Source organism: Pinus tabuliformis, chromosome 3_1 (genome assembly GCF_031772625.1).
Source record: "Pinus tabuliformis cultivar Carrire ecotype Pingquan chromosome 3_1, CPIR1, whole genome shotgun sequence".
In the NCBI taxonomy this organism is placed as follows: Eukaryota; Viridiplantae; Streptophyta; class Pinopsida; order Pinales; family Pinaceae; genus Pinus; species Pinus tabuliformis.
In genome coordinates, this window is record NC_142301.1 from 994,282,658 (window position 1) to 994,354,746 (window position 72,089).

Here is a 72,089-nt window from a genome sequence, read left to right on the forward strand (position 1 = left end):
TGAATTTGAATGAATCATAAATTTACCTTTAACAAACAAAATTACCACATTAAAATTCCAAATAAGGTAAAATATTAAACATCTTTACTCACATTTACTAAAGCTAATAGCATCTCTTAAATCAAATGAAAAAGGTTAATTCAACACGAAATTCTTTTAATATTTATTTTGGTTAAATATTTGTGAAATGAATCTTAAAGGGAAAAACCATATCCTATGGATATATTAAAGTCTTTAAAGACATAAATATCTCCACATCAAAGTTCTAATATTTGAAAATATTAATTTGATGTAGTTTTATTATAATTTTTGTTATCATGCCATAAAAAAACATTATTAAATCTAATATTAATATTATTAAATTTAATAACTTTAGATTAATACAATATTCAATTTATTATATTATAATATATATTAATATATCATGATATATATTAACTCTAGATATATATATGGAGGGAAGAACAAAGACATAAAGTGATAGAGGTGGAGAGATATAGGAGTGACAAGGGAGATATGAACATACAACGAAGAAGAAAGACATAGAGAGAGAAGAGTGAAGAGAGAGAGAGGAGAGTAACAATGGAGAGATGGAGAGAGAGTGTGTATGTTTTGGGGTGAGATAGAGAGACAAAGGAGGAGAGATGGAAGGAATGGGGAAGAGAAGGGGAGAGGAAGGGAGATAGTGATAGGGTTGGAGGGTGAAGAAAGAGAGGAGGGGGAGAGAGACAAAGGGAGGTGAGAGAGAGGAAGGAAGAGAGAGAGAACGTGAGAGAGAGAAGGAGGGAGGGAGGGAGAGAGAGAGAACGTGAGAGAGAGAAGGAGGGAGGGAGGGAGAGAGAGATGGAGTTGGAGGGAAAGAGAGAGGTAGGTAAGAGGAAATACATAGAGAGAGAAAGGTGGAGAGAGAGAGTGGAAGTGATAAGGGAGATAAAGAGAAAGCGAGAGAGGAGATCAAGAGGGAAGAGAGATAGACAAAGGAGAGAGAGAGTGAAGGGAAAGGAAGAGGAAGAGGAAGGGATAGATATATAGATATGGAGAAAGAGTGTGTATGTTTTGGAGGTGATATAGAGAGACAAAGGAGAGGCCGAGAGAGATATAGATATAGATGGGAGGTGAAGAGATGGAAGAAGAGAGAGATAGAGAGAGGGAGGGAGAGATAGATAGATATGGAGAGAGAGAGTGTGTGTGTGGGGGGGTGGGGATTGAGATAGAGAGACAAAGAAGGAGAGATGGAGGGAGATATAAATATATATGGAAGGTGGAGAGAGGGAAGAATATTTCTTGTACTGCATGCGTTGATCTCAGTGTTGATGATGATTTCTAATCCTATTTGATTGCTTGCATTAGATGCATTGATTTCGGTGTAAATGTTGATTTATAATTATATTTGACTATTTTCACTAGATGCATTGATTTCAATTTAGATGTTGATTTATAATCCTATTTGATTGCATGCTCTAGATGCATTAATTTTAGTGTAGATGGTGATTTCTAATCTTATTTGATTGTTTGTGCTAGATGCATTGATTTTAGTGTAGATATTGATTTATAATTATATTTGATTGCTTGCACTAGATGTATTGATTTCAATGTAGATGTTGGTTTCTAATCTTATTTGATTGCTTGCATTATATGCATTGATTTCAATGTAGATGTTGTTTTCTAATCCTATTTGATTGCTTGCATTAGATGGATTAGATATTTTTAATCTTGAGACTGTAAATTATTAAAAATATTTTTCAAGATTAGATGGATGGGAGAGAGAGGGAAGAAGATTTCTTGCACTAGATGAATTGATTTCAGCGTAGATGTTGGTTTCTAATTATATCTAATTGCTTGCACTAGATGCATTGATTCCAATGTAGATGTTGGTTTCTAATTATATTTGATTGCTTGCACTAGATGCATGAATTTCAATGTAGATGTGGATTTCTAATACTATTTGATTGCTTGCACTGGATGCATTGATTTTAGTGTATATGTTGATTTCTAATCTCATTTGATTGCTTGCATTAGATGCAGTGTAGATGTTGTTTTCTAATCCTATTTGATTGTTTGCATTAGATGCATTAGATGTTGTTAATCTTGAGGCTGTAGATTATTTAAAAAAAATCTCAAGATATAGTAATACGTAGAGGGACACTATTAAGAAATAATTAGTTGTAAAAAGTTGCAATACCTAGAATTAAAATGAAAAAGATGTGCAAAATCAATCCTCCTGCAAAGTGCAAATTAAACCTTAACAAGATCGTCTCCCTTCTTCATCACCAATTAATTACTAATAGACAATTACATATATTCAAAATTACTAATAGAGTAATTGCATACAACAATGTATTCAAAATATTTATAAGAGGAAACAAAGAATTAAAAAAAAAAAAAAAATACATTATTTCTTGACTTTGCAAAATAGACTATAGATAAAAAAAAAAAATCATCAAAACATTCTTGAAGGAAATAAATTATTTCAAAAATAAACAAAGAAACAAATTATTTCAAGAGTAAAAACTACTTTTCAAGATATATTTGGTAATATTTGGAGGAACATTGGGGTGGCAGGAGAGGGGAGGGATTCTCATTAATCCTGAAGGAAACATCAAAGACAGATATGCTTGGGGCCTGGGTAGGAAGACAAACAATCAAGCTGAAGCTTATGGTTTGTTTCTCGGTCTATCATTGGCTCAAAAAAGGGCATCAGAAAGATCCAGGTCTTAGGAGACTCAATGTTGATCATAAAGCATATGAACTATATTTCATCAGCAAAAAACATGAACCTAAATCAAATTATTAAGAGATCCCAAGGGATGATTCCCTTCTTTAATTTTGTGTCATTTTTTCATATCCTAAGAGGGAATAATCATGAAGCAGATAAGCAAGCAAATTTGGCTTGCCAGTTGAATGCAGAAAAAAGTATAGTGAATGAGGTAGAGGAAACGATATGCATTCCCTAATCTTATTCATGGGTTTCAATTATTGGTATGAGGATGGAATTATTGGCTCATCCAAGAGGTTAGAAAGTATCAACAAGTTGGATTTTGCAAGGTTAGTCTCACATAATCTTTCTTTACTACCCCCTCACTTCATTCACTCTTTTTGGCCCCCCCCCCCCCCCGCTCCTTCCTCCCCTCCCCTCTTCTCCTTTATCACCTCTCCTCCCTAACCCTCGTCACCCTTCTTCCTCTCTTCCCATTAAACCTCACATTCTTATTGTTCCTCTTCTTCATTTTGTTATAGCCCCTCCCCCTTTTCTTTCAGCCTCCTGCTCCTTGGTCCTTGTTGCATCGACCCTTGCTGGGCCCAACCTATCCTTATGCCTTGTGGCAATGGTTATGTTAGTCTGCTGCAGCAAAGTGTCTATGTCCTTCATGTCGGTACTACACTTGGGCTTGGGAGATCACACAACGTGAGAATCTAGCCCCCACGACATGGATTATGTTGCAAAGGTCGACATTCCAGCACAAGAGAAGGCAAGTTAATGGGATTGTGGGAGAAACATTCATTCCCTTTCCTTAGAAGTGCTTTGGCCGCTCATGGGAGGAAAGCATGGGTGAGGATGGAGGACGAGGAGAAGGGTTGGGAAATTATGGTTGATAGTTGGGAAATTAAAGAGGAGCATTTGGATCTCAACTCCATGAGTACCAATCTCCTATACAAAATCAATATCCAGACCTGCACCTTCTATTTAAGAAGTAACGATTTGATATGATATTATGGTTTAAGGTTAATCTTTGCTTAGGTGGTCTTTGCGAAGGCCTAGCGGCTGAAGCTAGGGTCTCTGAGCATCTGTTGCAGGTTCAAGGTCAAAGCGCAAACCTTCAGGGGGGTCTCTGGAGGAGTGTACTCTCACAAAGGGAACCTATGTGTCAATTTATAGAGTGCTGGTTATCTGTATGGCCACGAATTGTGAGGATAAGCAGAGACAAGTGGGGGATCTGGAGCAGAACTTTGCGAGCATTCTAGAGTTGGGGGTCTATGGAATTCTAGAGTAGGGTGTATGTGGCATTCTGGACAAAATCATGAGCGTGCATAATAATTCAGCAAAGAACAACTCTCTATTCGACTCTTGGGGCCGCCGCAAGCCTAGGACAGGGGGGTCGAGGGAGGGAAAAGCTTGGGAAGGCGACAATAACAGGCGGGTCTGTAACGTTTATGTGCAAGAAAATTTGGAGATTCAGGAAGGTTTGCCAATTGTTCATCGATGTATCCACCAACAACAAATTGAGACTCTAGCCATGCAGGAGCAACAATTGGAAAAGAAGGAGCACATCCGACAATTAGAAGATGAGGTGGATGCGTTGCGTCAACAAATTGAACAATTGAAGCTCAAAATGGAGGAGAACAACAAGAGAAATGAAGAATAATTCACTGGACTGGATCTGAACAGTCCAACGCCAATGGAAGAGTAGTCTGTTCTCTCACTCTGTTTTTGCAAAATGTTTTTGAATGACACAATATAAATGTATATATTTACTATTTCAGTTCTGTCGATTGTATAGCCATAGGCTTCTAGAAATGAGAAATTTTTGTAAGAAGCATGGGGAACAATTGATGTATCATAAGCCCTTAGCAGACTCGAAAATATGATGTAAAATCCCAATTTTGCATGCGAATGGGCATGATTTTTATATATAAAAACACTACTCATTATGGTTTAAAAATATATTTGGAAAAACACTATTTATAATTAATTAGTTGTTAAAAGTTTTGATGCCTAAAATTAAATGAAATAGATGTGCAATACAATCCTCCTGCAATCTATTGACAAGATTGTCTCCCTTCTTCATCACTAACAAATTACCAATAAACAATTACATACACATATAAAAATATAACACAACAACTGTAACATTCGCAAACATTACCATCCAAATCTAAACACATAAACACACAAACCACTCAAAATATCCAAACACAGACGTACAAACCATTCAAGGAAAGCAACACATACCAAAATAAAGAAGAGAATGATATGGTCATGCCAAGCAAAGAAAACATAATGTGAATTTTAAATTTTATTTCAAACATATACATAATAATTATAATCTAAAGATGTGACACTATTGTCCTCAAATGGAACCAACTTAGATCCATCTAACATCGGATCTATCATGCACCGAGAGGGATCAAATCCCTCGAGGTGCAAACCTTTCCTCAAGTTCTAGACACCAAAAATAAGTTTTGCACCTTGAGGGATTTAATCCCTCTCGGTGCATGATCAATCTGGTGTTAGATAGATCTAAGCTGGTTTATACAGTCATGAATAAGAATCACGATATTTTTGGATAGATGTTTTGTATAAAATACTGACCTTTTCCATGTTAAAAAAACATACAATTAGAAGGAAAAATTTGATGTAACTTTGAATAATTTTTTTGTCAAATATTAAAATGTATTAACATTTGAGACTTTTTTGGAAGATATATATGCTATTTATGATCTTAAACATAAAGAATTAAATTATAAAGAATATTTATTTTAAGAATTCAAGATTATTTGGTTTATATTTTCTCAATAAAGAACATTCACAAGAATTTCTCGACGTGTTTGGAATTCTCAATTGTGGTTTATCGTAAGGAGTGAGATGGAAGCTTTGATCAAAACATGCAAATGAATACTATAGAGAGGAAATAAATATTCAAACAAGTAATATAATATTAAATTTTTATTACTTCTAATAACTTGTTAACTATTAAATAAAAATATTTTTAACTAAGAAACAATTTTAAAAAGAAAAATATTGCAATAAAAAAATAAAAACTAAAAATAAAAAACTAAAAACTAAGAAAAGTGAAACAAAGAATATTAACATAAACCTGTAAAAATAATACAAAAATTAACAAAACATATCATCAAAAATTGAAAATTCAATCAAAGAAATAAAAGAATAATGATTAAGAAAAATTAATCATAAAATCTATTATAGAAAAAAGAAAAATAATTTAAATTAAAAGACAACTAAACTATACATTAAATTAAATAAATAAATATATATAATATTATTTAATATAATATTAACAAAGTGTAAAAGAAAAATGAAATAAAAAAAATTAAAATTATAAAAATCTAATAAAAAAAATAAAATCAGAGAAAAAAAATCACACTTATTGAATAAATTAAAGAAAAATAATTTTTTTAATATTAGGAACAAATGATTCCATAAAAATGAAAAATCCTAATATACTTAGTTAGGGTCAAAAATTAAATATCACACTTATTGAATAAATTAAAGAAAAATACATTTTTTTAATATTAGGAACAAATGATTCCATAAAAATGAAAAATCCTAATATACTTAGTTAGGGTCAAAAATTAAATATTAGAAAGAACAACTCAGTAAATACTAACAACCAAACAAATAAAAATTAAAATTAAAAACTAAAGAAATAAAATAAAAATTAAAAACTAAAGAAATAAAATAAAAATAAAAATGAGCATATATACACAGAAAATGAATAATGTCTATAACATGAAAAGAATAATTTCTATAACATGAATAATGTGTTATCCTCTTAATTTAATTGCTCCATCATTTTTCTTGGTTTACATAATTATTTGAGTAAATTAAACTTATATTATTCATTTTCTATGTATATATATACTCTCTTTTTTTTAATTTTCTCTGGTTAGTATTGTTTATGTTGTTTTTTTTTAATATTTAATTTTTGGTCCTAATTTATTCTCCTTTCATGTTTTAGGTATATTAGGATTTTTCATTTTTATAAAACTTTTTAGGTATATTAGGATTTTTCATTTTTTTGTTTTATTGGATTTTTATATTTTATATATATATATATATATATAATTTTTAATATAATATTATATATTCGCTAATTTTTTTTTTATTTTTTTTTTCAATTTAAGGTGGATGATGATGATTTTTTTTTTAATCGAAGGTTTAAATTGATTCTTAAAATAATATGCTCAGCATATGCTTCGTCTTAATGCTTATCAACCACTGTATAGTGTATTAAAGAGTTTGTTATGTTGCATTGACTTTTAATAATTTATAAAATTAGATTGGTACCATGTGGCTCCCCGCCCACCAATTTCCTGAATTGGACATTATTCAAATTTTAATAAGTTTCTTCATGATAAGTTCCTCATTATTATTTATAACATTCTTTTATATATAAGCAAATTTTATTTAGCAAAATGTTACAATACTTTTAATAAATTAAAAAAATTATATTCTTGGCTCCCCCACCCACCAATTTCCTAGGGATTTGAGATTTTTCTAATTCCAATAAGTTCCTCATTATTATTATTATTTATAACATTCATTTATAATTCTTTTTCTTTTTTAAATTAAAGTTGACCCATAATCCTTTTATACATAGTTAATCAAGTAAATATGTGTATTAATAAGCCATTCTTCCTGGTACAATAATTTTTTTGGTTATATTTATATATAGTTATCATATATATATATATATATATATATGATTTTTTTTTGCCTATAATAAATATTTTAAAAATAATACTATATATAGAGATAGTTATCTTCTATTTTGAATATATATGTATGTGTTATTTTCTAATTTAACTTCTTTTTTTCCTATAATAAATTTTATGATTAATTTTCCTTAATTATTAATTTTTATTTTTTTTATTGAATTTTCAACTTTTCTTCTTTTTCTTTGTTAATTTTTGTATCATTTTTATACATTTATGTTGATATTCCTTGTTTGACTTTTCTTTGTTCTTGATTTTTATTTTTGATCATTTTTTTTTCCTTCCAATATTTCTCATTTTAAAATTGTTTCTTAACTTTTTTTTTTTTTTTTTAATAATTAACAAGTTACTATATATTATAGAAATTTAGTAGTGAATTACTATTGGGTTTTAACCATTTGAAACCACAATAGAGGGTATTACCATTGGGTTCAATAAATGGGCGAATCTCCATGGTATATAGGAAAAATGGAAGGCGATTTTATCAATAATATGATATTTATGTATAAATTTTTGGCAAATCTCTCACTAGGAATGACGAATATTTTACTTAATTATAAAATTTTGTGTTTATTGAATACACAAATGAAATCATTGCATTTCTTTAAAATATCTTTTGAAATCAAAATTACCGAAATTACATATCGATAACCTAGTGGGTGTAGGATAAAATTCACCCGTGCCATTCACAGAAAGCATGAGAAAAAACCTAATACTATATATAAAACCAAGAAAAATTCAAATTCATCACTTCTAGGGACCTCGTAACCACCTTGCCAATACACAAGTATGTTCCTGTTTGCAATTAGAAAAATTACCCAAATTACAATCTGTTTACTCCAGCATATGTTGGAAAGTTATAGAAGGATGACTAGTGTAATCAATCCATTCCTTTTAGCCCTGGATTTGTTTCAGTTTAAAACAGAAGTATACAAATATACTTGTCCAATGTCTATGCTTTAACCATTCACCTTAAGATTTTTTTACAATATAATTTCCTAAGTCTATTTAATATCTTCATTATCATAAAAGCCATCCTATATCCATCTTAACTCCACATCTACCACTCTTAGGGGGATGGAATCTATTTATCCCTCTGAGCACTTGGTAGACCCAGAATTAAGATGGATCTAAGATGATAGAATTTCCCCTTTAAATAGTCTATGCTCACATGAATACCATGGTATTACCATGGGTTATCATAAACGTGGAGCTTAAAAATTACTATTAGTAATTTATAAAAATTAATAAAATTAATAGTTGATTTTTATTTTAACCAAGCTAAAATGTTTAACATGCATTAAATTACAACATCCATTTTTACTCTTGATCAAATCAAATATTTTTTCACTCTATGCTAGTTTGCATATCACGATATTTGATACCTCTCGGGGGTTAGTAGATCCAGAGTAAAGATGGATCTATGCTGATTTAATTCCCCGATTTAAATAGGCTACATTCCAGGTCAATACCATGGGTCAATACCATGTTCCATTTTGGTGAATACCATGGGTCAATACCATGTTCCATTTTGGTGAATACCATGGGTCAATACCATGTGCCATTTTTATTATTATTAATACTAATATTAGGGTTGATAATGTTTTTTTTCATGGTGTTAATAACAATCTAGTCCATGGTATTTGTCCCATAGTACTTTGCCCATAGGTTTCACCTAAATATAACGCATTTTTTTAGTGTTCATAAATATAAGGTGACTTATGGAGTAAATATAAAAAAATGTTTTATTTGTTTACCATACCTCTCGTTTATTTATATTTTTATTAATTTACCATACCTCTTTTACAAATATGGTATTTGGCCCATAGGATTCACTTAAATAAAACCTCCTTCTTGAGCCTTCATAAATAGAACGAGGGTTATGGACTAAATATAAAAAGAGGTTTTATTTATTTACCATGTGTCTAGTTTATTTATATTTTTATTTATTTGCCATACCTTTTAAGTAAGTATAAAAAGACGTTTTATTTATTTACCATACCTCCAGTTTACTTATATTTTTATTTGTTTACACCCTTGCATGTATATAAGGTGACTTATGCAGTAAATATAAAAAATGTTTTATTTATTTACCATACTCTCATTTATTTATATTTTTATTAATTTACCATACCTCTTTTATAAATATGGTATTTGGGCCTTTGGCCCATTGGATTCACTTAAATAAAACCTATTCTTGAAAATGGGCAAATGGAAGGTTGTAACTCCTAATTTCAAGGGCTAAATTTAGCTTTTTTACCCTCTCCCGTAAAATAAGGTGGGCTATTTGAGGTGATTTGTAAAAATGTACTATGATACAAAATATTCGCCCACTAAAAATTTAAAACCCCTTAATTTCGCCAAAGGGCGAACATTCGCCCCTAAAATTTTCTATGATTGGGTTTTAATCGTTTGAATATTTTCTTTCCTCTCTACAATATTTATTTGCATACCTTGATCAGAACCTCCATCTCAGTCCTAATGATGAACCACAATTGAGGGTTCTAAATGTTTCAATGAAATTCTTTTGAATGTTATCTTACCCAAAATTCTTTATTGAGAATATTTACTTATTTATATTTTTATAATTTTTTCTATAAAAAAAAATTTATTTTAGTTGAATATTTATTTTAAAATATAGTATCTTAAAAATAAAAGGTCGTAAACTTCCCATAAACGAAAATGTCGTAAACTTCCCATATATATATATATATATATATATATAAAAAAAAAATGATGATGATGATGATTAACATCCACTAAGACCAATGTGGTTTATTAGACCTTAAGAAAGTAAGAGATTAATTGTGACTCTTTAATATTTTATTTCTATAATAAAAAAGAAGGGAGAGGAGCGCTCCACGATCACTATAGTTTTGCAGAATTAACAAGTTAAGAATGTTGGAAGTGTGACAAATGTTTTGGAACTAAGAATGGATGTGAGTAAGAGCCAAACAATCTAAGAGAAAATATTTTTTTATCTTCAACCCTCTTAATGTCACAAAGGTGGCATATTCTTTCGTCCTGGGGCGTTTTGGGAATAGACCAATGACTCTACGCAGCTCATGAGAATTAGTTATATCCTTGCAATGTTCATTTTCTTCTTAGCATTAGTTAAGATAAAGAAATAATTATGGTTAGCAAGGGTGGGGTTGATCACCTCCTTATAATACCTTAGCTTCCTTTTTCCCTCTAACTCCTTATCATCCCATAATTTATCCTTAAATTTGGAGGTAATAATATTTTTAATACTATCCTTATTCCCCAAGATGATCTCCTCCTTTATCCCCCAATGGTCGAGCCAAGACTGGGCATCCTTGTGCCATCCACGCTTGAGACGAAGGTGGGGGTTTTGGCTAGAGTTAAAGGCAATTTTGGGAAACCTTGTGGCTTCCATGTTGTAAAGCTTATTCTTTTACATCAAATACCTAAACAAAGCCATGCTTTCAATGGGGGAAATGTTGCTCCCATAACGACTGTTAGCTCCCTTAACGGCCGCCAATGATTTGCAAACCATCTGCTGCCAATTCCAACAATTATGGAAACCATCTGCTGTTAATTAATTTCTTGTTGGGAGCTCCTAGAGTGGTCCATTACTCCCTCTGCAGTTCTCTACCATGTTCTATGGAACACTTGACACATAGACAACAAAATCTTGATGGAAGCTTGGCTATAAATACTTCTGTTTGGTCCCCAAGCTCACTCACTCAATCCCCTTCAGCCTTACACCATCAAATCATAGTGAGTAGAGCTTGGAAGTGCCACATGGATGAGAGATTTTGGGTGAATTTTGTAAATCTAAGGGTGGAATTTGTAGAGCTATAACATCTCCACATGATGTAGCGTGTTAGTCTCGGTGGGTTCTACTACTGTATAAATCTTTCATTCGGCCAACACTCTGTGTGAGAAGCCGTTTATTGTACATTGTTGCGTTGCAGCTCTAGGGAAGAGAAAGTGCAGCAAGATCTACCATAGGGAAAGTGACAGACAGATTGAGAGGTGAGATCTATGCAAATAACAGCGCTCCAAGTACTCCAACGAAGTGTTTACTGTAGATTCTTAAGGTAAATGAAATAGATCTTACAACTTCTCCTCTTTTCATCTGCAAGAAAGTAATTTGTGGCTTTTACTTGGTTTAGCTGGATGCTCTCTGAAACTGCAGGCAGATTTCGGACTCCAGTAGCACCATAAGGTTTCTTGCTGGCGAGCTTGATAATGTTCGCAAACAGATTGAGAAAATAGAAAGAGAAGTGGATTGCCTCAAGCGCAGCGGAAACTCTGGTATCAGAGTGTGAGTAGCATCAATGGCTGGAGGTATGATTTATTGGGCATTAAAGTTTTTGATTCTTTATAAGTGTTTTTTCCGCGTTATAGAATCGTTATTATGCTAACATGAAATGCTAGCTTCGATCAAGATGATAGGATATCGAACATTTACTTTAATCTTGAGGTTGTAGGTTATAAATTGCTTTTGAATCGTCTTGATCTTCCTCCATGATTATTTGGATATACTGCAACCCTAAAACTCACAACCATATAAAATAACTAGGGTGACGAGAGTCTCAAAGATGAACCTTTTTTACTCCAAATCCAAAGGTCGGTTGTCTTACAATTGTTTTCAAGCTCATAATAGGCTTTCCAACCTCCAGTAATCTTTTTCTCAATGCTATAATTCCAGTTGAGCTGATGATGAATGTCAATACCTAAATATTTGTAGGAAGAAACTTGCTCCAAGTAATTGTTATCATAGATGAAATTACCATGGTTGGTCTTTTTGGATTTAATAATCATGACTTTAGTCTTGACTCTTGTTGGTATTAACCATCATACCCATCTTGGAGCAGAAATCATGGAGGGTCTTAAGCTGTTTGTCGAGATCATCGTGGCTTCTAGGTAGAAGAACAATATGGTTAACATAAATGAGAAGAGTAATGACCATACCAGCGAGCTCAAGGGCATTCCATTTAGCATCTTCCAAACACTTCTAGCTTAGCGATGTAAATGCCAAAAATGGTAGAGATAGGGGGCACCCTTGCTTAATCTTGATATTACATTTAATCTCTTTAAACCACTCCTTATTGATTTTAAACTTGACAACAACATTCTCGTAGAGTCAAATTACAAAAATCCTTAACTCGAGAGACCATCATCTCTTCAACTCTTTTCCATAACTTATCTAAAAAAATTTCGAAAACTTTTTTAAAATCAACCCAACAACAAAAAAAAATTGCGACATTCCTCGAAAATAATCTTAAGAATAAGAAAATGATGTATAATAACTTAAAATGATGTATAATAAAGTGATATCTTCTATCTTCTCCCACCACCGTGCCCTTTAGCTAAATAAATTTATTCACTACTTAACTTACACCTTTTATATTTATATAAATTAAATACACTAAACTACACTATGGATATTTAATTGAGAAAAATAGACGAGTTGAATTTTCATCCTTCGAATATGCCTAATTGTTTCATAGCCGCCTTGAGGTTCAGGCCTGAGCCACAGGATCTGATGGAACGACGTGTTTCATTAAGGATAAGGTGTTTCCAAGGAAGACATCCCGCCGATCAATCCAATGTTGCGATAAATATCCGCACCGAACCTTCCTAGTCTTTCCTTGGCAATATGATGCGGACATTTGTCTCTTCGCCATTGCTTCCGACCCACTACCATTCATTTTCACCTATCGCATGTACAACGAGGAACTCGGACTCCTCCAATTCTACTTTTAGATTGCCAAATTCTTCTCGCACGCAGCATCGTTGCAGTGTAAGATTATTTCCAAAACTCTCTACTGCTGCAAATAGCGATTTGGGTTCCAGTGGGCGGTTGAACTTTGATTGGATATCTTCTTCGTTGCTGGGCTGCCCCTTACTGTGCGGCCAGAGGTCTTCGAAGCCCGTGACACAAGCTGCAGCATTATCAGTAGCAGCAGCAATGGGTGATTCGGCGACTACTGTGCTGGTTACTGGTGCTGGCGGTAGAACAGGTACACATTCAACTTTACTTTCATTCATTATGTTATAACAAACCTTATGAATTCATAATTATTTTTATTTTTATTTTAACTGGTAATGTGGATTAGAGCAATGGAAATGGGAGAACTGGATATCTGTGTGTGGGGATTCGTAATTTTGGTACGTGGACCGCCATAGCTGTGATAGATTGGCCCCATGGGAGACTGAGATATATAAATTCTGAACCGAGTCGAGGCAATGAGATAAGAGGCATTGAATATCTGATTTGCAGCTTTGGGTACTGAGGAATTGGTGCATGGATACATGGTAACTGAGATAATTGGTTATGTTGGTTGAGTGTACATGGATGATATTGCATTTGTAGGTAGAGGCTACATGGACCGACGATTCGGTTGTGAGTATGTATATTTAGTGTGGATATGTGGGTTTTCAGCGTTGGGGATTTCAATTGGGTATTTGAGTTGAAGGTATGGACATTGGAGAATTTCGTGTTGAAGTTGAGGTTGTGGATGTTAGGGAATTGGGCATGCGAGTTGAAGCGAATGGGTTTGAGGAATTTAGTCAATGAGTACTGAGGTATGAGACATGGGGTTCAAGGCTACGGGGATTTGGGGATTGGGTAGGTGGGTTAAAAGCTCATCACTTTGAGGATTGGGTAGGTGGGTTAAAAACTCATCACTTTAAAGGATATGAATTGAGTATATGGTTTAAGACTTCAAGGGTTGAGTGATATCGATTTAAAGAATCGTTCTTTTTCTATTTGCAGGTGCATTGGTATACAAGAAGTTGAAAGAAAGAGCAGGGCAGTTTGTGAGTAAGGTTTTGTTAGGACAGATGAAAGCAAACAGAAAATTGGTGGTGGAGACGACGTGTTTGTAGGTGATATCAGACAACCTGAAACTCTGACTCCAGTCGTCCAAGGCGTTGATGCACTGGTCATTGTTACAAGTGCCGTGCCCAAGATGAAGCCCGGCTTTGATCCCTCCAAGGGAGGACGCCCAGAGTTTTATTTCGAAGATGGATGCTATCCCGAGCAGGTAATTTGAAATATCTGATTTGTTAAATTTTGGCCACATTTTTGGGATGACTTGTCACGCTTAAGCTGCATCGATGACACCTGCATCTGGGCACTCTGTAGTTTTCCAACGGAGATTAGGTGATCCGCATGGCACACCCCGTTAGCCCTGCCACATACTTGTTCCTTGAGCATCTCTGCAATTATATTTTATACTTTTAAGCTATTCCATTTTGTTTTCCCCTCTTTTAAGTGACCTAACAACCAAGGCTTTCTGCATTCGTATGGTGGCAGGTTGATTGGATTGGACAAAAGAATCAGATTGATGCAGGTACATCGGCTTGAGATTTCAAATGCTTTCACACTTATTTTTTTCCAATTAAGCTACGCAGACATACTTATATTACTGATTGAAAACTATACTACAAAGTTAGATCCATAATATTCTTTGTATATATTACAAATTTAGATACATAATAGTCTTTGTATAAAAACATCTGAGTATAACTATTGTTTTGTGGAATATGATTGCTATGTACGCAGCCAAAGCTGTGGGAGCTAAGCATATAGTCTTAGTTGGATCCATGGGCGGGACAAATCCTAATCATCCATTGAATTCTCTAGGGAATGGGAAAATTCTGGTGAGTCATAGTTTAATTGAGGTAAATTTTGTTCCAAATGGAAGTATGAATAGTTGGCACTTATTTCATTATTGTTGATAGAGACCAGTTTTTGTTACTTTGTTACATAATGTACAAGAGTGACCATATAGCAAGCTACCTCTCAATGTTTCCACTATAGATCCATCTTAACCTTGGATCTATTAAAGCATGGAGAGGGATAGAAAAGAAATCAAAGAGAAAACCTACTAGTGCTTAAAATATAGAGGTTAAGATTGATCTATGCTGGTTTATTTTATTATTATGGTGTGCTTCAATTTTTTTTTTTCCACATTTTTACATTTCAAATGCAACACATCTACCTAGGTTGCTACGCTTGGTGCAATCACTACATTGTGGTTTTTTTTAGGGTGTTTATTTAATAACTTTTCCCAATGGAGGGTGTTACCCCTCATGTTGCATGAGATTTTATCTTGATTCTTGTGATTTTCATCACAATAGAATTTTGATGGATGGGGTTTGCAGCATGGTGCATATGGAATTTTGATGGATGGGGTTTGCAGCATGGTGCATATGGTATTTAGATGGATGGGGTTATACACCTTCATATTATTTGAGTGGGTTGGTGTTTTGGGACGGAGTTGACTCACTCTTTAATAGTGGATTGGCACATTTGATGGCTCATTTGGTGGCACTTTCATCATATTGCATGCCTTTGCTTGATCACCCTTTTTGGCACTTTCATCATATTGCATGCCTTTGCTTGATCACCCTTTTTGGCATATATTTGGTGATGATGCTTGCTTGCTACCTCATATGATCATGGTGTTGTTTTTGGTATATTTGTCATACTTTTTGGTCATGAATGATGGTTCCTCCAAGGGGTTGGATAATGGTGGTTTGAGATCTGACATGTCATACTTCTAGTGTATGGTAGTTGATGGATATAGGGACATTATTATGGATGTAGATACTCTTCTCAGCAATTTCCTTATGGCATATTTGACCACTAGTGACAGTGGGTGTGTGTTATGAACCTTATGTCTTAAAAATGACAAGAAACCAATAATTACAGTTCTCTTCAAGGGGGAAACCTCCTTTTACAATGAAGACCATGTACAAGACAATATTTTATGATTCCAAGACTAGGTCTCTTTAGACAAAGGGTACAATTATAATAAAAATGGGACCATGAGGGGTTATAGCCTACATAACAATTTAACAATTGAAATGTAATCACTCAATATCTAGGACTTAATAAGGGGTTGTAGAGTTAACATGGGGCTTATATATGCCTTAACATGCCCCTCCACTTCAAACAAATGTTGACGTTAACACTTGACAGACTTCTAGTGATTCTTCAAGAGTAAGTCGTCTTCCCATGTCATCTCTTCATTTGGAAGGTTCTTTTGTTTGATGATGTACTCCACAATTGTTGGGTTACTTGGCTGCTTAATCCTTGTTTCAAGGATTCTTTTTTACTTCTGGTATGATTTTCCCTTTTGCAATTATCTCTGGTACACTTCCTAGCTGCAAAGGAATAAGATGGTCATGATCTCGACTAGGTGGAAGACCTTTAGGCATTAATCCAAATACCTTGGGATGATTGTTGACAACTTTATGGAGATCCCCTGACATAGATGATATTGACGTTTGAACATTTAGTGAACATAATTGTGCCATTACACCTTGGTGCCTCTTTTTGAGTAATTTTGTCATTCCATTAGAGCTTATCACTTTAGAGGGTTTCCCTTGGATACTTCTAAGCTCAATTTCTTTTCCTTTTGAGGTAAATCTTATGAAGAGATCTTGAAAATTAAAGGTCATTGTTCCCAATGATTGTAATCATTGGACTCCTAATACAACATCAATACCACCCATTTGTATTGCAATCATGGGATTGTCCAACAAATACTCCTCCATATTGAGCTTAATACTATGACACTTCCTTGAACAATTTATGGTGCCTCCATCTACAATCATTACTTGAAACTTTGGTGCTAGATATATGAAACAATTGAGAAGTTTTGCTAATTTGTAATTGATGAAGTTATGGGTACTTCCCAAATCAATTAATTGTATCACCTTTTTCTTTTTGATATATCCTTTTATTATCTTGAGGGTTTGTGGAGTATTGATGCCAACCAATGCATGATAAGAGATTGTTGGAGTAGTCCCTTTTAGCTCTAGATCCAGTGAAGTTTCCGCTTCTTGATCTTCTTTATATTCATAGTCTATGTAGAGTAATTTCTTCTCATTGCATTTATGGCATGTGTCCCTTAATATACTTGTTGTCAATATTATATGAAATCTACGACTGCGGACATAAGTGTCTTCCCTAGGCCTGGTGGACTAACCTAAAACAACAGAAAGCAAAGGGCACAATGTCTTCCTTAAAGTAATTGAATGATGGGATGAGGCCTACCTGGAATTTGTCGCAGCTTCACTCTTTTATCGATCGGCTTGTACGCTCCAATCCTAGCTCTGATTGCTATAATTAGAACTTGCACAATTAAACAAGACAAGCCAAAGATCTACGACATCTATGTAGCATAATCCAATCACTTCATTCAATAGGTCAACATGGTATTGAAATACATGAAATCATAACATTTCATATAGGAAAACAATTACTCTTTGTATTAATAGAAATGGAGAGAGTTACAACCAAAAATAGGGGTTGTGTGAAAATTGTATTACTACAGCAATTGATTTATTTTACCTACTTATTTTCCAATAAGTTATTTACAAAATCCCTTCAGTAAATATTAAAATCAATTCTACTGCAGATATCACACCATAATACAGAAACAAATACATGCACAAGAATCAAACACATCAACACATATATTTTTGGACAATTGTCCCTGGAAAAATCCAATGCGGGAAAATCGGTGCAACAGAGGAGGATTTTATAATTAAGTTTTTCTCAAGTACAACTAGGGTGCCAAACTGGTTCACCCAACAGAGATAAATCCTCCGGCGCCTCCCCTAGGTCAGCGTCTGTTCAACTAGCCTCTGCGTAGCTTTGGAACCCCCTACGTCATTTTTCTGCCTCTCTGCGTCAGCTCTCTGGCATTCTGCGTCACCCACGCAGGCCCTCCAGTGATTGCGCAGTCCAGTTGCCTCTGCGTCTTCCTGAGTAGCTCTGCGTCTGTCTCTCTGAACTTTGCGCTGGTCCTCCGGTATTGTTCCTGCCTCTCTGTTACGTACTCGCTACCTCTTGTTGCAATCCAGACCTCTAGTTCGAATTTCTCAGCAAGCCTCGCTCCAAAAATCGAACTGACTGGTCTCCCTCAATGTGTCTCCAACTGACTCTCAAGCCTTCTCTTATACTTTTCCTGTTGATGAATCAACGGTCGAGATTAAGTCCCTAATCAAGGGCTAAGATTAAAATAGACTTGATCTTCGTCTTTTAGAAGCTTCTAATCCTTATCTTTATTAATATCCATTAATATTTTTATTTTCCTAAGTTTAGACTTAGGAGCTCATTAAAAATATTAATTATTTTAATGACTCTTCATCCGGATGGAATTTTCCAAAACGATTTTTGGGTCTTGGTGATCTCATGTGCTTTAGCCTCTCCACCAATTTTCATGGCTAGAGCACATCCGATGCTACCCCAAATCAACACTCCCTCTTAGCGAGGAATGTGCTCTAGTAATAATCCACAACTGAGCATCACCCTGATCATCCGTCACCGGTAGTTGCGCTGATGTTTGGCCTTCCTGCCCAACATCCTCTGCACTGCTGCATCCTGTACTGCTGCCCATGGCTCTACCACTGCCACTGCTACATCTATACTTCAGCTCCCTCTACATCCGTGTTGTTGTTGGTCTTTCCTCCCAACACTGTATCTGGACTGCAACTTCATACCCATTTCTGCTACTGAAATGGATTCTTTATCATCCCCATCTTCTCCTTGAAATAAGCAAACTTTGTTGTTCCAAGGGCCTTGGTAAGGATTTCTGCCACCTGTTCTCTTGTAGGAGTGTAGCTCAACTGTACAGCTCCTCGTTGGACACAGTTTCTGACAAAGTGACATCGAATATCAATGTGCTTTGACCGATCATGAAATACTGGATTCTCAGAGAGCTTGATGCAACTATGATTATCACGCATGATTTTGGTTGCTTCCATCCTTCTTCTGAATAGGTTCACAAGCAGTTTTCTAAGCCATATGGCTTCACATGAAGCTGTGCTAGCGGCCATATATTCTGCTTCAGCTGAGCTCAGAGCTACGAATTTCTGTTTCCTACTGCACCAGGAGGTCATTCCCAATCCAATGTTGAAACAATACCCAGAGGTACTTTTTCGATCCATTGAACTTCTAGCCCAATTTGCATCAGTAAACCCACTCAATCTGATATCCTTACTTCTGGTGTACAAGAGTCCATAATCGACTGTTCCCTGTAAATATCTGAGAACATGTTTGGCTGCTGCCCAATGAGCCCTCTTTGGTTCCACCATGAACTGACTGAGGGTGTTGACAGCGTAACAAATGTCTGGCCTGGTATTGACCAGATACATCAAGGACCCTATGAGCTGCCTGTATAAGGTGGGATCAACATCTTTGCCTTCTAATGCATCAATTTTCTTCTAGTTGGTGATCATTGGAGTAGCCATCGGCCTACAGTCCTGCATCTTGAATCTCTTTAGGATCTCTGTAGCATATCTCCCTTGTCCAAGGAAGATTTTATCCTTTTGCTGCCATTCTTCCAACACTAGAAAATAATGCATCTGTCCCAAATCTTTCATGTCAAACTCTGTGGCTAGATTCTTCTTGTAGTCCTCGATGAGCCTGGATGAACCTGTCAGAAAGAGATCATCCACATATAATACTAGTATTAGAGGCTCACCTTCTACAACTAGATAGTAGAGATTGGGATCAACATCACTCTTGACGAACCCCATTTTCTGCAAGTAGCCATCAATTCGACCATACCACGCTCTAGGTGCCTGTTTGAGCCCATACAAGGCTTTCTTGAATCTGCATACATGAGACTTCTTTTCATGTGTCTCAAAGCCTTCTGGCTATTCAATGCATACTTCCTCTTCTATTACCCCGTTCAAGAATGCTGTTTTGACATCCATTTGATGAATCTTCCATCCCATCTGAGCTGTAAGAGATGTCACGATTTTAATAGATGTATACCTGGCTAATGGGGTGAAGGTCTCTTCGTAGTCAATTACTTCCTTCTGAGCATACCCCTTAGCCACAAACCTGGCTTTGTATTTTTCCACATTGCCATCTGCAGCGTATTTAATCTTGTAGATCCATCTTGAACCTACCACTGATCTGTCTTGAGAACTAGGTACTACTTCCCAGACATCGTTCACCATTATAGAGTTGTATTCCTCTACCATCGCATCCATCCAAACTTGATGTTGAGCGGCCTCTTGAAAACTAGAAGGCTCTCCATCCTGAGCTACTAATCCCTGATATCTATCTGGCTGTTTTTGCTCCCTTTTATTGTTTCTTGGTGCACTGATGAAATCTTCTGCATTCCGCAGAATCTGTTGAAGTTCTCATCTCGTTCTTCCTTTGGTAGCAGGTGCCTCTGTTAGCTCCTCCTCTTCTTGTGATTCTTCTTGTTTTGAGGAAGAATTCTTGGTTTCGTTGGTTGAAGTGGCTTGACCAACAACTCATCTTTTGAATGCTCCTCGGAAGGCATTTCTTGAGATTTTTTGAAGGCCCTATCTTCCATGAACTTCACATCTCATCGAACTACTACCTTCTTGCTCCCTGGAAGATAGATTCTATATGCCTTAGTGTTCTCACTATATCCCACTAGATATCCTTTCTCTGCAGTTTGATCTAACTTCTTCCTTTTTTCCTCGAGTATATGACAATATGATAAACTCCCAAATATCCTGAAATCGCTGACTTTAGGAGTCTTCCCGGTGAAGAAATTCTCTGGAGTAATCTTGCCCAATGCCCTATGAGGAGTTCTATTCTGGACATAGTTTGTTGTGTTGCATGCTTCTGCCCACAGGAATTTTGGCATATCCTGATCATACATCATGGCCCTCCCTGCTTCCACGATAGTCCTGTTCTTCCTTTCTGCTACTCCATTATGTTCTGGATTGTAAGGAACTGTCCACTCTCTTCTGATGCCCTTCTTAGCGCAAAAATCAGTGAAGTCCTTATCGACATATTCTCCACCATTATCTGAGCGCAAAACTTTGATTTTCTTTCTTGTCAGATTCTCCACCAGAGCCTTGAACTCTTTGAATCGACATAAAACCTCGTCCTTGGTTTTAAGAAAATAAATCCAAGTTTTCCTGGAGTGGTCATCAATGAAGGTGACGAAGTATTTGGTACCACTAAGAGCTTTAGTGGACATTGGTCCGCAAATATCTGAGTGTATCAATCCTAGTACACTCTTGGCCTTGTTTTTAATTCTAGGAAACACTGCTTTGGCATACTTGCCCAAAGCACATCCTCTGCATAGATCATCTCGTTTTGTACTAAGATCTGGAACTCATGTTACAGTTTTCTTGAGAATTCTCAGAGCCCCATGTTCTATGCCATAGTTCATTCAAATTCTTGTCTCCATTACTACCTATCAGTGCCATTGATGATTCTAGCTGTAACCTGTACAACCTGTTACTTCTGATTCCGATCTGCACTTTCTTTTTCCAGCTTGGGTGTTTGACGTATACTTTCTCCTTAATGAAAAAAACATTATAGCTCTTGCCTTGAAGTTGTAATACAGAAAGTAAATTCATCCCCAGTCCTGGCACATGCAGCACATTGGTAGCACGGCACTGCTCTCCCGTTTTTGTTTGAAAAACTATGGTACCCTTCCCTACTAGAGTACACTTTGCCTTATTCCCCATGATGATCTGAAAATTCATCCTTTCCTCTTGATAATCTGAGAAACATTCCTGGATTCCTGTCATATGCCAGGAGGCCCCACTGTCTATATACCATACCTATGATGATGCAGAGCTTGTTACACAAGCAACTTCTTCTTCCAATCTGGAAGCCAACATAGAGAAATTGAAATTACTATCTCTTATGCAATTTTCTGAAAATCTGCGTGAGTCTCTTGACGTAGATGCCTCTGCATCATGATCTCGACCCATAATTGATTTTCCCTTCCTGTCTCTGATTACTTTCTCTGATACCATGTGAAAATTCTATCACTGCAGCAATTGATTTATTTTACCTACTTATTTTCCAATAAGTTATTTACGAAATCCCTTCAGTAAATATTAAAATGAATTCTATTGCAGATATCACACCATAATACAGAAACAAATACATGCACAAGAATCAAACACATCAACACAGATATTTTTGGACAATTGTCCTCGGAAAAACCCAATGCGGGAAAACCAGTGCAACAGAGGAGGACTTTATAATTAAGCTTTTCTCGAGTACAACTAGGGTGCCAAACTGGCTCACCCAACAGAGATAAATCCTTTGGCGCCTTCCCTAGGCTCAGCGTTTGTCCGACTAGCTTCTGCGTAACTTTGGAACCCCCTGCGCCAACCTTCTGCCTCTCTGCGTCAACTCTCTAACCTTCTGCGTTACCCACGCAGGCCCTCCAGTGACTGCGCAGTCCAGCTGCCTCTGCGTCTTCCTGAGTAGCTATGCGTCTGTCTCTTTGAACTTTGCGCTGGTCCTCCGGTACTGTCCCTGCCTCTCTGTTACGTACTCGCTACCTCTTGCTGCAATCTAGACCTCTAGTTCGAATTTTTCAGCAAGGCCCGCTCCAGAAATCAAACTAACTGGTCTCCCTCTGTGTATCTCCAACTGACCCTCAAGCCTTCTCTTATACTTTTCCTGTTGATGAATCAACAACTGAGATTAAGTCCATAATCAACGGCTAAGATTAAAATAGACTTGATCTTCGTCTCTTAGAAGCTTCTCATTCTTATCTTTATTAATACCCATAAATATTTTTATTTTCCTAAGTTTAGACTTGGGAACTCATTAAAAATATTAATTATTTTAATAATTCTTCATTTAGATTGAATTTTCCAAAACGATTTCTGGATCTTGGAGATCTCATGTGCTTTAGCCTTTCCACCAATTTTCTTGGCTAGAGCACATCCGATGCTACCCCAAATCAACAAGTTGATCTTGTAGAAGTTCTCCCCAAGTTGACTTGTCCTTTTCTTGCCACAAAGTATGCCTCTATGTTACCCTAATGCATGGAATAATTACTCTCAAAGCAACAACATGAGGGTAGAATCAATCTCCAAAAACCAACCCCTTGCCCATGGATGGTTGCAAATATGTAGATGAGGGATGTAGTTCATTAATTCTTATCCATTTACAAATCTAGGCTTGAGATCTGCTTGAGATGGGAGGATGAGCGCAAGGGATAAGAGGTGAAAACTCCAAGGTATGATCAAATAGGATTCGAGACTCTTATCCAAGGTAAATGGTTGAAACAACCTATAGAAGCTTCTGGACTCTTTATTTTTCCCAAATTTATAGAATCAACGCATCCCCAACAAGGGACAACTTGCTGGTGATTAGCGTAGGTGCAGAGAAGGTCAACCTGGTGGTCAACGCTAGTCCCTAAAGGGCTAGGGTGCAATGGGCCTTAAAAGCTTGGAAACTCAGCAGTCAAGAGCAGAAATTCAGGGATTCAACAAAGTCATGCTTAGGGCTTTGTGTAGGGATGATGACAATATGTTGAAGGATGTGAATTGGTCCCGTTTGAAGGCCTATTGACCAGATGCAACAAAATGGCCTATAACAAATTGCCCCCTAAAGTGCAAAGTCAGAAATGACAACTGATGAATGAAGTGCTTTACCTTGTGACAAGTCAGGATCAAGAACAACTGGTCAAGAGCATCATTTGTTACAATACATTTACATCATGATATCTTTGTTGAGGGAGGCATACCCATGCTTAGCATAAAAGCTAACATTACATGTACAATGACCAAAAGACATGTCCACAGATGATTGATGGTGAACCCATGACTGGATAACTGTTTGTATGATCATAACCATCATACATTGTGATCTCGTATTACTCCTGAAATGGCAACCCAGATGGATGAAATTGGATCCGGGGTCTTCTATCTCGTTCACACGACTAACCAATGTACAAGTCTAACCATGTGACTTAATGAGTTGAAGTCGAACATGGTAGACACCGTCTAATTACCGGCCAATGATTTAAGTCATTAACAGACACAAGAGAAACCACCAATGATGTTAATGACTCTCAAGGTACTCTAGTACAATCTGTATGGTGTGAATGAATGAGTTGATGTCGAACACCACACAGAGTTTTTTGGTCGAAGGCCAATGATGTAAACCTGTCGCTAAGAGCGAGAAAACTTGCCATTGATATATGCAAGCACCAAGGTACCAAAGGGGTGTTCTTAAGTCAACATCTCAGATAATGAGTTGATGTTGACAGGAAGCGACTTGTCGCAGGAGGGCCTTGATGTATCCCCCATCAACAACACGAAATGGGTATGATGATTTGAGACAGAATGATGTTGATATGAAACTGGATCAGGAATGACAGACATGGAATGAAGGCTTAAGAGTATTGTAGTAGATATTGACTGAATGACTTCTCTTGAACACAATGACGACATTGAAATGAAGTTGGCAACATTGACCCAAACCAAAACGGAGGCTTTGAAAATGTATGATAAACCAAAAGACAAGCAAATTTCCCAACCCAATAGCCACGGAGATGAAGTGGAAGAGTGTTGTGTTCAAGAGCGATTCGCTGCCATTAACAAGTGGAGTATCCCGTTTTCCCAATTTCCCCAACCATTACTAGTCAGTACCTCTTTATTTTTGACAAGCTTGAGGAGGATAACATATGCTTGATTTGTAAGTTCATCCTTCGGATGAATCCCTCAGAGAATATTTAATGAACCTAGAGAAGGAGTGGTTCGGTCTCGTCATGATCGACGAGTTCATCGTTGTTTGATGTTTTAACAAGTTTAGCGAAGGTCTAATTTGATATTTTTTTCATGTTTAGAGAGTTTGAAAAAGAGGCGAAAAAGAGAATTCCAAATGTTCCTTTTCGTAGATAGTCCCTTGAGTCCGAAAAGGTAAAAACAATACTCAGGAAAACCTCTTAGCCATGTTCGACTAAGGTATTCCTTTTTCGTAAATAGTCTAACTCAGTCTGGAAAAGGTTTAAACTTATACTAAGTAGACGTCTTTTCATTTACTTTAACAAGTTCGAAAAGACAAGTGCTCGACAATATTTTCATATTTTGTAAGTCTGAAAAGAGCTAAAAGAGAACTCCAGGGGGGTTCCTTTTTCATAATTTTACAGAGTCCGAAAAAGTGATAAAAGTTTACTCTCAATCAAAATGATCTTATTCCATTCAAAACACGGTAGAATTCGGTAAACAACCATCGACCTACTCAAAACACCATTAAAATGATTAAAAATGTCTGTTTCATGATAAAATTGAAATGTAACAAGGTCAAAACATTGAATATGAATAAAATAATGGAAAAATGACCCTAAATATCTATAAAATGACATTTCATTTTTACCATTGCACATTTACCATTTGACATTGGAGCTTTGAGTACTTTTTACCCTTGATCTTCTACAACTGATTGCGGTCAATCCGGAGGATCATTTTAGGCGTCGTCACTTCCAAGCAGGAGCTAAGACCTTTCTTTCTTTTCATGGTGGCATTTTGCAGTTTAATGCACATTTTTTGGGTTTTTGGAGGCTTTAGGGCACAAATATTGCGCACTTGGATTAGCGCACACCCAGAAGGTTGAAAAGTGCGTTGATCTTGGAGACTTAACACTGGAGGGAGTGTTGCAATGCACTGTCCTCCCTTAGGGGGTGCGTTGGGCGCAAAACCCAAATTTGTTCCACTAGTTTCTCTCAAAATTTATCAAGTTTTTTGCATGAAATTGATCTTAATGAGTCTCTTTGTGATGTTTCAAGAATTCATTACTACAAACTGTCTCTGAAATGGAGGGCAAGAGACCATGAAGAACAAGATATGAATGCGTCAAATGATCCTGCTACCATCCAGACACTAAGAGATTGTGGATTACTAAAATTCTTTTGGCTTCCCAGAATGAGGCAACAGATGGAATTACTTGAATATCTTCTATGTGCATGGGATGTTCAAGCGCAGGCATTTAGACTAGGAGCACATCTTCTCGAGATAAAGGTAGAAGACATATATTTCTTGACTAGTCTATCTAGACGAGGTGCCCCCGTCTCTTTCACAGGCATGAGAAGGGGAGGAGAAACAATCAAGGATTATGTCGCCACTCATTGCAGACCTCGAGCCCAACCAACCAAGGATGGGAAAATCAACATAAAAGACGTGGTCCAATTGCCTCTAAGAACGATCCTGTTCATTATCATCAGATTGGCAGGTAACTCTACACTACATGTGGCCAATAGGTCATATATGCAGTATGCTCTAGAATGCATAGAGCCAACTGTCTTCAACTGGAGTGAGGGAGTGTTGGTCAACATGAAAGAACAACTAACTAAATCAAAAGGTGGGAGACTAAAGAACTTTGGCTATGGATCAATCTTGATCTCCTTTGCTCTAGAGAGGATTCCATTGCTACGGCCTCAGCATATCTCACTCGAACCCATTGATCTGAGAGTTCCACAGATGAGGAGGTGGATAGATCTCATGTCTTGCCATGCAGGTCCATCGTCCATGAGCTTCACACCGATTTTCTTCAGATGGCTGTGCATGTACTTTATTATGGTAGATGATTATCCATACGCAGGGGGTGGATTTTCGCGGAGACCCAAAGCTCGCGCTTCTTGAGGGAGAGCAATGGTGTGCTAGGCAAGATATCTTGACCATTTTTGATTTTGAGTTTTACAATTTTTTTGTGTTTTTTGATGTTTCTGAGACTAAACTATCGATTTTTACATGCAGATATTGGACCCATTCGACTTGCGGGTTTCTCATATCTTCAACGTGTAGGAGACCCACAACTGGCACTAACACCAATACAGGTTGCCGCAGTAGGACGGGAAGTACTACAGGATCTCAACATAGTAGAGACCCTATGCAGGGGTTGGCATGTTGCATAGCTGAGACCATGGTCGACCAACATCTTATGCGATTACAACGACATACTATTGGAGTGCCAGGCCGTATTGGTCAGCTACTACGCAAGATAGCTCGTGCAATGGCATGTTATCGTGAGCACTATGATAGTCTATTAGGAGACATATAACCATATTTGCATGTATATTTTTGGATATGATAGGCTGTGTGGCCATATGTGTCTCGGGCACAAATTTTGTAAAACCAAACATTTTATATATAACTATCTTCAGTGTTTCCTACGTTTCTATTATCGCTTTCAATTGATGTGATGTGTATTGAAATTATTTACATGTGTCGCAAATGTCTATCTAAAACATGATTAGCCAATGCATCTGTCAATGTATTTAGATTTCTAGAAATGTGTTGATATTGGATGTAATCAAAGTGTCTTTCTAGAAGGTGAACCCTTAAGAACATGTGAAGCATAGTTGGACTTCTAACTGAGTAGACATTAGTCAACTGTAGTACTACAAGCTGTGAGTCCAATCTGATGACTATACGGTGGATACCATGTGAAATAGCATTAGATAGTAGTTTGATCACTACGCTATACTCAACGATGTTATTGGTAGAGCGACTGATACAAATCCCTTGTAGACTCACTAACTTGCCATCTGGAGCAAATATGGCCCACGCTGTGGAAGATAGGTTCCGAGTACTACGACTAGCACCATCAACATAACCAACAAATGGTTCCAAGGATGCTGACATCTGCAAACCAAACGGGATTAACAAAAACATAAGGAAACTATGAAGGGACACACTACAAACACACTCAACACACTCATATACAACATGTACACAGTGTACTACGCAAAATCAAGCATAGTATTTTTAAGGTACAACCCATTTCTAGGCTGCGCCAATGGAACTCCATCAAAATCTACTAGCTCATAGGCCCCTTTTGCAAGAACACATTTGACAATGTATGGACCTAGCCACATTGGCTTGAACTTTCCTGAACCTAATTTATCAAACTCTTGATCGTAAAGTAGAATAAGGTCTCATTTTGAAAAGATACAAGGCTTGAAACGCTTGTCATACTACGCCTTGATACGTCTCTTATGAGCTTCATTAGCTAAAGCGACATCACGCTGTGTCTCATCTAAGCGCTTCAGATGTAAAAGACGTTCCTCTTTTGCAAAAGTGGTAGGAAGAAGTTCTATAGCCAGTTTCAATGATGAAATCTCACATTCTATCGAAAGGATAGCTTCCAGACCATAAACCAATTGAAACTGTATAAATCCAGTAGCAGTCCTAACGGAGGTTCAATATGCCCGCAAGGTAGCAAAAAGAAGCAAATGCTAGTCTGATTTATGGACCCCTATCATACGTTGAAGCATAGTTTTAAGAACAACTTGTCCTTTCGTCTGTGGATAGTAGGGAGTGGAACTTTCATGGGAAAGGCAGTCAATTTACACATCATATGATTTTGGAAATGTTTTCCGTGATCCGTAATTATGAATTGTGGAACGCGAAACCGTGCGATGACATGGTTGAATCGAGCAGCCACGTCCACTTCTTCGAGAGATCACGTCCTAGTTGGAGCCAGATGTTACCCACCATTTTGTGGGTGATATCCCAGGAGAAATTTTTTCTCCATGATGAGCCTCAAGCGGCAGCGAGTGGCCCCTTGATGCCTCCTGCTAGCTCCTTGTGCCATTTCTCTGCCACTTGAGCCAGCCATGTGGTCCCTCACCCTCCTATATTGATTTTATCTTTGAAGGTGGGCCTCCCGAATCTAAAGGTATGTCTTGTCATTTGATAATTGAGTATTGGGTTTATTTGTCATGGATACTTCTGGGTATGGATTGATGGGGGGATTTGGCAGAAAGAGTGGGCTTAGTTTGTACTCTTGTCTCCTTGATCTCTTTTGGTTGTTATCCTTGAATCTTAGTCTTGTGGGATTTCCTTTATTGACCATTTGGTTCTAGGGTGGTACTACTTGGGAAACCCTAACTTTGGGTGCGTGGTCTTGCTCCTTTACCCGCATACATTACTCCCTTCCCATTCATTATACCCCATTCATCATTTCTCCCACCTAGGCCCACATTACCATTCTGGGTCCACATAGGGCTAGTCTCCCTATCCCCTTGCCCCCACCTTGGGTCAAGCCTAGAATGATGCCCCGAAGGTTGAAACAACTAAAAAAAGAAGAAAAAGCATAATTGGCCACATTTAACAGGAAATTGTACCACAAAATGCAAAAGATGGTCGAGACAAAAATAATTAGCACATGGGCGAAAGCCAATACATGATCCATGGCCATCACCCCAGTTCCATAGGCCTTAGATTAGCCTCCTTTATCATTCAGAAACCCAGGATTGTCCCAATTCTGGAGGGCAATAAACCACCCTACCTTGAAGGGGGTAATCACTGCTATATCTTACACATCATGCTCTTGTCCTTTGAGCCCCGAGCAGTTAATTAAAAAAATTCGTAAAAGGCAAAAGGCATATAAAGAAGGGTTGAAAAATCAAGGCCGGGGCATCTCATGTACCACAACTGCTTCCCTCCTATACATTACATACTCAGGTGTGGACTTCCCCTTATCTAGCTATCCCTATGCCCCATTATATGGCCTAGGACTACCCCTCTCATTCCCTATTCCATCTCACTTATTTGTCACTTGCCACCCCCATTAGAGGGATGTACCTTGGACATACTATCCCCTCTAAGGGCTGAAACCACCTAATAAGGTACTTGGCTAACCCCTTTGGAGCTTGGACACACTAGCACATGCCAAAGCCTAGTATGGAAGGGCATGCCATTATGAAGTGCCCACTTTGCTATCCATGATTTGTATGCTCTTTTAACTGATTATTTTAACAACTGGCTGTATTGGAAGCCTAGGGGACACATTGGATCTTATGCAGGATTGCAGGTGGTTTCTATTTGGGTTTGGTTTCCCTATATGGGATCCTGACCCCTAGAGGTCTACATTGGCACATGTAGGGTGTGCATAGAGAGCCATGGGCCTCCACAACAACAAACAACACTCCACAGATCTTCATGGATGTTCAGAGACTACTAGTGATCCACTTTTGGGATGATGGTGATATGCTTGGTACACTATGCCCAATAGGCCCCCACAGGAGCCCCACACTCTTGGCAGGTGTCTCAGCACTTGTACGATGCCATGGAAACATTCATTCCACCACTTGGACCATTACAAAGGATCTACAGGCATCTCCGATTCATATGGAGACCCATGGGGCCATTGATGTGCCCTCATACCCACTGGGAGCACCATAGGTCTACTACTTGGAGAACAAGGGGCCACCCCCTAGTTCATCATATTCCGAGGAATTTATTCTTCAATATGGCACTTCAAGATACTATTGAGCCTTTAGAGGGACCTATGACATGCACATACTATTATTTGGCCCCTTGTGAGGTTTATTTTTACATTTGTGAGCTAGTTTGGTGGGCTTGTCACCGATAGGGGTTATTATTTGCGCATTATTTTATCATTAGGAGCTAATGTAGGCCCATAGGCTAATTCGAACTCCGTAGGAGGCTATATATTAATGTTAGATACATTCATTTGGATCATCACTTGACTTGGGATTTCTCTAATCATATAGAACTTGGCATTTTTTTCCTTGGAGGATATTTTCTGGAGATGGATGAATTTTGACATATGGATTTGGGCTGTTTATCTTGTCTTGGAGCTTTGTCCTGTGAATGAAATGCTGGTTGGATATACTTTATAACATTGTAAGTGAATTTTGATGTCATTATTCTTGTTGCTGCATATTGCTAAAATTAGGGCTAGTTGTTGCATGATTGAAATGTGGAGTTGAGCATGTTTTAGCTAATTTAATGTATGGGCCAATTTTATATGAATGAAATGTCCTAGAGATTATTTGTCTCGATAAGCTTGCATTGTTTGCTTTGAAGCATAAATGCTTGAAGGTCACTTTTCTCCCAACATTGAATGAAGTTGACTTTCTGGGCCTCCTTGATCAAGAAACCAAGTTCTTACTCATCATCATTCTTGAATCCATATCTCCAAGTGAATCAGGCACTGATCCCTAAAAAGGGTGGTCATCCCCTCCACCTTTTTACCTTTTTCCCCTTTTTCCCAAGTCTAGCCCCATTAGGTCACCTAAGGCATCAATTTCCCGAGAATTGACTGAAGGAAAAAATTTGATCTCCTAGAGGCTACTGCGTTGGTGGGTCCCCTCCCTCTCCTCCAAATTTGAGGCAATTCTAACGGTGGAATCTTCAGGAATCCCAAGCCCTAACTCTAGTACTGAATTTTGCCTAGGAATCCCCAAGGCTATACCTCGATAGGATCAATTCAACCTTTTGAAGTAAATATTCTTACTTGGTCCTTTGAACTTTCCCCTCACCTTGTCCAGGATAGCAACATCATTGGCTGCTACATTCCATCCTCGAACCTGGACTGGGTCCACTTGGCCCTGTGTCGTCCCACTTCTCAATAAAGACTATTTGTCAAGGACCATTAGGGAATCGAATTTTCCAAGGATTATAGGGATTGAGAAACTCCTTTATAAGCCTATCCTTTTTCCCTCGACCCTCCAATCCTCAACTCTTACTTCTGGTGGACCAAGTCCCTTGCTTAATGAGCAAGCAAGTTCCATTCCTTGCTCCATCCTTGGTAAAGGGTTTTCAGGGTCACTACTCACCTCTCCATTGACATATACTTTACAAGTGATCCCTACACTACCGAGACTCCTCCCATCGGTGAAAGTCCATAAAGAGCAGGGAGACTTAGCTGTGGTGACAATGGGCTAAGCCTCTGTCGTTGCCCTTAACCTAGCAATTTCCCTCTTAGGAACCCCTTTTAGGTCCCCTGCTGGTTTGAGTGGTAACAAACCCAAAACCCCAAATATCTACAAAATACTAAAATCCCCAACCCAAGTTAGAAGAATAATTTACAATTTAAATTACAAAATTATTTTACAAATTATACAACGGTTTTTTAAATGAATTTTGAGATTTTTTTTTTTTTTTATAATATTTTTCCTTTGAAGAATGGCTAAAATGCTCTAGAAAATTTATGCTCACTATAGCTTTAGCCAAGATTTAATCCACCATATAAAAACTAAGGATCCAAGCAAAATGATCCTTGCCCACAGTGTGTGAACTTGGAGACCAAGGATTGAGTACCTGCAAACACTATGTATTATCTCAAAATAATCACATAAAGCACAACATAGGAAGCCCCTAGTCAATACGTACCACAGATCGACGAACAAGAACACTTCGAGTTGCACTCCAAAGTCTTTTATTATAGTAGAAAAAATAGTTCCCAACGGGACAATAGTTTACAAAATGCTTCAACAACAAATTCTAGCCAAAGATCAATATGACTAGAGACTCATTTGACTCTCTAATTTATAGATAAATCCTCTAAGTGGAAAAATAACAACTAGTTTCTTCGATCCATGTCAAAATAATCTTGGCCGTTGATAAACACTTCAAGATCCTTTTCCGAATTCAGGCTTCTGTGATCCATAATGAATTAAGAAGAGTCTTTTAGTAGAAATCACAGTAGAATTTTTGCCGATGCGTTTCGAACCAACCAGTGTGGTTCATCATTAGGACCATGTGACGAGGCAGTTCGTGGCCAAGGCTTAAATAGAGAGCTATGTAGAGACCTAATATCATGTAACGACTATATTAAACTAGTAGTTATTGAAAAAATAATATTTAATTTATGATATTAATTTATTAAAAAAATATTATTAAAAAAATATTAAATGATCTTGATTTAATTATTTACTAATTAGGTTCTTGACTCCTTTTTACATTTTTTGACTTTGCTCCGTGTTTAGAGTTTGACTCTAATTGTTTTTAGTTATGTATTTTTTGATTATTAACTATTAATATAATTTATTTAATAATATTTGTTTGTAGTAAATTAATATCATAAATTAAATATTATTTTTTCAATAGCTAGCCATTACATGATATTAGGGTCTCTACATTGCTCTCTATTTAAGTGTTGGCCATGATCTGCCTCTTCATATGGTCTTGACGATGAACCACACTGGTTGGTTCGAAATGTGTTGGCAAAAATTCTACTATGTGTTTTTTACCAAAAGATTCTTCTCACTTCAAGATCTTTTAATCTTGGCCTTTGATTTTTTATTTTTGAGGAATTTTCGAATTTATCATTTAATTCCATTTTAATTAGTTCAAAAATAATTATTTTGAGCTAATTTCCTCGAAAATTTGACTTTGACCTAACCACCAAGGTCAAAGGGTCCAATTTTCTTGAAATATACAATACCCTTGGTGGAGGACCTTTAAAAATTGACTCTTTTAAGACCCACAAATTTTTGCATTTGGAGAATTTATTTTCTTAAGACAATTTAAATTTGACTCTAATTAATTAATTTTTTGGCTTAAGATTTAATTTTATTTTTGCCAGAAGAATTAAATAATTTACACACGAGGGGATTTAATATTTTTTCTAACCCTCTAATACATAATATTTTACATTTACAAGACTTAAAGAGGGAATGCCCATTTGGCTTAGATCCTTAAGACACATAACCCATCTGCGATGCAATATGATCTAGTAAACCAGGTAATTTGTAATAAAATAATTAAGCCAACTAGTTTAAATTATTCCCAAACCACTTTTACATCAGACTCGACTAAAAACACTAGGACTCGCCTAATAATTCGACAATAAATTTCACCTCAGCTTTGGTGTGTAAGATGGAGGGAAAAAAACTCTTCTGATTAGTTGTGTTTAGAAACACAGGTAATTAGGGAGGTTAAAAAATCTGCTAGGATGAAATTTGTCATCAAAATTATAGGCTTACCTAGGCTGTTACATAGACTGAAGGTTTTACTAAGATCATTTACATTACATAACTTGCAGAATGGGATAACCATGACACACGGACTGCTGATATGTGATCTGATCTTTATTGAAAATTTTGGTACTTCTGCTTCCTTGGAACTTTGACAATTTGAGTGCGACATTTGGCTCCATATGGGGACACGTTGCTTCCATGAAGTAACTTGAGAATCACAGAATCCCGCATCCAAGAAAACATAAGTCCATCAAATAGATATCCATTCAACATCGAAATCATTACTCATATATAGAAAATATCGCTGGAATAGAAAAATCTACTCTAATAAACTGAAATATAAAAGACATAACAAAAGTAAAACCATCTACCGACATGAAATACAAGGGAGTCGGGTTAGAGATACTATACAAAACGATGCCCTATGGCATCAAATGTCTTGAACATAGTGCATACTGAGCATTTTCCGACTTTCCGGCAAGTCTAGAGCCCGCTTCTCTGATGTGCCATGCCTGATCCTGCATATCGTGGGACTCTGTCTTATTCGAATATCGAGCTGCTCTCGACCATCAGATGCATCAAACCTCTTTCTTCTCTTCCTCTGCCTTTTACTTTTGTTCTTGGTGGGCTGTGATGTCAATAACGAGACCCCTGTAGATTTCTTGTCTTGATCTTGAGTGTGCTCAGGCGAAAGATCTGAAGAGCCTGAAGTATGCCCAACCTTATTTTGAATATACTCTGCCAAAGGTGACACATAAGTTTGATCTTTCTTAATTTCTTTTCCAATCATGGCATTTTTAGTCAACCTGTTTTCAATGGGACAAGAGACCTCTTTGCAGTGAGATGAGAATCGTTCTGGCGGACTGGGAGGCTTATGATCTGTCGAAAGTTCTTTGTTCCTTTCATCATTTGATCCATGCTGAAACTCCTGTATCTGCAACCTTTCCATCTTTTGTAATTTTTCCATTTCTTCCAACCTCCTCTACATGGAACTCATTTCCTTGGCATGTCTTACTATTAATTTTGCTTGATTGATTTTTGTCTCCACGAATCTGTCTTGAAGAGTGAAATGCTTAGCTTCCAAGGCTTTCATTTCCTGTGTGTGATTGTGCTCCATGGTCTTTATCTTGTCAGAGTAGTTAACCTCCATGGCACTGATTACCTGTAATTGCCTTTCTTCCATTGTTCTTATTTGTTGTGTGTGATCATCCTTCATGGTCTTAATCGAGTTCTGCAGCCTATCCTTAATGACATTCATTTGGTTGGAATGCTCATGCTTGATAGCACTGATTTCCTTGGCATGATTTTTCTCCATGGTGATCAAATGGTCTTGCATGGTGGTCATCTGATTAGAATGATTAGTCTGCATGATTTTTAGTTCCTCAGCATGTTCTTCCTCTATGGTATCCATCATGTTCTGAAAACTGATCCTTTGATTATACTGAGTAACTTCCATTGCCTGTAACCTGTTCCCCATAGAACTCATTTCTCTGGCGTGATCTGCTATTAATCTTGCTTGACTAGATTGCATGTCTTTGATCATTTGAGTTAATTCCTTAACAAGATGCTTATCATTTTCCTTTTCATCGTCAAAATGATTAATCTGGTTACTAGTCCCTGCAATGCCACTACCCAGGATTCCCCTTGCAAAAGCACAAGTAGATTCATCATGAAAACTTTCACAAGTACTGCAATATGGCCAAGATTGATCATTATTATCCTGCAGCTCATTCTCTTGAGACTCCTTCATATTAACTAGGTAATTTTGCATGACAATGACTTGATTTTTATGCTCATCTTGCATACTTTTAATGCTTTGAGCTAGTTCTTTAACATGATCATTTTCCTCTTCTTTAATATCTGGAATCTCAAACTTCCCGGATGCTTTCTTGTCATTTTCTAATTCCTCAGCTAAAGCTTGAGCAACCCTTACATTAGCAGGTTTCCCGCGCATCAATTCGTAAGAAGTGTCAGCGTCAAATGCATCAATGTAATGGTCTAACAAAAGTTTGTCAGGAGGCTTGTAATCTTGAGATAATTCTCTTATAATGCCATTGAACCTCCTATTAAATTCTTTAACAGTTTCATCTTCATTCTTTTTCATACTGTAAATAGCGCGAAGTAAACCCTTTTCATCCTTCTTATTTCCATATTCATTGATAAAGGCCTTGATTATAGCTTGCAGAGAATCAAAAGAATCATTAGGAAAATCATGAAACCAATCCATAGCATTATCTTCCAAGGAAAAGACAAAGAGACGCATCTTAATGTCTTCATGATTATAGTTAGCATTGCTGCACCACTTAGCCATACAAAGATTAAATTTCTTGAGATGATCATTAGCATTAATTGCACCATTGCCTCGAAAAGATGGTAAATTATTAATGGTTTTTTTCTAGAATATCATGGGGATAACCTTGAATGTTAGTAAAATTACAAGGGGCAAGCAAGTCATTCATGATGACTTGTTTAAGGGGAAAGAGAAGCCAGTGGATGTCAGAGAGAGATATCCCTGTTCAAGAGGCGAGCCTCTAGCAAGAATTCTTGTAAAAAATGAACGAAGTGGAGTCGCCACTTGAACATAAATCTGTGTCCAAAATCTAGAAGGCAAAAACTGAGAAGTTAGTTAGGGAGAAGCAAGTGGATATCAAGGAAGGCTTCTTGTCTGAGAAAATTGAATGCTCACTATGATCTGTTTAACCGAGCCCAAAGAGCAGGGTTAACCAAGCTATTAGTAAGCCTTTATGAATGGATGAATCAGTGGAGTTGCCACCCAAATAGGAACTAACCCAAATGTTCAGGTGCTAAAGTGAAAATAGAGACGTGAATAAGGTGATAAGAAGATTAGTGAGATATCAAAGACGAATGCGGTGTCTGACAGATCAAGATGAAAACAGATTAGAGGATTATGAAGATCAAATGAGGATGTTGTTAACACCAAGGTCCAATAAATTGGTCCTCGGCACCGATGCCAAAAAATGTTGTCGCTTGGATTGTACAAGCACTGCGACAACTGATGAGGGCGGGGGCTGTCACCCTGATCCCTGCTCACTCCGTTCTAGCCGTCTGCCAACAACAGGCTATGGGGGGTAGTCCCTATGGAAAATGAGATGAGAGACAATTTGGGGGCCAACTTATCTAGGAGACACAATGGAGTGGCTTAGTCACTTGGTTAATTTAAGCAAGATATGAGATTAGATTCACAATTGAGACTAGTGCCTTATGGAGTCAAATTCTTGCTTATCTACAAATTAGATGCCAAGTAACTGGATGGACAACTGTGGCTTAGGTGCTTGTGTAAAGGATATGAGTGATTCTTGGGTTAGGATTGCTTAAACTAAGTGCTTTAGTTATGGTTACTCTTCAATTATGACGATAGGTACCTATCAATTGGAGGTAATCCTTAACCATAAGAAAATATGCCGAATTGTCAAATGCTAGAAGCAATGAATAAGCGATACCAATGGTGCAATTACCCAAGATAGATGATTCAACAAGCGATACCAATGGTGCAATTACCCAAGATAGATGATTCAACAATGTGCTGAAGATAACAACCATAAACCAATAGTAGAAGAATACTTAGTCAATGGTATGATGGATAACCCAAAGATACACTCAAATGATAAAATATAATAGGTATCTACTTTAAATTGAATAGCAATTAGAGCACAGTTTACCAATGATCTTCTAGGAACAATGGCAATTTGATGAATTTGCTCAAAATAGGTGACAATATTTCTTAGACAATCAATTTTAAACACAGTTAGCAGTTTGGATACCAAAGTGACAAGATGCTGGGCCGTTCCACAATATGTGATTAATGCCAATACTCTTCACCGATTTGAGAGATGTGTAATCAGATCTGTCAGTTTTATGAAGGGATAAGAGACAATAATATGCTTCAAACCAAATAAAATAACACCACCTCAAGCAATCATTCACCAAATTTCCAAAATATTAATGCCTTTTCTAGGAGTGAGCTGACTGTGAGACAAGATATGCTATTGATATTGTTGTCAGACTGAAATGACAAGAACAATTATTCCATCCAGTTGTAAAAGCAATATGATGACCATGAAGTATATTTACTCAAGTGATCAGACCATGAGATTAATATGTTTCAGAGAATGAACTACCTGGAAATTTCTTGAAATCATACAAGGCAGCAATGAAAGTAATTTGACAATAATCGTATGATGAGCTTACTGTGATGCTGGCTGGATTAATCCTCAGTATGAAATCTCAAAGGAGATATAACAGTCATGAAACAAGCCCAACAACTTACACGCAGATGGAAAATGTGATCATTATTATGATGAACCTTACCACTGCTTAATTCAAATCTGAATGCAGAGCTTTACACCATTCAAAATATCAAGTTCATAAATCTCACTAGAGTCACTTTACCAAGATCAGTTTACAATGCTAATGCTGCTTTTCAAGGCTCAATATATGACAGTCATCAAGTAGTGAATGTCTCATTGAATTTTATGTCCAGTTGACAAGCTTTCACCGCTGTTCATGAGTCTGCGAGTCGCGACACCTCTGCAAACAATAAGAAAATGCTCACCCACAGTGAGTTCCAAATAGGCAAATAAGACCAAGAAGCAAAGAGATATGGCAGCCAAGGGCTAGATGACACAGGGCAGAAGGCTTTGTTGAGGCCACAATGATGGAGGAACAACCCCTGTAGGGCTTGCGGTGGGAGCAGAGACCTAAGACAGGCCTGCAGGAGGCTTGGAGTGAAGGGATGAGGGATGAATGAAGGGCTGCCATGAGGGGATAAGGCTGTGAGGGAAGAGATGATAGAGGGGAATGCTGCGGAGGACGGAAGGCAACGGAGAAAGAGGCTGCCGTGAGGAGGATAGGGAGGAAAAAAGGGAGCCGAGGGCTGAAAGGGATGAGGCAGCGGAAATGAGGATAGGGTGTGGTGGCAAGGAGGAGCAGGAGGGCCAGCAGAAGGAAGGAGGTGCAAGGGAAGAGGCCTATAGGCCAGCAAGAGGCCTGGGAGGAGGATGACATGGATAGGATAGGGATAGTGGAGTCAGGGGAGGCTGGAAGAAGGGTTACGGCAGAGGGGAGGCAGACTCACGGTGGAGTAAAGGAAGTTGACGGAGGTTTGGGAGAGTATAGGGAGGCTCACAGCAAAGGGCAGGAGGCCTTGCTGAAGTGGAGGAAGGGCTTCCGTGAGGAGGATAAGGAGCAAGGAGGGCAGCGGGGAGGAGAGATGAGGGTTTGGAAGGCTAGCGGAGGGAGAATAGGAGAAGAAAAAGCCACAACAAAGGCTGGTAGGCTGCAGAGGGCAAGGATAATGCCTGCGGTGAGGAAAGGAGGCAAGGAAGAGGGATAGTAGGGCCACGACAGGCCTAGAGGAAGGCCAACTAGGTCAATATGGCTGAAAAGATCATCAAACCCTTGTCGGATTTTGAAACTTGCCCACAAATGCCACAACAATTTTTCTTTGGGCTTGAATGCTGAACTTGGAGAAGAAAAGGTGGTGGATCTTGCCTTCCTAGGCCCAGATCCACCTCTAGAACTTCCACAAAAATATTCTAGACAACTAAATCTCTTGAAACTCTCGAAGGTCTTCAGATCTATCTTGCATAAATACAATTACAAACACCCAAAACCCCAAATATCTACAAAACACTAAAAACCCCATCCCAAGTTAGAAGAATAATTTACAATTTAAATTACAAAATTATTTTACAAATTATTCAAGGGTTTTTAAAATGAATTTTGAGTTATTTTTTTAATAATATTTTTTCTTTGAAGAATGGCCAAAACTCAGAAAATTTATGCTCACTATAGCCCTAGCGAAGATTTAATCCACCGTATAAAAACTAAGGATCCAAGCAAAATGATCCTTGCCCATAGTCTGTGAATTTGGAGACCAAGGATTGAGTACCTGGCCCTGCAAACACTATGTATTATCTCAAAATAATCACATAAAGCACAACATAGGAAGCCCGCAGTCAATACATACCAGAAATCAACGAACAATAACACCTCGAGTTGCACCCCAAAGTATTTTATTATAGTAGAAAAAATAGTTCCCAACAGGACAATAGTTTACAAAATGTTTCAACAACAAATTCAAACCAGAGATCAAGATGACTAGAGACTCAACTGGCTCTCGAATTTATAGATAAATCCTCCAAGTGGGTAAATAATGGCTAGTGTCTTTGATCCATGTCAAAATAATATTGTCTGTTGATAAACACTTCAAGATCTTTTAATCTTGGCCTTTGATTTTTTATTTTTGAGGAATGTTCGAATTTATCATTTAATTCCATTTTAATTAGCTCAAAAATAATTATTTTGAGCTAGTTTCCTAAAAAATTTGACTTTGACCTATCCACCAAGGTCCAAGGGTCCAATTTTTTTTGAAATATACAATATTCCCTTGGTGGAGGACCTTTAAAAATTGACTCTTTTAAGACCCACAAATTTTTCCATTTGGAGAATTTATTTTTCTAAGACAATTTAAATTTGACTCTAATTAATTAATTTTCTGGCGTAAGATTTAATTTTATTTTTGCCAGAAGAATTAATTAATTTACGTATGAAGAGATTTAATATTTTATCCGACCCTCTAATGCATAAGATTTTACATTTACAAGACTCAAAGAGAGAATACACATTTGGCTTAGACCCTCAAGACACATAATCCATCTGCAACACAATATGATTTAGTAAACCAAGTGATTTGTAATAAAATAATTAATCCAACTAGCTTAAATTATTCCCAAACCACTTTTACATCAGACTCGACTAAAAACACTAGGACTCACCTAATAATTCGACAATAAATTTTACCCTAGCTTTGGGGTTTAAGCTGGATGGAAAAAACTCTTTTGATTAGTTGTGTTTAGAAACATAGGTAATCAAGGAGGTTAAAAACCTCCTAGGATGAAATTCGTCATCAAAATTATAGGCTTACCTAGGTTGTTACATAGACTCAAGGTTTTACTAAGATTATTTACATTACATAACTTGCAGAATGGGATAACCATGACACATGGACTGCTGATATGTGATCTGATTTTTATTGAAAATTTTGGTATTTTTGCTTCCTTGAAACTTTGACAATTTGAGTGCAACAACACCCATCTTAAGACTTTTTACCATCTCTGTCTTCGCCATAAGAAGCAACTCTTTATTTCCAAAAGGAGACCTAAGTTGTGTGCTTTCCTTGTCTGCTCCCCTAAAAACTTTTGGCGTATGTTCTTTCCTTACCTCTATCCTCCTCCTCTCGATCCAACATCCATGTTCACCCATACCTCCTCTTTATATGATGTCCTTGGGTAACCCCTAATATAGGTTACCTCCACCCCTGCCCCCTTTCGTGTCATCTATTCCCATATCGAGATATCCAAGAGGCTGTTTGGATGATGAACATTAGCAAAGCAATGGATGAGGAAGGATTCCAAAGAAAACTCTTTAAGCAGGGTCTTCATGCTAACAACTACCTAGCAAACTTGTTAAGCCATGTGGTATGTACCAGTGGTTCGTAGTTTTGGTCACATCACATTATTCACTTGATCCACAAATTGGGATCTAGTAAAATACCATCAATTACAGGATGATCATGATTGGTCACATGTTTTCCAAACTTTATACTATAGTCCTCCATTTGAAGCTCTTTGGGGAATTTGAGACGAGGAAACTTAGAGCTAGAGGATAGGTTGGGTTTTGACCTGAGCACCAGACTATTGATCATATCCTCACACATAGGGCTATTGTCGAGGAGGTGCATCATTGCTTTTTGAAAGCGTACTGTTGTTTTGTGGACTTTCAAAAAGGTTTTGATTTCGACCATCATGTGCTTATATGAATCGGTCCTTGGTCATCTATGCACAACACATGAGATATCATATTTTATTAGGAATACCTTTTGGGGCATGCAAGGTTGCCCACTGTCCTCCACATTGTTTGGTATCTACATTGATACGAGGGAGTCCTTGCATGAGCACATCTAGGATGGAGATGGGTGTCTTCTCCACCATGTCCTAATTTCAATGTTACTAGACTCGAAATCAACAATAAATCAGCGAGGCAAAAGAGCGAAGAGTTTTAATCGAATCGGGAAAAAATTGGTGAATTCAATAAATAAAGATATACACATATACTGAATTAAAATAACATTTTTCATTGATATTCAATAAAACCATGTCCAAACAATGCATATATCAATAGATGTCCAAAATATCATGAATGAATAAGTATCTCATATATGTTATGAGTCCAAACATGATTGAAAGTACTTAGTCCTGATTCCTAACCAGTGACTACATAGAACCAGAAGCATTTGCTTCTAAAAGTTTATAAAACACTGCATATTAATCAGTAAAAAAGCAATAATTGAAATCTCTTGATTACTACTGAAATGATACGATAATGGTTTGCTACTGAAATCTCTGACATAGCACACACTGAAGCTAACATTGGAGCACATTGCACACTACGCCTCTATTACACTACACCTCTATTATGCAGAGCAAATTGAAACTAAAACCGTGCCTCTATTAACTTCTTGGCATACGAGTTGTCGGGCCTGAGCAATGAGCAGTGAGTTATGGACCGACGTTTAATTTTTAACCTAACTAAACCATGTGACGAACAATACGGCAACCCTAAAAGTTAAAACCCGTGCTCGATGAGTCAATGGTTGAAAATCGCCTCAGTGTCCTAAATTGCAGTTAATCGGTGAGTCAAACTTGTGTTGACCACAAGTCAAACTCAGTCAATGCGTGTTTGAGTCGTCTAGAGTTGAATCAAATTGTTTGAGGGAAGAGCATGATTTGACTTGCGATTAATCGCGAGTGATCCTAGATTCATGTTTCATTGCCTAATTTCTATCATGTTGTTTGTGCATGACATGATCCTTCTAGCTTCATCCCCTGAAGGCTTGCAAAGATACTTGGATGCCTTGGGTATATTTTGCAACCTTTGTCAATTGGTAGTCAACCTAGGTAAAGCCAAGGTCATAATTTTCAACGGGTCGAAGAAGATTCTCTTTGATCACCACTTCTTTTTTACAGGAAAGAAGATTGAAATCACCAACACATACATATGTAGGGGTACTGTTCACGGGACCTTGCTTTAGTTTGTGGCATGGACTTCAGCCCCGAGTCTGCATAATGTTCAAAACCATTTATAGGACATAATGTTCAAGATCTTGCTCATGGACACTCTTGTTCGACCCACAATTCTATATGGTTTAGAAGTTTGGAGACTTGGTTTACTAGTGTTTGAATTGTTTTTAGCAGAGAGAGTACAAGTCATCCTTCTTCACTCCATCATCAGATGCAAGCAGATAATTCCTTAGCCCATTGTCTTCACAGAGTTTGGTGCTCACCCCTTCTAGCTTAAGACAATGTTTGATCTCATCTCTCTCCTACATTGCCTTTTGATCTTCACTAATACGGGGGGACAGGACCAATACCCATACTTGGTCTACTGCACAACAAAGGCCATTGCATTAGCTAGTTCTTTGGTCAGGTCTTGATGTTCGTATGCAAGGGTCTTAGATCTCCTAGCCTTTGTTATGATGGAGCAACTCCATCCATTTAGATATTTTCTTAGCGCATTTGGCCACCTCTCATCAACCGGATAAGAGATACAATCATCCAAGAGGTTATCTATAGGCAGTTTGTATAGGTCACTTGGATAAACCCTTAGGGTGGGTTATGTTTGAAGATGGCCTTTTATGCTTGAGAATTTCATGGTTATGAGGGATGGACTCATTTTTCAACCCCTTTACACACTTCTCCATTAGATGCATCCTATTTGGATTCCCTTGGGCTAGTTCGTATTTGGCTCTCATAGATTTTGGATTGAGACTAACCATCAAATTTACATATTGACAAGATTTGCGAGTTGTGCTATCTTCGAGAGATTGAGATTGAGGGGGACTTCATCTTTTATTGCCCAATTTACAACGAGATCCAAGGCTGGCTCCACTCTCATTTCAGAGAGCTATAGATGCTTGGCAACTTCTTTAGATACCCCAACCAGAGATGCCTAGGTTTATAACTTTATACATATAGGAGGCACTCCATCTTCTTTCTTCTATTCTCTAGTCACATCCATTTGCTAGACTAGCTTCCACCCAATGGATCGCTTCCAAGTTCCTTGTTACAATGCTTCTGACCATGGGCACCAAGTGACATATGGATAAAGATGATCCAATATCAGTGAGGACATGAGATGCTATTTATACCTCCGGAAGGCCCCAATGGTGTTGCGAGACTAAACCTTATCTTAGTAGTACTAGACAGACTACTTACCAGATGAGATCTTCCTGTGCACAACAACGAGATCTTTCCTCTAGACAATGACACAACACTTCCAGCTCCTCTTTGGATTTTTATTTTGGATGGACATATATTTTGAATTTTATTTGTTTGGCCTCAGATGCTGAAGGGGTCAGCAGTCTGAAATCAGGGCTTCGTATAGAGGCCAGAGCGACCCTAGAACCATGGCTTTAAATGTAGCATAAGATTCCTTCTGCAGTTGAGTCAAACTACACAATAAAGAATCCCCTTGCACAGGGGTAAATGAAGGCCTCTTCCTCAGTTGAGTTCAAAAGTTATTGAATTCGTAGAATGAGCCATGATTCAAGTAGTAATCTGTTTTCTCTAAAGCTATGATTTCCATGGAGATGATAGACATTTTTACTGGTTGGAGCTGAACTAGAGGAGCACGATTTGGAAATGGATTGCTTCCTGCCAGAGCTATGGAGGATAGAGCTTCTCTGAATCTCTCTTTCAGATTGGTGGCAACCTTCATGCTTGAACTGGGAAAAGAGGGGACTGGAATATACCCAGGGGGAATGTAGAAATTTGGAGGAAGAGCTTCATGTCATTCTGCATGAGGTTGTAGGTCTCCATTGCTGAAGACCCAAGGGCAAGGCAGTTTGATTGGGTGATCCCATTGCCATTTTCGCTTATGCTTAGAGAGCTCTGGGATAATGGTTAGAGTGGAACTAGCCACATTGCAGCGATGTGCTTGAATCTGTCGGTTTTCTGTGTCATATAGGTCAACATCATATTAAGTGTAAGCATATAAAAAAAGGCATTATCCACATTTACTGATGCATTTCAAATTATGTGAAACTTAAAGAGGTGACAGCTATTTGAGGGTTCCGATGAAACCATTGTCACCTGTTAGTAAGAAGTCAAAGGTGAGGACAAACCACGGCCTGCAGTTAATAAGAATTCAAGGATAAGGAGAGTGGAGGTAGGAGTTTAGATTTAATGATCTGATTAATAAATAGAAGAAATTACAGGGGAATAAGTTTTGGTACAAAATATGAGTCCTTCATGGGGGCATGAGCTCAAGACGTGGAGAAATGTTATGATCCTTAAATCGAATGAAGTTCCAAAATGAGGTTTCTTTAAAAAAGGGATAAAATAGTGTTTAAGGGCCTTAAAATATCCTACATACCTGGCAAATATAGTGGCAGAATGATCTGGGAAATTCAATGCCAGCCAAAATTGTCCCACAACACACTCAATAGTCCTCCTGAAAGGGTTACTGCTTTCAATCCCATCACATATTTGACCTGGAATTTTTGGAGAGGCATTAGCATCTTGTACCATGTTTTATGACATGAAGAGATCTCTGTAAAACACTGGGCATCTGCATTCCAGGATTATCTGTTTTCCAGATAGTGATCTATGTATTACTTGAAAATTGCTCTCCAGATTTTGTTTGAAATTCCTGTATGCTATGCATTTTTCTAAACATTTCATTTCTCTCTAGATGCATGGTTCCCAGTTTTTTTAATAGATGTTTCCTTTAGCTGTTTTTTTGTTCTATATGTTGCATGAATTCAAGTCCCACGTATTTTGGATGGCATATTTGTGAGGATGGTCGTTAATTATCCCTCATATGAAGAATATGACAGAAATGAGATCGACTTTCTCATGAAATTGTCTGCTTATCTACTCTGGCAATGTGGTGCTTGTGCTAATGTAATATCTTTTTACTTCCAGATATGGAAGCGGAAGGCTGAGCAATATCTTGCAGACTCTGGTATTCCTTATACAATAATCAGGTGAGATGGCTTGTTGGAGCTTGTGAAAACTGATCTATTTCTTTAATTGCTGAACATTTACTTTGTGGTGCATCATTATTCACTGCAGAGGTTGTGTTAGTAGGATCCATGAAGTACGATACAACAAAGACTAGCATAATGTTGTTCAATTAGAGGTTGATTTATACAATAAAAATTGTGGAGCACATGGGATTCTTGGTGGAGTGTACGGCTTTTCTGGGATGCTTTTCATGTTTTTGCATTCTTCATTAAATTTTTGAAAATTGGAATTTTACAGTCCAAGAAATCATATATGAAATTTATTTTTAAAAACCGGAACTGGGTTTTGAATGAGGTCACCTATCTAACCGGGTTTAGAACTGGATCCAGACCGAACTGGATTCAATGAACTAGATTTGAAAAAAATACATAAAATATTTAGTTTTTAATGAAAAAAACTATTTTAAGATTTCAAACCATGACACCAAACCATTAGAGACAAAAGATGCAAAGCTTGCTCATCTATATACCATGTAAGGGCGAATATATCAAAATGCCATCGAGTGCAATACATATTAACAACAAAATACATAATCAATGAGGCTCTAAATGGCTTATAGAGTCCAAAAACAATGCTACAACCTACTAGGCCAAAATGGCCTATAGAGTCCAAAAGCAATGCCACAACCTGTTGGGCCACTGACCTACTACAAATCACTAATCAACATGATCACTCATCAAACTCATCACCACAACTAGACATGGGATCATCACTAGGAGCTACATAAACATCATTTGGCTCAAAGTCTGAGGACTCCTTAGACTCCTCTGCAACCTCAGTTGTAATAGTAGCAGTACTAGGCTTAGTAGAAGCATGAGTTGGCTGAGCTACACAACTAGTGCTTCCATGTGCCATGCGTGGTGGTTCACTTCCTTCAGCTCCTGGTTCGACTACCAGATCTGCATTGGGACCCCCCCTCCCCTACCAAACTCCATGGCATCGATATGAAAATTAGGATTAGACTCAGTTGGTTGAGTCTTCTCCGCCCATTTTGAAGTTGGATCAATATCATCCAACACAATGGGATCTGTATCAAGTCTTTGTTCAACAACTGGTTGCGCCTTAGTGGATGGTTATACTGCACGAAGACGAGATCATTTAACCATTTTTGTTCCAAACAATCTCTTCTACGTTTGAATCTGATAAAAAACAGACCAATTGCGCTCTCACCTAGAAGCATTTCAATTTTGGCTGAAGACTCTAACTACAAACTTTTGCAATTGAGGACATTGACTGCCAAATGACTCCCACCAATGCGTTGCAAAGAATAAAAGTAAAGTTAGTTCTTTATGGAACAATTTAGATTGCAAGTTCGGCTAAAAAAGCAAGTATTTACAGTTTGAATTTTTAAACAATTTAACTTAAAAAAAGTAATTGCTTACATGGTTGATGCACATCTCTTGCAATATTTGCTAGGTTTTTGCCAAAGTTACCTGTGGCCTTAGTGAAAGCATTGATTTGTTGATTATTTCCAACTGCTCGGACTCATTAGGGACCATGCACTCCAAGCACTTGTACAACCCATTTTTGACCTTCACAATTTGATCTTCTCCTAAATGAGGTCTCTAATGATACATTGGGTTCAGAAAATACTCAGCTACATGTATAAGATGATGGAGTTGACTATTCCATCTATTATCAATGATCTCCCAAATAGGCCTATATTTACCTAGTCTATCATTGTAGGCTACCCGTATTTGCTTCTTTCTCTGATCCATAGCCTCATAGATGTAGCCCATGACCAATTTTTTCCCATCCACCAACTGCAACACCTTAACTAGGGGCTCACCATTTTTCACAGGGTCTGCTGCTTTTTTCCAATAGTGGTGTCAAAAACTTCATTTTTGAGGTCTTTTCCATCTTGTTTGTGAGCCCACTGGAATAAATTCCAATCATTAGTGGAAAACCTTTTTCTACAAATTTTGTTGTTGGGAAGTGAGAGATTGCAACGTGAACTGAGTTACAAATCTTGTGATGGTAGGCCTAACTAGCTCCTTGCCCCCATTGTTTTTCTCACGAGTCTCAATACCCATGAGTGGTTGTAGATGTATTTTGTGATATACTTGGCATGCTCTATAGTGATTTTTACCCAGTCGACTTTGCCTATGTCCTCAAGCATGAGGTCTATGCAATGTTCAACGCATGGGTTCCAAAATATGGTCCTATGTTTGGACCTGGCACCTTTCCAGCAAGAACATAGTTTGAGGCATTCTCTGTGATGACCTGCACAACATTATGCTCCCTTACTACCCTAACCATCTCATCCAAAAGCTCAAATAACAGGTTTGCGTCTTTCACCCTATTTGATTTCGAAAACAGGGTCCTTTAGGGAAAGAGACAAGGAAATTGATGATACTGCTGTTCTTAACTTCTTTTAATCAGTCGATCCATTTGACATGATGGAACAAACTGTTTTGGTCCATGACTCTTTAAAACTCATTTAGACATTCTTTAATGGAGAGAACTTCTTTTGGCAAAAGAGATTCCCGCGAGTCATGCATACGAGGGTGCTTGAAGCCCTTTCCTCCAGATATAATAGGGTCCTACATAGCTTGGTAATAAGGTGAATTGGCACAATTAAAGGGAATATCTGCATCATACCACCTTCTAGCAATGTATCGAAAAGCAACTTCATTGCATGTCTACTCTCAATGAGTATCCAAAGTGGGTTGATTTATACTTTGGTTGGGAGGCAATGGCACTAGCACTAGCAGAAATGGAGGTGGGGAAGGTGTGAAATAGCTCTTAATGTTCATCCACTTTTGACTTTTAGCTTGACTGAGAAACCCAATAGGAGGAGGAACATAATGGAAGGGGTCATGGACATTGGTGGAAGGGATGGAAGAGGTCAAAATCAGCACAACCACTTGCTCTCATAGCTTCGGCCTTCTACAAGTTCCCTCTTCCTTGCAATTTATGCTTTTATAGCCTTTTCACAAGCCTTCTCCTCCTCAAAATCAACAAACTTTTCAAGCTACTTTTCCCCAATTGGTCCTATCACTGCACTTGGTGCTTCACATGGAGCTACTTGGCCTATTAGACCAGCCAAATGTTGTTTCAGTCTATAAATATCTTCCTTCCCATTGGTTGCTTGCAATATTTGCACAACTTTTTGCCATCAACAACTTCACAATGAACCTATGCAGCATCTTTGGCTCTTGGGGCCATGGTGGATGATGAAATTTCCAATTTGAAGAGAAATAAATATGCAAATTGATAAAAAATATACAAAACCTATGATAAATTTGAAAACAAAAAAGAGACAGGTTTAGACTATGAAGAGGGGCTGATTTTTACTTGAAAGAGGGGAAAAAGAATAAAAACAGGGACAGCAATGAAATCTGTTGTTTTTTAGAAGAGAACATACCTGGGAATGAAAACCAACTGGAAAAGCCTCCACCCAAAGATGTCAACTCCATTGGACAGCTCCGAACCGGCTTCAAACCAGCTCCAAGATGACAAACAACCTCCAAAATTGCTGCTGTTGGACTGCTGCTGCAAAACTTAGGGCTGTTGCAGAACTCTCCAAGGTCACAGTTGTTAACAAAACCTCCAAATGAGAGATGTGAGGCAAATGAGAAGGGAGGGATGCTTTTATAGCTTAAGGGGGCCTGTTTTTGGAGGGGAACAACCCCTGGTTTCTTTAAAAACCACTCACAAAAACCATTTGCAGGACCCACAATCTGCCCTCCACATCACTGTATGGACTGGTAACCAGGATTGGAACTGGCTGGCTTCGGCCGCTTTGTACCAGTTAGGTACCAAACCAGTAAAACTGGCCCTCTGACTGGATTTTTGTATGGGGTCAATGCCCAAGCCTGTCTGACTAGCTGGTTTGACTGGTTACCAGTTCAGACCGGCCAATTTTTAAAACTATGATCTGAAATGTGTTCATTGGGAGTTAAATTATATAAAATGGTCAACATGGATATCTCCACTTGAGTTTAGAGGAATAACAAAAGAAGGAAATTTGGAAAAATGAATGACAACGTGAGTTGCTTTTACTTAAAAGCTTGTGGAGGAATTTTATCTCAATTTATTTGCATGATAAATGTTGTGACAATTAATATCTGTTGCACAAGTTATAGCAATCTAGACAATTCCAACAATCTAGTCAAAGCATCCAAAATTCACATAATTTTACTCTTTGTTACGTGAACCAAGAAATGGAAAACTGTACATTAAGTTGCTCAAAATGAAGAATCTGTAAATGTCTTTAGCTTTTTCTACGATGTTGAAGTTTCTCTCTCCTACATTAATATCTTTGTTTGATTGAGAAATGTTAATATGGGACTGCTGCAGGAAATGCTTAAATCTATTCAGGTGGTCTACTGTGCCATATGTTGTCGCACAGAATGTCTAGGCACCGCGACAATGGCTCAAATCGGGGGTTGTCACCCTGATCCCCAATCTCTTCATTTAAGTTGTTTTTCTACAACAAGCTAAGGGGGGTAGACCCTACGATTTGCACTTCATATAAGATACTCATTCATCCAAGCAACAGTTGCAAATCGATTACTTGGTCCTAGATTTCCTAGCAAGATAGTTGAAGGAGAACTAGTTGGAAACCAACCAGTTCGGGAGACACAGTGAAGCGACCAAGTACATGGTCTTAAATTTCCTAGCAAGATAGTTGACCCCATAAGGCACTAGCATCAATTGCTTGAAATCTAATCAAATCCACAAGGCACTGGCATCAATTACTTAAAATCTAATCAAATCCTATATAGGATTTGATTAGATTTTAAGCAATTGATGCCAGTGCCTTATGGGGTCAACTATCTTGCTAGGAAATCTAGGACCAAGTAATTGATTTGCAACTGTTGTTTGGATGAATGACTATCTTATATGAAGTGCAAATCCTAAAGCTAATATGAGATGCAAGAATCTTGGTTAATTTAAATTAAGTACTTGGTCGCTTCATTGTGTCTCCCGAACTGGCTGGTTTCCAACTAGTTCTCTTTCATTCCATTTCCATAGGGTCTACCCCCCTTAGCCTGCTGTAGGGAGACAACTTAAATGGAGAGATTGGGGATCAGGGTGACAACTCCCGATTTGAGCCGTTGTCATGGTGTCTAGACATTCTATGCGACAACACCAAACATTAATCAAAGTTCATCAAACATCCTATTTGAAAACTTTAGTTATTGGGTTTCATGTAGTGAAAAATGTAGGAATACAATGTGCCTTCATAACCCTAGGCACCACTTAAATGGATCCAATTATGAACATGTGATGTAGCTTAACTGGCCATTTAAGTTTAGCCCATCGTACATTCTTATAATGAACTGAAGATGTAATGTCCCTTATGAAATGAAGTGTAAGAGGACTTAGTGACCTATCTAATTCCGGTAGGTCATAGTCTAATTTACAAGGGAATTGTGGTTTAATGTTACTTAGGGGGAAAAAGCCCATTCTTATAAAGTAACATTAATTAATTTAAAATGGGGTTTTGGAGAGAAACTTTAAGATTATTTTAATTTGAAATTAAGAGGGAAAACTATTTAAGTAGGGGAGAGGAGCCATTGTGAGGGAAGGTATCATGGATTATTGATATTATTCTTCTTGATCTGATGAGCTGAGGTTTTGAGGTCTTTTTGAGGTTTTAACTTTTGAGATTCCTTTTTCCTTTGATTGGTTTAAGTGGTGAAAGATTCCACCTTGGCCAATCCCCTCTCTCTCTCTCTCTAATCTATTTGGCATAATTTTGTGAGGCATCTTTCATTTGGTTTTTGGCAAGCAAGAGGATATTTTGCGGGTTATTTGGCTTGGAGGTACATTTTGTGGCATAAGTCTAGGGCAACGAGGCAGTCTGAGGCAATGGGGACTGTAATGTCCTTTACAAAATGAAGCCTAAGAGGACTCAGTGACCTATCTAATTCTCGTAGGTCATAGTCTAATTTATAAGGGAATTGTGGTTTAATGTTACTTAGGGGGAAAATCACATTCTTATAAAGTCCATTAATTAATTTAAAAAAGGGGTTTTGGAGGGAAACTTAAAGATTATTTTAATTGGAAATTAGGAGGGAAAACCCTAAAGGAAAACTATATAAGTAAGGTAGAGGAGCCATTGTGAGGGTAGGCATCATGGATTATTGATATTATTGTTCTTGATTTGATGAGCTGAGGCTTTGAGGTCTTTTTGAGGGTTTTAAGACCCTTTTGTCTTTGAGTAGTCTGCGGTGGGGAAAGATTCCACCTAGTTAGTCCCTTCTCTTGACTCTTTTCTTTAAGGCAACATTCATTTAGTCATTTGTGGCAACAAGGATCTTTGAAGGGCTAGTTTCTGTGGCAGCAAGGGTCGTTGGTATTTGTTGATGCAACAAAGGACTGTCTTAAGGCAACGTAGTGATTTTCAAGGCTCTGTGGATAGCAGCGAGGGTCCCTATATTTATGTCTATGATAGCGACCCATTGTGAGGGCACCTTTTGAGGTAGCGCAGGATGGGGAAACCAAATTCTAAGGCAACATTGATTACGGTACACCTTCTAGACAACAAGGGTTTTTGAGGTCACCCACGCTTGAAAGCCACTTATCCTGAGACAATGAAGTTGGCTAGCCATCTTGTGGCTACGAGACACCCTGAGGCCACACTTCTGTGGCAACGTTGGTCACCTGAGGCCTGCTCTAGGGTAGTGAGCGAGGCACAACCTGATATAAGGCAAGCGACTGACTCAAGGGAGTAAATTACAGCAACAATGAATCACAAACAACGCACCAAACCCTACCTGAGGCAGCAGAGGGATTTTTCTTGTGGCAAAGGCAATTGTGTAGCCCCTTGAGGCTGATCTGTGCAGTAGGGATTTGTTGGGGCAGAGTCAGGGTGATTCAAGGAGTTTTGTGGTAGTGAATTGTGGCCAACGAAGGTTGGGTGGTTGGCAGTAAAGAGATTTCAAAAGGGATGGTTACAAGGTTAGGCCAAGAATAGTCGGTTAATAGGATTTGCTGATAATTTAGCAATTATTGTGTCTAATTTGTAGTGTGGAGTTGAAAGGATAATGGTTTAAACTCAATATGTATTGTTGGATTGGTTTCATAAACATGAGTTCTTGATGTTGGTTACATTGTTTATTGTATTCAATATTGTTATTTATTTGCAAAAAATGAAGGAACACTGTGATACTAGTTAAATTACAAATTTGTCATGTGATCTTTCCTAACCCTAAAGGCAATTTTACTCCAAGGGATACTACAAAAGGTAGATCCAGTTGATGCAGGAAAGGTATAATTTTGACGGTGACCTTAACAAATATTCTTTGCAACCTAGGAAATTACACAATTTGGAAAAGGAAGGAACTTATAATTTTATTTGGCTTTGCATTGTTCAGAAGTGTTGCTCTTGTTGGTCTCCAACTCAAGTGGCATGTGAAAAGGGAGTAGCATCTAGCCTTTTGAATTGCATAAGGATAGGATAGAAGAGATGTAAGACCTTATTAAGTAGGAAATAATTCAAATCAATGAAAAAGTTGTTAGTTGGGTTGTCAAATTCTGGTTGCACGCTCGAGGCCCTCCTTAATCACTTAAAGGAATCTACTTAAGAGGTGACCAATCTAGGGTATGGTTGAATGATTTGTCAAGTCACTAGGTATTTTGGTTGAATTCGACTCGTTTTTAGTAGATCCTAAGTTCCTTTGGACTTCTAAATTGGTCTTGGGCTATGTTAGTGTGTAGTTTGGCCAAGTCGTGATTTTGAGTCTGGTCAAGTGCCTAGTGTTACCCTTCATATTGCACAAGGGTAACTCTAGTGATTTTCATAAAAAGATATGATTTGCAGCATTATACCCATTGAGTTTTTGATAGATTGGGGTACACACCTTCCTCCTTTGCTTGGAGATGATGCTTTTCTTTGTTGAGTTGATTCACTTTGATGATCATGTTTGATGGTTTATGGATTACACTCTTGGTATACTTTTCAACCAATATGGAGCATGCTACCTCATCATGGTGTTGCGTCATTCATCTTGACTAGAGGATGTTACACTTTGGTTCATGTATGATGGTTCTAATCTCCCAAGGGGTTGGATAGTGGTGATTTGAGGTAGTGACATGCCTTTTTATGTATCCTAGTGACTGAGCATGTTGATGTTATATTATTGATGCCACTATGAGGGGGAATTCCACATGGTCCCCTTTTTTCTTATATTTACCCCATTTTCAAAGTGTTCCATTGAGATTTATTGATCTAATTGGGTTGTTATGGTTGGAGCTTCCTTATGTGAATGCCATAACTTACTTAGGGGTTTTTACACACTATACTTTATTTGTCATGGGTATAACCCCTTTGTTGGAGAGCTCCTGTTTGGCACACAATGGAGGTTGATTTAACTATTCAAGTGGTATTTTGCCCTTATTTTGTGATTTGAACTCTTGGAGTCTTGTGCATGAGTGCCCTATCTCGTTTGGCTGCTGTTCACACTTGGTTGAGGTCATTTGTATGGTTGGACTATGGTTTGATGGAGCGCTTGCCTTGTCGGCACACATGTGGAGGCATCATCACATTCCTATCATTATTTTATTGTTAGGTGATGGGGCTGTCCCCTCTTCTTGGAGTCTGATTGAGATTTGGTTGAATTGGTATGTGACTCATTGCATTATTGTATGGATTGTTGACTTTTTATCACCTTGGAGCCTGCATGTGCCATTAGGAGTTGGTTATTGCACTTGTTTTGAGGAGCACCCTCCTTATTCTATTGTTTTCTCACTTGTGGACTCACTTTCTTGGGGAGCACACCTCTCTTGGATTATTTTGTTGTTTCTTTGGAGATGCCATGGAGGATGCAATTTTTGAAGGATTATCTTATTATTTGAAGTTTGAACCCTGGATGTTTTGTCTATTTTGGCTTGGCTTAACATCTTTCTAGGAGGGCACACCATGGGATGATTGTTTTATTGTTGCCTTGGAGATCTCTAGGAGGTTCTACCATTATAGGGACTTCTTTATTATTTGTTGGAGGTTATGACATGGTCAACCCTCCACTCATCTTGAGGATGCGTCCCACTTGCATTTGCTATGCTTAAAGATTGCTGCATAACCAACTCCATTATTTTATTATCGTTGACTTGTTTCATGGAATTTCTTACTTGAGAGTATTACTATATTGTTTTCCTTGGAGGAGATATTGATTATTTTATTGTTTATTATAGGAGAGAAAAGTGGATCTGAAGAATTCATTTCTACTTTTACTATGGTGTTTGTTGAAGAGGTTAGAAATGTGATATTCTATTGTATTTCTTGGAAAACTAATGCATCTAGGAAAAAAATCACTTTTTCATTGTAAGAGTAGTTGAACTCAAACCTATATAAGGGTTTGCTCTCTGCCTCATTTGGTATGGTTGGATTTGGAGACTTTTCCATTGAGCTTAGTTGAAAATCTAGAGGGTAATACAACTACAAAGGTTTCTCTCCTATGAAGTATATGTTTTGGATCTCACTTGTCAAACGATATCGATGAAAATGCTTGCAAGAGGATATGCCTCAAAGGGCTAATGCATGGTTAAGCTTGTACCTTTCTTCTTAAATTTGAGTTGTTGCAACTTACTTCTTAGAAATGTCTCGTTGGTGTTTCATTTCCCTTTCAATACCTTTGATGTATATTTGATGGAAATGTCATTGTGATGGTCAAATTTCTTTTTTCGAGTTGGCAGGAATTTACTTTTTCCATTTGATAAACTCACTCCCACACTATCTTTAGAGGTTCTCCCTAAATGGTTTCTCCAAGTATATTTCACATTTCTTATTAACAAACTAAATAAGATTGTAGATGTCCAGTTCAACTTCTTTCATGCCTAAATCGTATGTAAGAACATAACTCATAGTTTGATCCTTTGACTTCATGCCCAATTTATAGGAACTAGCCTTGATGTACCCATCATTTCATTTTCCTATGTTACAACTTGTTATGCTGAATCCCCAATTCATTTCATCTTGAGTTTTTATAGTCTTAAGTTTTAGCAATCCTACGTTAGGGAAAGCCCCCATTGAGTTGGAGAAGTGCAACCTAAAGAGTGGTAGTGGGTTATTATGGTGACATTGGATAACCTCTCCATTTTGCCCATAGTTTAGTTAGCACATGTAAAAAATTTCAAGAAGCGATGTCTGCGTGTGTATGTATGCATGTATCTATGTGTGCATATAACCAATGAGAAAACAAAAAAAATCCCAGACTAGCAAAATCTTTGGTTTCTATACCTCCAAAACAGTTAAAAATGTAAACAGGGCAGTGCCAGCTGCATCAGTTTATTGATCGTACTTTATTCTACGTTCAGATTCAAAGTAATTACAAATTTACAACATTGTTGTGTTTATTTATATAACATACCATTGATGCCCATAAAGACATTGGACAGAACTATAAACTTCACTATAAACTTCAAACCATTAAGAAAATAACATAACATTGATGTGCATACAAAATTTGGACAAGAGGTACCAGATATTGTAGTTAGATTATTATAGGTTAAGAACATGTCTTTCCTCCTTTGAGGTCACGGATTCAAAGTTTGAGGGGATAGGGTATGTACACCTCTCTAGATTAGGCAGTGAAATCCCGGCCTGGAGGTGGGCCCTTATCTCACAAACTATGAGGTCTCATCATCACTTTGGTGTTTGGCTATGTCGTGACCTTAAAATTATATTATTATTATTATAATGGTCATATGCTAAGTATAGTTGAGTTGTAATTTAAGTTAATAAAGTCACATTTCATATTTAGCTTAGCTTAAACAATTAATTAATTTCCTAGTATAGGAATAAAAACAGTCACTCCATGTATTGGAATATGAAGCGTGCATTCCAATGGCTCTACCTCTTATTTGCTGCAATACCTGTTTTCTGCTATTGTTGTGTGCATTCACTATCATGTTATCAGAACAAGATATAGAGTGGCATATAGAACATGATGGAGGGTGGAGAAATGAGACTGAAGGACTGTGGTAGAAGTTGGAAAAGCATAGTTTTGATCATTCAAGTAAACCATTGGGACCTTGGAAGAGATGAAAATATAATTGTCAATATTGTGTTGCCTCTGGTTTGCTATAAGTTTCATTACCTTGCTATAAATATTTTGGAGCTCCTCTTCTCCTTTCTATGCACCTTTATATTCTTAGTTTGTAAGTCAATCCTGTGCAGATGAGAATGACCATTTAATTACAGTATTCGTAGCTTCTGTAAGATGTCTTGGATAGTTAAGAAGCTATGCATTTGCAATAGCTTGAGCCTATACGTCGATCCGTGAAGTCAGAATTGCCTATTTGCATGTGGAGAAAATGCTCTCATTGAGTAGTCAACTAATGCTCATAAATTTTTAATTATGATTCATAATGGGAGCTTGGAGGATATATTGGGATAGGGTGCCTAGATTATAACAGGAATGCTTTTAAGGTCTCTGTGTATATATTTTCTGGATCATTGATTCTTGTTGCTTAAGTTGGTGGAACTTTTTGAAACTTCCTTTACCAGAGCTGGAGGCTTGGTTGACAAGGAAGGTGGCCAGCGGCAATTACTGGTAGGGAAAGATGATGAACTTCTTGCCACTGAGACCAAATCAATACCCAGAGCTGATGTAGCAGAGGTCTGTGTACAGGTATGAAATCTTTCTTTCTTCTAATCATAGAAAGAAATAAATAGCTTTATAATGGAATTTCTCAGGTAAGAATTGAAACATTTTATAAGATGCAATTTTCTCTGTTACTGTAGGCATTACTTATTGAAGAGGCAAAGAACAAGGCATTTGATATTGTATCAAAACCAGAAGAAGCAGGATCACCAACAACAGATTTCAAGGCCCTTTTCAGTCAAGTGTCCACTAAATTCTGATTCTTGCAGAGTTGGCTTTTTTGACATTGTGGCTTAGCCATATTATGTGGATGCTTATTTCAATGCTCGACTTTGTTAGTATAAACATTTAAAACCACACAAATAGACGTTCTGTCTAATGTTTTTCTAAATGGTTCAATTTCTGGTACGAGTTTCTATTTCATAATGCAAGTCTTATTGCCGAGCAAGTAGACCCACTATTTATTGTGTACTATTCTGAAGATAATATCAGACTACCTTGAGAATAAGAATCAAGATATTAACATGAGAAAGATAGTATTGTATTTTTTCGAAGGAATGTAGAAGTATATTCATTTGCACTGGCCTAGGCATTTACATATTCTGTTGCGTTGCAATAATTATTTTTTGCTTCCTAATGAGGAATTCTAGGGCAGTTCTTTCATATTTGGTTTATATTTTGAGAATTCTCTAAACAAATAGCAACTTTTCACACCATTAACGAGTGCCATTCTTTCTTGTCGGTGTTAATACTATTTGGTTCGACTCTTGTTTGCATGCTTTTATTCTACTGTTTCAAGCATTATGGGCGAAAACAGGTTTTGAACCTGCTAATAATGGATGGCTAGTCTTTGAAGGAGTGATGGGGGATAGCTACGTCCAATATATTAAAAATATAAATCTATAAATTGATAGATCATGGTATAAATTATGGTGCAAAAATTATTAGGGAATGATAATTATAGAATAAATGATGATGCAAAACTGATCCTCTTATATATATATATACCCTTTTATCCATGGCTATGTCTTTACCTTGGGTAACATTCTTTTTCATCCGAACACATCCTTTCATTATGACCCTTAAATTTTTTTATTACAGTTATGGCCAAGATATCTTATGTTCTATGTTGAAATTCTTCGCTTATCATTTTATTTAACCATTTCAACATAGCGAGTGGGAATTACATCTGAGTGCTTAAGACTTAGGAGAGTGGCTAAGATTAGGAAGTGCATATGGTGAATGAGGAGCATGTGCCTTCTATTTTCGTCATCACAAGAGACAAAAATATGAAAGGATTCCAGCTCTCCAACATCCTAGTGCCAATCTCATAGAGGATGATGCGCACATTTGACTCCAATAAATTCACTTGTTTACAATTTTCCACCAAGTTTCCGGGACGAGGAGGCGAGGGAGCGAGGATACATAGGAGCGGCCTATGCAAAATCTCCCCACCAATTTTTAGGAAACGTGGGGAGACGTCGGGGTCTTAAAAACTTATAAATATAAAATATAAATCGATGATCATATAACTGAAACAAATTTAAAACAAAAAGCGTGATCATTGATATCATTATCATATAAATTATAATCATACATCATACATCATACATCATACATCATACATGTAAGTTTGTAACTGTACAATGTAACTACTAGTCTACTAACTTACTAACAATGCACAATGAAAATAAATTATAAAATTATATATGTTTAAACTTTCAAAACTTTAAACCATATTGATATTCCATTTTCAACTATGAACATTGAACATTGAATATTGAAATAAAATTATAAAAGTCAAGTCTGATACATCAAGAGTCAATTTTTTTAATTTTATAGAGTCAAAATCACATAAGAACATATCAAAACATAAATGAGCATAATTGCTCAAGGTAACCCGTTCAACGAAGGAGCAGACAAAAGGTTGCTTGGCGATGGCGGCAACGTTCCGTTCAACAAAGGAGCAGACAAAAGGCTGCTTGGCGATGGCGGCAGTGTTTAGTTCAACGAAGGAGCAAACAAAAAATGAAATGTGAAATGAACATAACGTAAACCCTTCCCGGTCAGTCAACAAATATTAAAAATTATGATTTTTTTGTTTCATAAAAAAAATTTGCGAATTTTTTTCCAGGGAAACGACCCCTTGAGACCCCTTTCGCCTAGGAAACGACCCCAATTGGAGGAAACAACCCCTTTCAAGTTTCCTTGCGTACCTTGTATTTTGGGAGCGTGGGGAAATGACCCCCTCTCATCCCCAAGTCCCTGAAGCGCGAGGGAGCTAGGAAACTCGACCCCCAGGTGGGGGGACGCGACCCCGTGGAACACTGCTTTTTTATGATCCTTTGCATGATGTCTCTATGGATCTTTTTAACTAGGCTTCCCCTTGGAAGTTAGGAAATTTTTAGAGGGTGTACCTTTTGAGGGAATTAGAGTTGGACAAGTTGGAGGCAGCGATGAAAGAATTCAAGAATGAAAAAATCTATAGACTTGAATGAGTAGAAAATATGAAAAATTTATTAGTTTGAATGAGCTTTAATGGAGTTTTACAAGCAAATTTGTCATGAGGTTGCCCTTGCATTTTTGAAAATGCCCCATGAATTTATTTGTGATGTGGGGGAGCTTGTAAATGTCGATCTTATCAATCTTATTGCTAAGGTGTTAGGATTTGGTTAGGGGTTGGCATCATATGACTCTCCTCAATGTCTCTTGCAAAATCATAGCCAAAGCATTGACAATGGGATTTGATTGGTTGCTTCCCAGATACTTTGAAATTAGCAAATTGAACATTTTAAAGTTAGATTTAATTCTTGAACCTTGATAAGCATTAACTCCCCACGAAGGTTGGCTAAAGAGTCCATACAAGAGGTTTTAGTAAGAAGTTTTAGTTTTAAAGATTGATTTTGATGAGGCATATGTTATGAATGAATGGAATTTCATCCTTAAGACACTAGATTGGTTGACTTTTGTCTCCTTTTATCACAAATTAGTGAAGACTCTTTTCACGAGCTTTAGCAAGGTTAGTGTCTATGATGTAATTTCAGATCCCATTCTTATTAGTGTTATATTCAACAAGGATGCCTTCTAGCTTACTATCTCTACATAATTGTTGTAGGTGCTTTGGGTTATTTGTTGGAGGAAATGAGAAGTTGAAGGGAAAATTAGAAGGGTTTCTTCACCAAGTGATGAGCAACTTTTCATTGTCCACTTCACAGATGACTTGGTGTCAACGTTGAATTCACTTGACTTTGTGTGGAGGGTAATATTATTTGCTTGGACTCTTTTGTGGATGTTACAGGTGCACTTGTGAGTGAGGAAAAACAAAGGCTTTTCTTATTATCTAGGGTGAGTCCCCTAATTTTGCTATCATAAATGGAACCTTATACAACTTTGGGGCGATCATTTCTTATTTGGGCATTCCCTTTGGTACATAAATTTTAGTAATCAATCAGTGGATGCAGATAAATTATGACTAAGTTTGTAAGAAAATCAAGCTTGGAGTACTCTAGCTCATTTGTTTGGCATGAAAGTTACAATTGTTGATAGAGTTTTAACAAGAACACTCATTTAGTACTCTTCTCGTCTCTTTCCTTCTCAACATGCCATATAAAATGCTGAAGAAAGTAATATAAAACTTCCTATGGGACAAGCAACGTGGGATGAAAAGGATTCCTCTTGCGACTTGGTATATTTACATTTTTGCAACAGATTAAGGGGATAGGGCATCCTCAACATAAAAGTTGAAGGAGTGGGCATCTATAACATAAACGCAGAAGGAGTGGCTTTTGTTGATGAATGGGTAATATGAGTAGTGTAGGGGGTGTTCCTTGGAAACTTTTGTTTGTTACTAAATTCAATATGCTCAATGCATTTAGAGCATTAAAGGCCCCTTACACTACTATTGGATGGATTGTTGGAATTAGGGGTAGCATCAATGACATTGTTGGCGGGATCGTAATCGAGCTTAAATGTTAAATCACTTAGAGAAATCTCCTTAAGAGAAAATTTGTAGAACTCTGAAAAAATGTCCTTTTAAAATGCAACTTCATAGATTTGGGCCTTTCTATAAGAATTCAAGTAGATTTAGCTAGAAAGCCTCCTACAATGATTCGGAAAAGGACTTTTAGGACTATATTTGTTGTCATGTCCCCATTTGGGTCCTTTGATTAATTGTATTTAACGTTGTTTTATTTCAACATGAATATTTCATTACCATGCCAAGTTGAATCAAACAAGTCAAAATATTATATGTATTGTATTTTTCAATTAATGAGAAATCTAAACATCTGACTAAGGCATGAGTGCCCATAGGGGCCATGATACCACAATCAAGGAATAGTGAGGGGATCTATGGGGGTTAATCCTATTAGTAATTGCAAGGCACCCTTGCCAATTTTGTTTCTCTGTTGATAATTGAATTTTGAAAATCTTACTCATTGTTTCCTCCTTATTTGTCCAAGCCACAATCATTGAATAATTGTAAGGCTTGTGGAAGTTGTCACCTCCCAAGTTATGAGAGCATGGGATGGTAGTTGAGAGAGTCCTTTCAACAACAACTGTAAGGAATGGGTAAGAGTACCCATCTAGGAAATTTTAGAAGATCCTAGCTACATGGAAAAAATAAAATCACATGGGGGTGGGGGGAGCAAGGGGAATGAGCATGAATGGGTAGGGAGGATTCTTTGCTTACAACTATATGAAAGAAGACAACCAACCACAAGATGAGCCGATGCTTGTGTAAAACCAACCCAAAATGCTTGGATTGTTACTCTAGAATCTCATGGAAACTTCTTTGGAAATGCTTAAGTGTAGGACAATGAAATGAGGGCCTTGTTGGGCGCATGAGAAGGAATTGGAAAAAGGAGTTGCTCGAGGGACTACACAATAGCAAATAGAGCTCACTTTTATGCTATGTAGAGCCAATAGAGGGGGCATTTAGAATTCATGGGAGTATTGAGAGCCCATCAAGGAGTTTTCCCATTGACATTATCCCTTGAAAGGTTGTCATTGTTGAGAACTACCTAGATTTTGACTGGGTGGAAAATCGCTCATCCTTGGCTAGACAACTTATGCACAAATAAGTTTCTAAATCTTGCGTTTCTATATTTTTATGTTCACGTGTATTACTTGAAGTGAGCCTGCATGGTTTGGGTATAATATCTCACTAGTGGCGAGAATTGCATGGAAAGAATTGAAGGTGTATATGAGTTTTTACTGCATGCAGAAATTGTTTAATTCACCTAGGCTGCATTCCTCGAGTTATGCTATAACATCCCTTGAATTGAGTCTTGGATGTTTAATATAAGTATGTTTGTTGTGGTATATATATATATATATATATCCACATGTAGTCCTATAAATGATAAATCTTAAGCTACAACCAAGGCTAGTATTGGATCATGAATGCCTATAAGGTATTGTTGTTTTTATTTTTTATTTGAGAAGTGAAACATTGCAAACTAAAATTCGATTTGAGAGAATGAATTTATGTTTAAAAAGCTTGGACAATATACTTGTCATGATAAAACCTTATGCAAACTATGGGCCTTTCTTATGAGCCTTGCTTATGATTATTATGCAACTATGAGATTGTTGCTAGACGTTTTACTAGTTAATTGCTAAGGAATAGTAGATACAACTTGTTTTTGCATGCTTACGTGACCTTGAGAGAAGTGTTCACATATTTCTACTATAACCACACCCTTCTGTGTGTGTGTGTGTGTAAATGTGTGTACATTATTTAAGTACGTATATATAAATCTACTCTCTTACAAAGTGTTGAATTTCTATGCCAGAAATGATTACAACTTGTGTAAAGGTTGGAAAAGTTATTGTAACTAATCTATTTGATATTTGTGGTCTAAGAAAGAAAGGGTGCCATCTTTGTCAAAAATATCCTACAACATGTATTACAACAATCCTTGTGTAATGATTAAGTGAAAGATAAAAGACAAGTAAATCTTAGGGTTTTCAAACCCTTTGCCTCTAGAACTGGGTGTGAAAACAATACAAGCTTGGACACTAAAAATATAACCTTTAACCATTAAAGGAACCAAATAATAACCTTAAGTAAGAAATTGATAATTTGCTCTCATGCTTGAGCAAGTATAATTCTAAGGCTTGGAACCCATTTTTCATGCCTTATAGAAGCAAAATGAGGGTCTCAAAGATGTGTTTTTTACCCCTTAGGGAAAACATGACCTTTGTAGCAAAAGTTTTTTTTGGGAAATTATCTTCTATGGAAACGTAGGTACTTTGTATATTGCACAAAGAAAAACTTTGTGTGATACATGGAAGGCTAGTAAAGGCTAAGGGAAGGACTTAGCAAGCCTTTCGTCTTTGGGCCTGAAGAAAGTGGGACATGGTGCAATGTATTGTATCAAAATTGTTTTGGTTCAATAGACCCACCTAATTTTTTTAAAAGGCACAACTTGTTTAGAAAATAAACTTTGGAGGCATACAAAGAAGGAAGGAAGAGAAAGAAGGAAGGATGAGAAGGAGATGAAAAAGGGATTCCAAGGCCATACATGTATTGCGGTGAAGAAATTTTTTGAAGACATGACGTATCGCCACACAAAAATCTTCAACATGATATGTTGCAAAACTAGAAATTTTGGGAAGTGTGCCAAACCTTTGTTGTCATGGAAAAAACTTTTGAAGGCATATGTATCATGCCATAAATATATTCGGTGGGATACATTGTGGTAGTGAAAATTTTGGGAAACACACTGAGCCTTTGTCATAATGAAGAAATTTTTTGAAGATTCAACATATTGTACTACAAAAATATTCAATGTGATGTGTCATAGAAGTGAAAGTTTATGTGGCACAATAACCATGTTGTGGGAAGATAAAATTGGTGCGATACGTCAAAGGAGGGAGCATTGTCTCAAGAAATGTGAAACTTAATGAATGACCATATAATCGATGATGTGGCATGTACGCTATATGATGTATCCCTTGTACGAATGATGATGTGGTAGAGCCATGTGGTAGGAAATATGAAGCCCTTGAGAAACTTTAAAAGGCCATAACTTCGCATTCAGAGGTTGGAATTGAACAAGAGTATAGTTGTTGGAAAGTTCTCAATGAGTAGAATCCATCATTAATTATCTCATGAATGACCTTAAGGGTTTTGTTAGGGAATATTATTTAGTGATAACCTTTATTAGCTCACATTCCTAATAGAGTTTTAGGGGGTTGGGTATGGGACAAGTGGTATTATGTTATGCTCTTAACCTGCAAAACGATACCCAAATATAGAATATGCGAAGAGAAGATACCCAGAACATAGAACAACGATGATTTTATTATTCAGAGAGTAATGTTCACTTGCCTCTTCGAGGGGGCAACCTCCGATAGAGTAGAGCTCGATTACAAAATAAGACACAATGCTCCTCGCAGGGAGTCTCTATCCTTTATATATGACTCATACATGGAATACCACAGATCAATACCGTGGGTTTTATTAATACCATCTATCTAATACTACGGCCCATTTGCAACTAACTGTGGTCCCATCATTAATTGCGGGTTAACCACTTACAATTATTAATATGGGCTTTATTGACTCTTGACTATGACGTGATCCCATTACATAAATAAGGGGGTTAGGGTGGGACCCTAACATGCCCTCCCCCTTAAGACTAGCCTTGTCCTCAAGGCTGAAGCTGCGGAAACCGCTGAAGAATAGTGGCTGGTTCCCAAGTTGCATCTTCTGGAGAGGTGTCTTTCCATTTGACGAGGACTTCCTTAATCATGCGGCCGCGCAGTTGCTTGTCTCGTGTGTCTAGGACCTGTTCGGGTTGAAGCCAGATGGACCCTTCTTCATCCAATTCAGGTAGACTGGTCTGAATTCTGCAATTGTTCCCAATCACTTTCTTGAGGCATGAGACATGGAAAACTGGATGGATTTTTGTAGTAGGTGGCAAGGCCAACTTGTAAGCCACTTCTCCAATGCGCAGAAGTACTTGATATGGTCCGTAGAATTTGGGAGATAGTTTTTGACACCCCTTGTCTTTGAGTGATGTTTGCTTATATGGTTGTAGCCGTAAAAAGACCTGATCCCCTTCTTGAAATTGGCGCTCTGAGCGATGCTGGTCTACCTGTTGCTTCATGCGGTTCTGAGCTTGATGAAGATTCTCTCTAAGATGGGCGAGCATGGTTGTGCGGTGTTGTAGGAGTTGATCCACTGCTTGTACTTTTGAGCACCCCTTGAGATATGAAGTAGGTGAAGGTGGGAGTTGACCATATACTGCTTCATAGGGAGTCATTTTGGTGGTGGCATGATAGTTGGTGTTATACCACCATTCAGCCAGAAGTAACCACTGTACCCAAAGGTGTTGCTTTTCTGAAGTGAAACACCTAAGGTAGGTTTCTAGACATTTGTTGACGGCTTCGGTTTGACCATCCGTTTGCGGATGATAGGAAGTACTGAGTTTTAGTTGAGTGCCTTGTATCCTGAAGAGTTCCTGCCAAAAATTACTGGTGAAGATCGGGTCGCGGTCGGACACAATAGAAGTGGGCATGCCATGCAATTTCAAGATCTGATCCATGAAAGATTGAGCGACCAAAGTTGGTGTAAACGGGTGGGGTAGGGCGCAGAAATGAGCATACTTCGAAAGTCGTTCCACAACCACCATGATGACTGACTTGTTTCCTGACTTTGGAAGACCTGTAATGAAATCCATAGAAACCTCCGTCCAAATTGATGCCGGAATGGGCAATGGTTGTAATGTGCCTGGTGTGTTGACGGTTTCCCCTTTGTGGTGTTGACAGATATCGCATTCTGCTACGAAAGTAAGGATGTCCTTTTTCATGCCTGTCCAAAAAAATGATCTTCTGGTGCAAGCATACGTCTTCTAAAAGCGCGAATGTCCTGCAATGGGAGATGAGTGCAATTCTGCCAAAATGCGACTTTTGAGGGTGGATGTTGGTGATATTACGACTCTGTCCCTGTAGTGAAGAATATCATCCTGCCATGAGTAGCCCTTGGTGGAATTTGGATCTACCTGCAATTGAGAAATGAGTTGGGAGAGCCCGGGGTGTGAAAACCATTCCCTGCGAGCTTCTTCAATCCATTCTGGAATGGGGAGGGAAATTGCTAGAAGAGTACTTTCCTCCTCAAATTGGCGAGATAATGCATCTGCTACACTATTGTCTTTCCCTTTCTTGTAAATGATCCCATAATCATATCCCAGCATTTTGGCGAGCCATTTATTTTGTTGTGGGGAGGATAGGCGTTGCTCCAAAAAATATTTAAGACTGTGATGATCTGTGCGGATTTGGAAACGTCGCCCCAATAAGTAAGGTCGCCAGGTCTCGACTGCATGTAAGATGGCCATCATTTCCTTCTCGTAGGTAGATTGGCCCAGATTCCTCCCACTTAGTTGTTGGTTTGTGAAGGCCAAAGGTCGCCCTTCCTGCATTAAGACCGCCCCAATACCTGTACCCGAAGCATCACATTCAATGACAAAAGATTTGGTGAAGTCAGGGGGTGCTAAGACTGGAGTGGAACACATGGCATTTTTTAGAGCTGTAAAGGCCTGTTGTGCTTCCTCATTCCAGAAGAATGAATTTTTCTTTAGGAGTTGGGTGAGGGGCTTCGCTATGCGACCATAGTTGTGGACAAATTTACGATAATAGCCTGTGAGACCCAAAAATCCTCTCAAGCTCTTCAAGGTCTTAGGTTGAGGCCATTCCTGCATTGCCTGGATCTTTTTGGGGTCCACCTTGACACCTTCACGCCCGACAATGTGGCCCAAATACTCAACTTCTGCCATGCCAAAAGAACACTTGGACATCTTGACAAATAATTTATGCTTGCGGAGCAGTTGCAAGAGTAGACCTACATGCTGAAGATGTGCGGCCCAAGTGCAACTATAGATGAGGATGTCATCGAAGAAGACAAAGATAAATTTCCCATCCCGGTGGTTGATGATTTGCTGGATGAACTCAATGGGGCTCAATTCTTCACTAAGCTGGATCTTCGCTCAGGCTACCACCAAATTTGCATGAAGGAAGTCGACATTCCCAAGACTGCTTTCAGAACTCATGAAGGCCATTATGAGTTCCTGGTCATGCCATTTGGTCTTTGTAATGCCCCCTCTACTTTTCAGAGCCTTATGAACCACATTGTATGAACATGCATATGGCTTGTGGAGTATTCTCCTTCCTTAAGGAGTGAATGTATGGTGTTACCCTACCTTAAGGGTCTTGATATCAATAAAGAGAAGCATTTCTATTTCTATATTATTATTCTTGGGTTTATTTATATTCCCATATATTTTCTGGGTTAGATCTATAACAAGTGGTATCAGAGCACTTTTTTGGGCACAAAAGTGGAGAATTTTTTTTATAATTTTTGCAAGATTTCGTGGGCGACGAGTTTGTAGATCAGATCTGTATGTTTTGGTGCAAGATATGCAAAATATAATTGCAGATCTATATTCTTTGTGAAAAAATAGCCGATTTCAAAAAAAAAATCGGTTGAATCGGAGTTTGGATGAAGGAGATATCGCTGATCTAAAAATCAGTGGGGTTGCAGACAATTTTTCAGGGCAGCGAGTTTGCGGCGCAGATCTGGACGTCCTGGTGCACGATCTGCAAAATCTAATTGTAGATCTGGAATCTTTGTGAAAAAATACCTAATTTAAAAAAAAAAATCAGTCGAATCGGAGTCTAGATGAGGGAGATATCGTTGATTTAAAATCAGCTCTTTTTTGCAGAAATATTGGTGACGGCGGGAGAGTTGCAGTGCAGATTTGAAATTTCATTGCATGGATCAAAATTTCTATCACATGGGCAGATGCAGAATGGTTGTTCCATTTCCAAAAATAGGTCATAATAGGGATTCTGAGCAATATTGACTAAACTGTGACAATTTCCAATTTTCGCCAAGTAAGTGAATTTTTTTCAAAACTCTCTTCATGGCTTCTAACAAGGTTCTATATTTTATAGGAAAAGATGATGGTCCTATTATTGAAGAATTCATACAAAGATACAAGTCCACACATGGGACATATTGGAAGCTTCCAATGGTGCTTAATATGAGAGATAAGGCTCAATAGTGGAATTTATCACTTGACTTAAAGCAGTTGACCAAACTTTCAGAGGCAGAATTTGAAAAAATCTTTTTGGACAAATGGTCTCGGGCTAGAAAAAAGGAGAATGAGACACATAAGGTGTTAATTGCTACGGGTGTTTCCTTACTGCAGGTTCATGGATTGATTCAGAAAGAGAAGATCATTGTTTCTATAAATCTTAGTTGCAAGCATAATTTCATCCATGTGGCAAAAAAATTGCAAGTTCCTGCAAAAAACATTAAAAACACACAGGTGGAGGATGAGGATGTTCAAGTGTATAAGGATTTGAAGATTTCTATGGATAAGTATGTGTTGCATGGTGATTTTTATACTTCAGAGATGGATAATATGGATGTTGTTTTGGGATATCCTTGGATGGAATCTGTGGGTACTATCAATATTAATGTGCAGAATAAATTCCTGAAGCTCTGGTATAAAAAGAAGAAAATTACATTACAGGATATTTCCATCAATAAACAGGTAGAGTCCATGGAGGTTGACGCAGAAGATGTTCCAGGGTCTGACATATTAGATGATGAGCCAGTGATGATAGACAATCAAACACAAACAGAGGTCTCATCATCTAAGATGTGATTCAGATTGAAATACTGCTCCATTTGGGCTATCCATGCCGACGGGTGAGAACCGTCAAATTTATGCATATCCAACTTGGGAGGTCGCTGACGGGGTTGTTGGTGGGTGTGCCAGACGTGAGGAGAGTGGCTAGACTCACCCTCATTGTGTCCATTGCCATTATACACCTCCTCGTGGGCTTGCTCCTTGCCCTTCTGGATCATGCCCTCGACCAGGCTACTTAGTCGGTTAAGCTGAACGTGGACGGTTTGCATGGATTCTTCAAGTTTGTCCATCCTTTCATTGGCCATCGCTTGAGCTCTAGTTTCTACCATACACCAACCTGATTTTTTTGAAAGTTGGGACCGCCTAAAAAATTTTCACTAAGAATTGAATGGTACCACTGTGCTCAGCTCGTCGTCTTGATTCTGATGGGCTAGATCACCAATAAGCGCCCCAGAAGATCTCATTTTTTTTTTTTTGAAAATTCCTAACGGAGTTTTACTCCTTCCTTATCAATACTGCAGTTGCCAATTCCTTAAAATGTCAATGCGGCCAAAAGTCCTGCGAAAATTATACCCCGGTATATGAACCCTTCACAACGATTCCGATCTGGTGGATCTGAGATATCTGAATGGCGGATCGGATAGCTCTGGGTGGCGGAACAGACTGCTGCTGCTGATCTGATGGATCTAATAGATCGGAATGGTTGATCTACGAACTCGAGACTGCGGGACTGATGTCTGCTGCTGCTGCACCCCTTTGCACAAGTGGATTTGGAAGAGATGATGTGTGATCCCCTGATAGAAAAGGGAACTATGGTCTTGAGGAGTGTCAGGTGCTACAGATCGCAATATACATAAGGGTCTGGCAGTAGTACTCGGCCCAATGTTTCAGGGCTCTAACTAAGGAGGATCGACCGTACCTTTAGCCGTACAATCCGACTACCCTATCGTACGGGCGAGTAATCTCTCCGAGTGCTGTTCTCGGTGTACTGTAGCCGCAAGACAGCTGACGGTTTATCTATGGCGAGGTTTCAAGGGAGCCTAGGGGGCTTCCGATATACCCAGAGGGTATGTGGAAGACAATTCGTGCGCGGTTCTGTCTAATGCGCTACTACTCAAAGGGGTACCCACAGGGGTTACAAGGGAGTCCAACAGACGTGACCACCTCTTGTATTTCCTGCGTGCATGCCTCCCCAAATCCGCAGGTTTATGCGCTCAATGACAGATTCCGTGGTTTAAAGACGCCGGAACACGTCTCTAGCCAATTTTTTTTTTGCTAAGAAATGGAGATCCCATCGGCCCTGGAAAGTGCTCTGATACCACTTGTTGTGCTCTTAACCTGCAAAACGATACCCAAATACAGAATATGTGAAGAGAAGATACCCAGAACACAGAATAGCAATGATTTTATTATTCAAAGAGTAATGTTCACTTGCCTCTTCGAGGGGGCAACCTCCGATAGAGCAGAGCTCGATTACAAAATAAGACACGATGCTCCTCGCAGGGAGTCTCTATCCTTTATATATGACTCATACATGCAATACCACAGATCAATATAGTGGGTTTTATTAATACCATCTATCTAATACTACGACCCATTTGCAACTCACTGTGGTCCCGTCATTAATTGCGGGTTAACCACTTACAATTATTAATATGGGCTTTATTGACTCTTGACTATGACGTGATCCCATTACATAAATAAGGGGGTTAGGGTGGGACCCTAACATATTAAAGCTATGGTTCTAACATTTGTTTGTTATGGGTCAGCAACTAGAATTATGTTGTAATAGAGTAGCTGTGTGAGCTCAATAAAAAAGATTAAAAATAAATTAAATGCTATGTCTAAATAAGATTAACAAGTTAATTTTCTAATTCTTGTATAAACAAAAAAGTGAAAACTCAAAGTGAATAGTGCATAGTGTATTGTTCATCATAGAAGGTTCATCACACTTACACGAAGTTGAATGTGATGAATGACAAAATGTTGAGATTCCATAAAATATGGTAGAAACCATATAAATTCTAAAAGCAAGACTTCAAATTTGTAGAGCAAACAATGAAATCAAAGCTCAAGAAATATATAATGAGCTAGATACTATTATATTGTAGAGTTTATCTAAAATTCATAACCTACTACATAATGGATCAATAATGAGAAATGCAAGAAAGAGTGCTTCCAAGGAGAGGTTCCATAATGCTAGAGTTTAACCATCAAGTGAAAAGACGTCGAAAGATTCCTCTAATGACAATGAAACTGCTTTCAATGAATCATCTAGTAATGGAAAAAAACCTACATCTCATCAACATAAAAGAAACATTCTAGTAACTATTTACATAATGGATTAAAAAAAGTCTAAACCACCTACCGTTAATGAAGATGTGAAGATAGGCGAAGAAGTTGAAGCATGGGTTCTTGGACTAAAGAAATGCTTTCTGGTGCATGACTATTTTAGGGAAATGAGGGCAAGAGTGGCCATTTTGAATATGAATGGTTGACCTTCTATTTGGTGGAAGATCTTAAAAATGTGAAGAGGATTAGTGAGAAATAAATCACCTAGAAGCGATTTGAAAAGCACCTCAGATAAAAATACCTATCCAAAAGATACTAAGATGGCAAGGTCACAAAATTTCATGATCTAAAATTGGGATATTAAAAATCGGATGATTGCGCAAATGGATTTATAGAACTACTAAGGTATGTCCCAAATATTAGAGATGAGAAAGTTAAAATCCATTGTTTTCTTAATGGATTTCATCATTCCTATCAATATAGGATTGAATTTGATGAACCTGAGGCTCTTGAAGAAACAATCTGGAAGGAAAAGTACTACTC

General features: G+C 37.7%; 1 pseudogene across 1 annotated transcript; it reads left to right on the forward strand.

Annotated features, from left to right (window-relative positions):
- The first annotated feature begins 13,074 nt into the window (after positions 1–13,074).
- On the forward strand, positions 13,075–58,171 carry LOC149191216 (uncharacterized protein At5g02240-like; annotated as a pseudogene). Its single transcript, XR_016256028.1, has 7 exons — positions 13,075–13,448; positions 14,204–14,474; positions 14,747–14,783; positions 14,996–15,093; positions 45,935–45,996; positions 57,495–57,618; positions 57,732–58,171. The product of XR_016256028.1 is annotated as an uncharacterized protein At5g02240-like (transcript).
- Positions 58,172–72,089: the final 13,918 nt, after the last annotated feature.